General features: G+C 45.0%; 1 long non-coding RNA gene across 1 annotated transcript; it reads left to right on the top strand.

The window, feature by feature from the left end:
* The first annotated feature begins 17525 nt into the window (after positions 1-17525).
* LOC125942404 (uncharacterized) lies at positions 17526-26416 on the top strand. The gene is made up of 4 exons (XR_007465072.1): positions 17526-17954; positions 20269-20350; positions 23424-23628; positions 26212-26416. It is a non-coding gene; the product is annotated as an uncharacterized LOC125942404 (long non-coding RNA).
* Positions 26417-72089: the final 45673 nt, after the last annotated feature.

Genomic DNA, 72089 nt, shown 5'->3' with positions numbered 1-72089 from the left:
GACGCAGCGAACAAGCTATTGCTGTGGGAGTAGGTATAGCCTGGTCACACGTGCATTTTCACGCGTATAGCCATCCTGACTTGTGAAACGCACTTCGCCCCGACGAGGACGACGCCATCTACGCTTAACGGAAAGTAACAATTAATGATGTCTTCTCCGATCGGGCGGGTCGTCTCAATGATGCGTTTTCGAAGACTGGTCCATTCAGTGGCGCGATGAGAGACCGTTGCTCCAAACACCCACTGTACCTGTCGTACTTACTGTATTTACTGAGCTTACTTTACTTTTTACTTAATTTCTTCACAAGCACACGCAGACGCGAGGAGGGGGGGCAGTCCCATGTCTTAAATATACATGTATAGAGTCTGCTTAAACTACCGATATATATATCGATCACGTGACCTAGAGGAAAGCAGAAGCTTGCCCCCCCCCCCCCCCCGAAAAAAATTTCTGGCTACGCCCCTGGTGTGAGGAGGCCCACGTTGAAGAGTAGTGGCGAGACTACGGAACCTTGCGGCATACCGCTGTTAGGTAGGTGAACTCTCTTGCTCCGGAGGTTGGCAATTTCCACGGTGGCCGTATGGTTCGTGAGGAAAGCGCGCATGTAGGCGCATGTTTTGCGAGCACCGGCCATTCCCACAATAGTTCCCTGAGCATCCCCATGCATAAATCCAGTTAGGCTGTTGCTGACCATGTGTGAGTGCCTTTTTCAATGTACGCGTACTAGCAAGACAACAGCGAAGAACCTACTTTCGCTTCGCCTCTCAACTGTCCTCCAAGCATCTGTTTTGGTGGCCTGACGTAAACAGTCGAAAGGTGTTACGCCCTCACCCGCTTGACGCTGACGGGTAGGTTACCATGCCTTAAAACTAAAATAGCCAAACTTTTAGAGCAGGTGGCTTGGTTTGAGGTAGGTAAGTAGGCAAGGGCTACATCCTATAGAGGCAGGGACCGTAGCACGAACGGCTTGCAACACTGCTGCCTGCTGTGAGTCGCGTAATAAGGATGAGAATACTTGCTATGTTAGTCAGAATGAGAATGCCTTCCACTAACAAATCGAAGCTACTGCAAGTACAGACGAGACTGTGATTGCTAACGAAACAAGGCAATATCACTGTTCGCTGCAGGCGCTGCGAAAGTATGGTGGGTAACTATTACATCTCGTTCATGTACAGCATGAGCAATCTTGCAATTCTTGTTTTATTCCTCCTTAGATATCTGTGCGAAACATCGCAATGGCTACCACCGGTAAAATGTTGTAAACGTGATGCCTAATTAGGTGCAAGAAAGTCCAAAGGACCGTGATTCTGAAAAAGTAGCGGGCAGTTATTTGTCTTTCTGTGCGCCTGAATCTGTCTCTGCTTTCGAAATTGCACCAGTAACAGCTCAAACATCTTGAGTGATGGTAACATGTTTCGATCGTCACACATTCTCTTTCTTAACATGGTTATCGTGGCTTACCTTCCACAGTGGAGTCAAAGGCCGACGCCGCCTCGTAATCAAATTGTCAGATCCAAAAGGAACAGAAAAATATGAAGCTGACCAGTAAGGCCGGGTGTATGAAGGTGAATACAACTCTAGCTCATGAACACACTGCAAATTGAGCGATAGACGTACACACGTCGTAAGACAAGCGGCTCTTATATTTCTGGGCTGCATTTATCTGGGTTGACGTGGACCACCAAGCAATAATACCCCACGCATAACACGGAACATCTTACACGTCTCGGCAAGTTCACTTCCCGTTAAGAGCGTTTGTAAGACGTCTTTTATAGGCTTCATCTATAAGTTCCATGGTTATTTCGACGCCTATTACTTACTTGTTTGCATTGCTTACTTATTTTACAGCGTAAGCTGTTATGGGCTCATTCCAATAGCCGTTTCTGGTCGCGATGATGCCGCCGCCCCGTAACCTCTATCGCCGCAAATGCGAAAAAAAGTACCCGCTCTCCGCCGGGATGGAACCTTGGCCCGCTGCGTTGGAGACGGATACTTTACCGCTGACCCACGCAAGCGCTTGCCCTCAGGTAGAAGAAAAATTCCCTTTATACGCGCCCTAATGCCAGGCGCGCAGGCGCAGACGACCCGAGCCTCCGCCAGTATGGTGGCGCCGTCTAGGTGACGTGCCTGCAACTGCCGCGTGCGACGAGATGCGATTCAGACGCGATGCGATTCAGACGAGGTGCGCAATGAACGCTATCCCGATATTGGATGTGCGCCACGTATTCTGGGTACCCCTTCGGTACACGTTATGGCGTCTCCTCGCAAGGTACGAACCGCTGCTGAAGAAGTGAATCGTAGAGCTACGTGCGCGGCTACAACCAGGCATCATCGTTCAGCAGTGCGCGGCTACAACCAGGCATCATCGTTCAGCAGACTGCTGTGCAGAGAGCATTACAAGCCGCAGCTCGCCGTCGACGCCGGCCGGATAGTTCAGATTGTTCTCGTCAAAATCGAGGCGAAGACATTTTGCCACATAGATCTTGTTGTGCGTGGTGCCGAAATTGGAGCTACTCTTGTGCCGCTCAACAAGCTTACGCTGTTACTGTGTTGCGTGTGCCGCGCAGGCCTGTGACTTTATTTGATTCCTTTCTTCTCTTGAAAACTTAAATACAGAATTCCTTCACTACGAAGGTTCCGTGAGTCTCACTCATTGAAATATTTAAAAAGAAACACTCATTGTCAAAGAAACGATGCCTTGTATTTGTAAGATGGCTTGTAAGGTGTACGTACTATTATTTTTGATAGAGGCGATAGTTATTACCATCTTTGCCACCAGGACTGCGTGATGCTTAGTTCTACTGCATTGCGTGACTTATGTCGAGCTAGCAAAGCTCAAATGGGTCTGAACTAAGACGTCTGTAGATCTCAAAATGCCGCTGTCATAAGGTTCTTCTTTAACAGCGCAGCTTTTTAAGCCGGCCGTAAAGTGTGCCGCCTGCCACTGCGTTGCCTAGCAATCACCTCGCGGAGTGGCGTGTGCCTCGCCTCCTCTCCGTGCCGTGTACAAGTTGCCTTGACATGGGACGTTAAGGAGAGAGAAGTACAGCATGCGCGCGGCGCGCGCAATGCTCGGGAGTGGGAAAGAGAAAATGAGAACGAGATAGAGCAGCACCAAAGAGGCAACGCGCAGAGCTGCGGCCGACACCGCCCACGTTCCCCCCTTCCCGCGTTGGCGTCGGGGAATCGCGGGTGGTGGTGGTGGTGACAAACATTTATTGCTCTCAAAAGAGACAAGTATATGGAGGTATGCATGAGCCGGTCCTTAAGCGTCCGGCCCTTACAAATACTACTTCTTCTTTCTGGGGTTTTACGTGCCAAAACCAGTTCTGATTATGAGGCACGCCGTAGTAGAGGGCTCCGGATTAATTTTGACCACCTGGGGTTCTTTAACGTGCACTACAACGCAAGCACACGGGCGTTTTTGCATTTCGCCTCCATCGAAATGCGGCCGCCGCGGCCGGGATTCGATCCCGCGATCTCGAGCTCAGCAGCGCAACGCCTTAGCTGACTGAGCTACCGCGGCGGGTCCTTACAAATACTAGATGGGGTCCCTAATACGGCACCCCATTTGTGTCGGCCACTGCCCGGGCGCGTTCGACCAAGGCCCTATGGGCCTGCAGGTCATAGCAGCCAAGCAACGTCGCCTCCCAGACCTCCTGAGTGGCGTTGCGGTGAGGGGAAATAGCTGGGTTAGATGGTCAGGCCTACACCATATGGTAGATGTACGAAGGCTTCTCAGCACAGTGCGGACAAATGCCCGTGAAGGAAGGATAGCGTCGGCAGCAGCTCGGCAGATTTCGACCACCCACGCCCCGCCAAGTGTGAGGCGCAGCTTGGCCGTGACGTCATCGGGGAGATAAAGCTCGGAGTCGCCGCGACGGCGGCATAACTCTCGTTGACTCTCTGTGGCGAGTACATGTAGCCTTGATATGGGACGACCAAAGAAGATCCGGACACCCGAAGAAGCCATCGCTCATCTTGAAGCGCGCCGCGCGTCCAGGCGAGAATCTACGCGTCGGCGGCGAGCCGATATGGAATACCGTGCCTAGCAGCGTTTAACATTTCCTAGCAAAACTTAGCCAAACCTAGTAAAACCTGGAAGAAGCTAGGTCGATCCCTAGCTGCGCTGTTTACTCCAGTCTTGCACCACTAATGCATGCAAGCTGCCCACTTTTTTAAATATAATGTCCCTGCTGGATACACACGGGATCCCGGAGCGGGAGCCCGCAGGTGCATTGCGTGTCTGTATATGCCAAGAAAGGCGATTTCACTCACGTATCAGCAAATCCTCCAGCTACCGCCTCTTCCATATTGGCCACGCTTGCTAAGTACTAATGTTGTGCTGCGCAAATAAACAGGACATGAAGAAACACAAAATGACGTACTCTAGAGAAATGTAACAACAAGCCCCTGAGCAAGTTCTTCTGATTGAGTAGATTAATATCCGTTTCATAGCATCGTAAAGCGTAGACCAAGGAAAAAAAGACTAGGAGGAAGCGTCGCGTCACAATTTTTAAGCCTAGTCATTAAGAAATATAGAGTAAAGGCTCGCGGGGCATCACTACGTGATAATCAAGCTGTACATTATGATTTTATGATTAGGTTTGTGATTATCATTTAGGTTTGCTCCCTTCGGGGCGTATCTTGGCCGCCAACAATAATCGTCATCTATCTTCCTTTCCACAAAGCTCCGCACTCGGTACTTTTATGTCCCAAACGGCATAGGCGTTATCACCGTGACATAATATTCCTCGCTTCCCCTTTCCTCTTAAATTTATAGACCATTTACAGAGAGCAGTTTGCGCACCGAGCACCAGGGGCCACCGTGGGACCACCGCCATTGAACGCCTCCTGAATCGAAAGCAAACAGGCATCAGCCGCCGCCAGTTGCTGCAGCAACGTTCCACCGAGAGGCCGCGAATCGCTTATTACTGTTCATTTAAAAATTGTTAACATATGAAAGAGCAGAGAAGAGACGAACTCTGTCATGAACTGCAAGAACTGTGGACAGGGACTCGAATGTGTCAAGGGCACTGACTTGAACGGAAGAATAGCATATTTCTTTTCGACAGAACCTTGACGAAGGCAAGTATACGTTTGTCGATTCTGTCCTCCAACCTGAAACATGCCTTGTTTAACCACAATTTATATATTCGTCTGCACTCCCGATGAACTTCAGTGTCCTCAGTCTTCAGTGGGCGTCCTTGCTGGCTTTGACAAGAGGCAGAGGTATGTTACCCAAAGGTTCAACACAAGTGCTTGTGCTGCGGAAAACAAGCTCGAGCAACACTGCCTGAAGTATTTTCTCTCTGATAACTCTATAGTTGAAGCAGATGGCAAAGAAAATTTTAGGCAGTATTCATCCTTTGGGGATGATTTTCTACTGTAATTCAAGTGGTGCGTGGTGCATATGCACTTCGGTGACGGGAAATTCAATATTAGTAGAGATCTTAATGATTATGTAATTATAAAGAGCAAGTTCTCTGTCCAGGCAAATACCCAACGGTCCCCATACTCGGTAATCCAAGTTGTCTACTATGTCAGGCAGCAGCCAGTAAGGAGTTTTCTTTTCGGACACATACCTGCTGGCTCGTGTTGCCTGCTCGGCAGATACCTAGTCGCCCATGCTATTAGACAACTTAGGTGACTGGGAAAAGCGGCATAAAGCTTCTGAAAAAGCTAACAATGCTAACGAGATAACAAAAGAAGGTCTCGCGTTTTGTGCCGCTTTAACTATGCTGTACTGACAGACATTCAATTATTTAAAGTTGAAACCAGATGGCCAAGTAGCTAAACGTAAAGGTGGTTTATTTATTTAAAATACTCCTAAGGGCCCTCATGCGAGGGTATTACATAGGGGGGTACACAAACTCGTGCATGCAAAATAAAGCACTAGCGCTCGAAATACAACTAATAATCTATGATTACAGTGGAAACAAGAAGTATCACTGAAACATTAAATGTACACAAGAAATAAAGCTACATGAAATAAACACACACAAGGAACATTAAATAAATAGATATGAACAGGGGGTATATGCACTAATTCTTGAAATCACAACAAACTTTATACACAATATGTTAATATGTACATATAACAATAAGTAGTAATAACTAATCTGCTACCACTAACCGTTTTCTTGCAGCAAGGTTTGGAAAGATGGTAAGTTAACTTCAGTAGCTATGCACGATGGTTTCTATAATATAGTGCGCGGAATAAATGATCCTGCGTAAAGCGATGAGCGGCACGTTATACGTTTTACTTTGTTAGCGTGGTCACGGTGGGGGAAGACTGCAGGGGGTGGCGGAAAGAAGTCGTCGTGAAGCGTGGAATGGAGACAGTTTATGAAATAAGGTGAGGCGAGCAAACTGGCGTCGACGTGATAATGGTTCCAGCTCGGCACATTGTTTTAATGATGTGACGCTGGTGAAGCGTGAATAATCTGAAAAGATGAAGCGAATGGCACGGTTTTGCAGAGAGTCAGTGTTGTTGATATGTATACTTGATCGGGATCCCATATGAAGGAAGCATATTCAATTTTGGGGCGGATCAGCGTGATGTAAGCAAGTTTTTTTTAAGTGTGAAGGTACATGCTTAGGTTATGTTTAAGAAGACTGAATGCTCGGTTAGCTAATGTTAAGATGGTGCTAATATGATAATGCCACGTTAAATCAGACTGAAGATGAAGGCCAAGATACTTGTAAGTTGGCTTAAGTTCTATGCTAGCGTTATTGAGAAAGTAGGCGGTAGGTAAATGACATTAGCTTCGTTTTAGACGTATTTAGAGACATTAGCCACGCATAGCACCAAGCAATCACCTCATCAAGATCAGTTTGTAGGGAAAGGCGGACAGCGTCAGTATTAATATTACGATGTATAACACAATCTTCTGCGAATAATTCAATTCAACTTGAGACACATTTGGTAGATCATTAATAAAAATGAAGAAAAGTAGATCAAATTCACTGCCCTAGGGGACTCCAGACGTTAAGAAAACAGCAGAAAAGTTACAGCCATTAGCACAGGTGAATTTTTGTCTGATGGAGAGGAAATCTTTATTCCATGCAAGAACGTTTGGGTGAATATTTAAATGTGGTAATTTGATTACAAGCATGCGATCTAAAGCTTTAGAGAATTCAAGAAACAGTGCGTCTACTTGAAATCCTTCGTAAAATGCAGTAAATATATCGTCAGTAAATCCGGTGAATTGAGTGTCGCATGAATAACCCCTCCAAAAACCGTGCTGGTACCTGAAAATGATACCATGGTCTTCTAGGTAGTTGATCACTTGTGTATGTATGACGTGCTCGAGCAATTTACCTATTTTGATGGTTAATGAGATAAAACGATAGCTAAGTGGGACAGAGCGATCACCCGATTTAAAAATTGGTATTAGTTTTGCTATTCTCCAGTCATGAGGAGTAATGCCAGATAATAATGATTGTGAGCCCTATCAATAATCCCAGCATTGCCCATCATTAGTTTTATGCTGGGCATGCCGCGAAGTGTGCTGGGCATGCTGGATAAATTGCTGGGCATGATGGAATTCATCGTGGGTATGCTGGGTGGATGGCGGGCAATATAGATGGTGCTGGGTAGATGCTGGGGAGATGGTGGAATACCTACTGGGTGACTCGTCTCAATGGTGGGTGTACTGGGGGGACGGTGGAATACATACTGAGCGACCTGTGCAAATGATGGGTGAATGATGGGTGTACTGGTTGGATGGTGGTTGAATGGTGTGTGTGCTGGGTGAATGGTGGGTGTACTGGGTGGATGGTGGGAGGACAATGGGTGACTATACAAGGTGTTTCAGCAAACACTTTAAAAAATGTTTAAAGGTTCCCTGTGGTAGATAGCACAATTCTTGTTAATGAGCTGGTCCACTCGAAGAGGCGGACATGCAAAAAAAATAAATGCATAATCAACAATACAGTTAGAAAAAATCACTAATTAAGTTTCTAACTAATTACCTATTGTCCCATATTCCAATTTACAAATTCTAGCCGTTGAGTTCGCAAGGCGGATCCACGAATTATCAGGATGACATCAGTTAGGAGATATTAATGGTTAAGATATAAATGTCTTGGTTGCCTGTGGCAGATAGCACAATTCCAGTTCATGATCTAGTCTACTCCCGCAGGGGCGTCTGCGCAAGCAGGCGTTTGGTGTGTTGCGACACCACGGACCCGAGCACAGGGGGGTTGGACCCTCCCGCGTCTAGCCGTGCGTGGCTTAGCCGTGTCCGGGGAAAAGGGGATCCTGGAGGTTGAGCCGAAGCCGGGTGTTTGGACCTTTATGGCCCCCCGGCGGAGGCAACACACCTCTTTGGCCTCGGCTTCACGTAGACGGCACCCCCGGACTGACCCACCCGGGGGAAATCGGTAGTTGCCTTTTCCTGTCTCTCTCTCCCTCCAACCTTCGCCTTTCTCTCTCACTTTTCATCTCTCCTGTCTTCTCTTCACTTCGTTTTACTTCCCAATTTCCTGGCGGCAAGGGTTAACCCTGTGGAAATGAACTCTCTTGGTCAGGACTATAGGGTTATAGTGGCGATGTATGGCTAGCGTCTCTATAAGTTCCCTAGTTGGACTCCGTGGTGGGTGGCCAGCATAGCTACCGAATAGTTTTTTGTTTTTATGGCATTAAGAACCCCCCCTTCCAGAAATGATCGGCCCCTGAAAAGGGGACGCACCGAAGCAAGTAAAGAGTTTTTCATTAAGAAGAATGAATATACGAAGTTTTTCGTCATCACATCTATGAGTGAAACCAAAATCCAGGACATGTCGCCTTTCCCGATAGGCAAAGCAATCCAAGAATGCATCGGCAGCAACTACAACGCGAAAAAGATGAATTCAGGAGATCTACTCATTGAAGTAGAAACCAAAGAGCAAAGCAACAAGATCAAACAATTAGAGAAAATCGGACAACACAAGGTCTCACTAACCGCGCACCGATCACTGAACAACACACGAGGTGTCATATCTGACAGAGAACTACTTAAATGCTGTGACGAAGAAATTGAGGAGGCTCTCGCAGATCAAGGTGTACTCGCTGCACGAACGATCATCATTCGCAGAGACAACAAAGAAATCCGGACAAAGAATGTAGTGTTAACGTTTGCCAGCACAACTCTCCCTACAGCTGTCAAAGCCTCATACTTGTATCTGCGTGTTAGGCCCTACATACCCAACCCTCGTAGGTGCTTCCGATGCCAGAGGTACGGGCATGGGTCACAGTCTTGCCGTGGGAATCCAACCTGTGTAAAGTGTGGCCAGAACGATCACGATGATGAACAGTGCACGAACCCATTGCAATGCATCAATTGCAAGGGCCCACATGCTGCATACTCTCGTTCTTGTCCTGAATGGAAAAAAGAAAAAGAGATAATCACGCTCAAGACAAACAAAAACATCTCTTATCAAGAAGCTCGCAAACGGATGGCTTTCACCCAGAAGGGTAGCTACGCTCAAGCGGTGCAGAGGGGGCAGGCACCGCAAATGGTTTCGGTGGGCACACAGGTCCAACTCCAGGACATGGTGGCCGCAGTCCGTCCCTCAAACAAACCCACAAAACAGGCACCAAGTGCCTCTTCCCAGGGAGGTCCGGAAGCCTCGACAAGCGTTGGTGGCAGCCAACACAACATCGAGGTAAAACAGACCTCAGTGACGGTGCCGAGGAGCCAGCCTCCTCTTAGGAGGCCAGCAGCCTCGCAGAGCACCAATAGTGATGAGCACCCTAGTGGTGCCGATTCAATGGAAGTGTGTCCATTGCACACTGAAGGCATGGGTGACCCTGCTCCTGTTAGCAGGCCACCAGGCAACCCGTCGTCCCTCCCCAAGGAGGAAAAGGGGGTCGAAACCCCGTTTCGGCTCCCAAGAAAAGTACTTGAAAAACACATTCGTCGCCTTCTAGTCTGAGGAATAGTCAACTAAAATAACCGTTTATTTTTTCGCTACACATTTTTTTTCGTATCATGGCGTACATTATACACTGGAACAGCAGAGGTCTCATACACAACTTAGGCGACATTAAGGACATTCTAACCGACTTCTCTCCTCTGGCTTTATGTCTGCAGGAACCCAATTTAGGTCCAAAAAACACGAACTTTTTAAAAGGCTACACAGTCATACGTCGCGACCGCGCCCAGGCTAACCGACTATCGGGCGGTGTTGCAATCGTCGTTCAAAGCGGTATCGCCACCAGAGAAGTAACCATTAACAGTTTTTTAGAAGTCGCTGCTGTCACCATTTTATTGAACAAAACTATCACCGCATGTTCGATATATATCCCACCACACACGCAGTTCACTGTCAAAGATCTAGAGCTCATTGTCGGACAGCTTCCCGAACCCTTTGTCATAGCAGGAGATTTTAATGCACATAACACACTATGGGTAAGCAGTAAGACTGACCTTAGAGGGCAGGTACTCGAAGATTTTATTATAACTAACAATGTATGTCTTTTAAACACTGGCGCTGCTACGTACTGTTCTCCAAGCACAGGGACTACGAGCTGTCTAGACTTGGCGCTGTGTTCCAGCTGCTTGCTTCTCGATTTTACATGGGAGGTGATAAACAATCCTTATGGTAGTGACCATTTTCCTTCCGTCGTTAAGCTAACCTCTCCACTCCCAATCATACCCTCTCGACCGCCGCGTTGGAAACTACATCTAGCTAACTGGTCTCTATTCACAGAGAAAGCTACCCTTCAGAACGAGCTTCTTGACCAGCTAACAATAGACGAAAGAAATGACAGGTTTATTCATTGCATACTTTCAGCAGCAGAGCAAGCTATTCCTCAGTCCACGGGACTAGTAGGAAAAAGGCTCAAACCCTGGTGGACCAGCGAGTGCACAATTGCTAAAAAACTGCAAAATAAGGCCTGGTGCATCTTCAGGAGGTACCCAACGCAAGATAACCTTCTGGCCTTCAAACAAGCCAAAGCTAAAGCAAGGTATGCCCGTCGTCAAGCAGAAAAGGTATCCTGGCAGAAATACATATCATCAATAAATAGCTCAACCACGTCGAAAAAAATGTGGGATAAGGTTCGGAAGTTCAGCGGTGACTACTCCCCATACACAATTCCTATACTCTCAGATCCGGGCACTCAAACAACCCTACAGGAACAAGCTGACATACTAGGACACCATTTTTACACGATATTCAGCTCTGATAATTACACGCAATCCTTTTTAAAGTACAAACAGACGGCAGAAAAACAAAAACTACCGGTAACCGGAGGCTCAGATGAACCATACAATCTCCCTCTAACACTCCCTGAGATAAATAGAGTACTTTCAGCTGGAAAGAAGACAGCAGTTGGTCCGGACAAAATTCATTACGCAATGCCTGCCCACCTATCCCAGGCTGCTGTAGAGGCAGTGTTTCATTTCTTCAACATGATTTGGGAAACAGGCAAAATGCCCGCCAAATGGAAAACAGCTATCATAGTTCCCTTTCTAAAAGCTGGAAAACCACCAACGTTACCAAGCAGCTATAGGCCTATAGCGCTTACAAGCTGCTTGGCAAAATCATTTGAGAGCGTAATAAACATCAGGTTAACACACATCCTTGAAGCAGAGAACTTACTAGACATTCACCAGTGTGGTTATAGGAAAGGTCATTCAACAACAGATCATCTCGCGCGTCTTGAGCACACAATACGGGAAGCATTCTTACATAGACAACACTGCTTAGCGGTATTTTTTGACCTAGAGAAAGCCTACGACACCACGTGGAGGTATGGTATTTTGAGAGACCTGGCAAATCTGGGAATCCGTGGCAGGATGCTTAACTGTTTGTCGGATTTTCTGTCAAACAGAACCTTTCAGGTACGTTTGGGCTCCGAACTCTCACGTGTATTCGTACAAGAAAATGGTGTGCCACAAGGTTGCATTTTAAGCACAACGCTCTTCGTGGTGAAAATGAATTCAGTAAACACAGTAATTCCGCCTTCCATCATGCATTCATTGTATGTTGACGGCCTTCACATTGCATGCCGGGCCTCAAGTATATCCACGTGTGAAAGACAGCTCCAGTTAACGGTTAACAAACTGAGAAAATGGGCAGATCAAAATGGATTTCGGTTTTCTGCTCAAAAATCCGTCACAGTTCTGTTTTCGCAGAAGCGCGGCTTGTACCCAGATCCGGTTCTAAAATTAAATCAAAGCTCACTACCACTTAAACCGGAACATAAGTTTCTAGGACTGGTTTTCGACAGTAAATTAAACTTTATTGCCCACATTAATAACATTAAAAAGAAGGCCAACAAAGCGATTAACATCCTGAAAGTTCTATCGCGGAAACATTGGGGCGCCGACCGAATGTGCCTTTTACGTATCTACCGCTCTGTCCTGCGAAGTTTACTTGACTACGGCTGCATAGTTTATGGGTCAGGAAGACAGTCCTATCTCAAACGTCTCGATCCCATACATAATCACGGGCTACGCTTGGCAACTGGTGCGTACAGAACTTCACCCGTCGAAAGTCTATATGTCGAGAGCAACGAACCTTGCCTGGAACACCGAAGAGCCCTGCTCACAGTCTCTTATGTCCTAAAAACTAGAGCTAAACCGAATCATATATGCCACACCATTGTTTCCTGTATCACGAACAGAACACACTACATGAATAAACCGCACACTATAAGGCCACTTTTTCTCCGGTTTGAAGAAATATGCAAAGAATATAAAATACCAAACGAGGCGCTCAACATTGCTCAAACACCGAACAGATTGGCTCCATGGTGCGATTTCACACATTTCTGTGACTTTGCGCTGACACATCACAAAAAGAAAGAAACACCGCGTGAGCACATAATGCAGGATTTCCTAGCACTACAAGAAAAATATAATGACCATATTGAATTCTATACGGACGGCTCAAAAACACACGAACACACTGGAAGTGCCGTTGTATCGAAACAATCGGAATCTTGCTTTAGACTGCCGCAGTTCGTCTCTGTGTTTACATCTGAAGTATACGCCTTGTTTATAGCCGTAAAAGAAATAGTATCAGGGAATTACAAAAAGGCAGTTATATACACAGATTCTCTAAGTACACTAAAGGCCCTACGTCTAAAATCTGAATGTGAACCTTTTCTAGGAGACATTTTGCGGATGCTACTAGGAGCAGAGGAGCATGGCAAGGTAATCCGCCTGGCCTGGCTGCCGAGCCATACTGGTATCCCAGGAAATGAAAGGGCAGATAAATTAGCAGCGGCGGCGGCACACAAAAGATCAATAGCTATGAAGGTACCTATAAAAGATTCTATCCACAGATGTCGCACAGCTTTTAACGCAAAGTGGCAGGACGAATGGGACTCCAGGGTACACAACAAACTTCAAACCATTAAGCCTATTCTACAAGAATGGAAGTCGTGTTACCACCAAGAACGTTTTATTGAAGTGATTTTATGTCGTCTTCGTATAGGAGACACACACTTGACTCACAACTTTTTACTAAGAGGAGAACAACAAGTGGAGTGTGAACAATGCAAGGAACCTCTCAGTGTGAATCACATTTTAATCACATGTCCGGCGTTCGAAAAAGAAAGACAGCATTATTTTCGCGAACTATACAAAACACTAACACCACTTCATCCACGTTTACTATTATCAGAGCATGCACTACTATCCATTGATGACGTTTTTAGGTTTTTAGAGGCCACGAGTCTTGTAAATAAACTGTAAAGGAAGGTCTTAATCTTTTTATTCATTTCATTGATTGAGCTCTGCATTGTATTGATTGAGCACTACCCTGTGGCTGGCGCATCATAGCCATAGTCACTTTTGCGCCATAAAACCCTACATAACTACAACTACAACTAGAACTAGTCTACTCGAAGAGGCGGACTATACTTGCACAAAAAATTCAAATCTTCTGTTCAAGTATCAGTGTTACACTTTAAGCAGTTAAATCAAGATTGGAAGTGGTTTATTTTCTACCATCAGTTAGATAGAACTTGTTCAGTCACACCTTTGCAACTTCATCATGTTAAGATCAATGTTCTTACCAGCATCCAAATTTTGCGAGTGATGCCTGGTTTTTACTCGAAGGGTGGTTGCATCCTCTTTCTTTACTACATAAACATCAGGTTGTTTCTCAAGGGAAAACGCCTGTGGAATGGTCTTGAAGCTGAATCTGATTAGCATATGATTGAGAAGAGTGTGTATCAGGAATGTCAAGCTTCTTTCATGACTGCCTTCTCTGCGAAACAGCTGGGAACGTGCTTGCATTTTTGCAAGAATAATTATATTTACATATTGTCGACAAAAAAGAACACTTGGCATTTTACCGCTCGTGATACGGAGAAAGTATTCGAGATTATCCTTTTTTCATAGTTTTTATCACAGTGACAGTGCCTTTTCACGCAAATTCATTCATCCAGCAGCCCACATCTCCGCGCGTATTGACCACGACCTCAAGGTCTACCCACCATTTTCTCGGACTAAGAAACATTTAGACTCACCTCTAGTTTTATCAATAAATGACTGGAACGCCCTTCGGCAATCCATCGCCAACATTAAGGAATCATCTTCTTTTCAATCGGCTTTACTAACCTACCTTAATGAGAAAACCTGGCATACCAGCTGATCATTTCTACACAACCATATTATCCTGCTTGCACGCCTTACTACCTTTGAACTCTGTCCTACATTTGCTGTATTATTCTAAATGTGTTGTAGCTCTATCATGTATTATTGCATTATATAAGAATTACTTCTTGCCACTACTAGATGCACTGTATCTCCTTAATGTTGTGATCATTTGTGTTCTTAATTTGCGTTTTGTTGTTCATTCTTATAACCCAGTTTTGAAGTTTCTTGTTGTTATCCCCCCCCCCTATGTAATGCCCGATTCTGGGCCTTTAGGGTAAATAAATGAAATGAAATGAAATATTCCCAAATGCTACAGAGGGTGTTCATTTTTATGTTTTATGGAATTGTTAGAAGTTATGCTGTGGCAGGTTGCATAATTCCTATCATTGAGCTGGGTTATTCGATGAGGCAGACATCGGAAACACATATTTAACTATAATTAACAAAATTTTACTAATTAACTTCTTAGTGAATTACTTTACAACATATATTGCCATTTACAAATTGTAGCCGGTGAGCTTGTCAGGAATATCCACTTGGAATTAATTTCCAGAATGACACAAGTTTGGAGATGCGCCATCAAACTCACTGTAAAAATGCACTGTTATTCTACTTATTTTTTACCAAAATGCTGTTTTGTACAGGGAAGCACAAAAGTAACTGGAACGCCCATGTATTTCGTCCCACAGTTTGGGAAATAATATCTTGAAACTGGCGTCATCCTGGAAATTCATTTCAAGTGGACGTGTCTTGCAAACTCACTGGTTACAATTCGTAAATTGCAATATGTGCCGTAAAGTAATTAACTAAGAAGTTCATTAGTCAATTTTTATTAATTAGTTGAATATGTGTTTCGATTTCTCGTGCTGCTAATGTCCACCTCTTTGAACAACCCAACTCAGCGATAAGAATTATGCTACCTGCCACAGGCCATTTTAAAACATTCCTTAAAGTTTCATTTTGAACACCCTGTATACGTATGCGCTTGGTAGCTTTTGCTCTAGTGATCACGGTGAATGTAATAACAAGATATGTTTCCGTATTTCAATTAAGCCATTGATTGCTGGAACCTACGCACGGGATTTTCGCGAATACAGTGATACTTTATTCGAGAAAATCACCTAATTGTTGCGACTCCATGACTCTGGGATATTCTCATTAAATTAATTACTAATGCATCTGGGTACTTTCTCGCAAAAACACGACAGACAGTTAAAAACTTAATGACTTCTGAACTGGCGGAAGATATGTAAATGCCCTGTTCCCATTAACGAAAATGTCAACTAATTGACTATGCCGAAGCACCGAAGCTAAAAGCTTCAATAATGAACTCGTGACGCCGCTAACTGCTGTTTGCGTCCCCTGCATTCTTGACATGGAAATGGGCGCGATTCACCCTTGTCGCACGATATGCGCGCGACGTCGACAAGCAACGCCAAAGAGATCGCTAACGCTCAAGCCGGTTGCTTTGCTGGTGACACCACAGGTGAAACCACATATACATGCGAGCGATGGCTGCAAGCGACGCGACGTGGAAGGAGTGCGATACGCAGCTTGGTTGATAATTTGCATGCGTCGGTTAATACCGTCACTGTTACGGCGGACTCGTACTTTGCACTGTAATTTGCCCGTAAGTGCAATCACTACTGCTGACAGCCTTGCCACGAACTTTACCCCCATATTGCTAAAGAGCTGCGTTTTCTGAGATCGAGCGGATCGCTGCCAGAACACCGCGTCTGATCATACAGCGCATGTAACAACCCACGGAAACAGCAATCATGTTTCTTCGTATATCGTGTCGAGTTGCGGCGGCGATTGGCATGCAAACCTACGGCTGCTCGATCGAGAAGCACAAGGTTGGGCAAATGACACCGAGCTGCGGTAATCAAGAAGACTCGCTCCACTGCAACATACACGGTCCTGAATATTTGGCAGCGCTTGTTCGAAAAAAAAAGGTTTTTGCGCTCACCGCTGCACTCTTCTTGCTCATATTTTGCAGAACGATCGTATTTTGGGGTCTGCTTCCTTTAGTATAAAACTTACCGGAGTTATCTGCCTGGTTTAAGAAAAAAATGCAAATTTGCCTTCACTTATGGGAATGCGAGCTGTTCCACCGACGGCGCTAACATAAAGTTGTGTCGCCGCCTGCCGGCAGCTGCAGAAAGCAGCCGGTCAGCCAGGTTAGCCGCGTGTTCTAGGAGCGCGCAACAGGCGGCAAACCACCTTAACCAGCTGCTTTCTCCAGCTTCCGGCAGGCGGCGACACAAGTTTATGCTAGCTCGTCGGTGGATCAGCTCTCATCGCTATAAATGAAGGCAAATTTGGATTTTTTTCTTACAAACCAGGCAATTAACTGCGGTAACTGTTATACTAAACGAATCAGACTCAAAATGTGATTATTATGCAAAATTTGAGCAAGAGTGCAGCGGTGAGCGCACAATCTTTTTTCGAACCGGCGCTGCGAAATATTCAGGACCCTACAAGAAAGGCTGGCGGCTCGCGTGCTCGTTTAGTATTGAAAGAGGATTTCTCGCTGTAAGCGTGTAATTTTACAGACGAAAGGTTCGAGCAAAACTTACGTAAAATGCATGAGAACTGGCGTTAGAAAACGCCAAAAGAAACAAAAATTTTGTAACGAAAGCCTACAGTTCGGACTGATCCTGGATACCAAAATAGAGGGATACCCCTCCACCTCTCCAATACTGATTACATAGTGTACAATCAATATTGCATGGTGCACCGATAGACTAAGATATCACGTTGCTTTTACATGTTGGAGCGTTAGAGCATTATTCTGAGCTCGTTCCTGACACCATCCACAAAAGTGAATTAGCAGGCGATATTTTGAAAGCGAAACTGAAACCTGTTCAGGCACCGCGCCGTAGGGTCGCCACTATCGCTGTTTACAGACATGGCGTAGTGTTATGCTGCGTGCGTATCTCTGTGGTGATGCAAACGTCGTTTGGTGACTTTTTCTTGTACTACCTCGTGATGTCGCTTTTATATTGCGCTCATTAACGAAGGAGGAACTTCTGGGCCGGATATGATGCGTCATACGCGAGGAACTAATTCAACAGCAACCTAATGCAGCACAATCTCGGTGATCTCTTTGATTTGCGGACGGACGTGATTCGTAGTCTTGGAGGATACCGTCTTCAAATGCTTCCGCACAGCAGTGAAAAGCAGTGCCGAAGTTCCTTCTCGACAACGCGCTCTGTGGCCAGGAGAAATGCTTTGAAGTCCGGCCACTTAGGGAAGTCGGGACATTGCCCCTAGACCAACGGACGCCCGGCAATCGGCAGCGCGGCACATCGCCACAAGACGGACGGACGCGTGTTTTTCGTGCCAAAGGTAGGTAGCCGTGCATGCTATCCTTCTTACGTCGCGCGTTATCATTGCTCTATGCATTGTTTTCCTGGAAATCGAACAGCGTGGTACCGAATGCGGTTGCAGTGGCGTTGAATCTGCTTGCGCACTACGTTTGTAGAGATTAGTCGCTACTAATACATAGCGCTGGTAGTGAGATAAGACGTGCGCACTACCACTCGTAAAATTTTCCCAGTATTAGACGGGGGGCAAGAATATTCCGCCGGCAAGATGATCACCATGCAATTTAAATTTGCAGTTTGCATTAAACGCTGTATTGACTCGTAACCAAGACGAAACGTCGGTATGAATACGTCCGAGCTACAGCTCTAAAAATATCTGCAGCCACCGCGGTGTTCTGCGAACCGAGAGTCGATACCGTAAGACAAATTACGTTGCATTAGAAGTGTTTGTTTTGCGGCGCATTTTGTTTGTACGGAGCCGTGATGAGTGTGCATGGTTGCACTTTTAATTATCGGCGTCTAAGGAATAGATTTAAAAGATTATTTGTGTAGCGTGACACGGAAGTTGATAGCTGATGCATATTGAGAGAACTTCATATTATAGTATCCTCGGCGGATTTACGGAGTTACAGAAAATGCTTCTCTTTAATTACGTTTTTCCCGATTTCGTTTTGCACTGAAAAGGGCTGTTAAACCGAGGTAGTTCGTACAGGACTGCAAGAAAACTGTGCCTGAAATACACAGCTCTGTTCTCGTTCTATTTGCGTAGTAGTTTTCCGTTCATTTTACAAGTGTGGGACAAATGCAATGGCAAATTGTTGGCTTGCGAGCCTGAGCGGTGGTTTGCAGTGGTTATCGGCGGAACACTGTAGAAGAGTTGCCATTTCTTTCTTAATATATGTATATACTGATTTGTACAAGCTTTATTTTTTTTATTAGAGAGACTGTTTGAATGTGAAAATTTTGATTCTGTGCAACAGGTCCAAAGGCATTTCATAATACTGTCAATATGGAAGAGGCTATAATGTTCCAATTCCATATTTCATATCTAGCTGTTTGTAAAATATGGCACATGTTGGCTTCGAATGGGCAGTAAGCTTCCTGCACTGTATGTGTGCCCATGCCTTGAAGGTAACCTGAGCTTGAGATTATTAGTTGCCTAATGTGTGCACTACGTAGATTGTGGAAGACGTCGGTTGCTTTATGTGGCGATGGGTTCATCAAAAAACCATTTACATGCATTTCGCTTGTTCTTAGAGTGAAATAATGACTGCAAATCTGCATATCACTGGCAGGAATTATAAAGCATCTGCTCTACTTCCTCTGATAGTGGTGTCGTAACTTTGAATTTTCACCGTCATGGAGCAAGAAAGTGGGCAAAGTTGTGTGATCTAGAACTTGTCGCACATTATATATGTGGTTAGGCATTATGTATGTGGTCAAGCATGCTTAGAATTAAACCGCCACCTGACGTGGTAGCTTAGTGGCTATAGTGTTGGGCTGCTAAGCACGAGGCCGCGGGATCAAATCCCGGCTATGGCGGCCGCATTTCGATGGCGTGAAAATGTAAAGAACACCCGTGCACTTAAATTTAGGTGCCCGTTAAAAGAACCTCAGGTGGTGCAAATTATTCCTGAGTCCCCCACTATGGTGTGCCTGATAATCAGATGGTGGTTTTGGCATTTAAAAACCCCATAATTGTTTTTGAATTAAACCGCTTTGAATCCAAGGCAGGTCAGCTGGAATTGCCTTGGCATAACACATCACTACTTCCACACTCAAAGCAAGCATGCTGTAGCTGGTACATACTTGTCGGACATAAACAGACCTGTGGAAAGCATAAATACTGAAAAAACTGCAAATTTCCGAAAAGTTCAAGAAATTCAACATGCATAATACCATAGGTGGCTTAGCAGATTCTTTGAACTGTCACTGTAAATAGATCATCACATGGAAAAAAATTATTGTACACTTATTACACTTCAGGTAACACCTCAATAGCTTCAGAAACACATTTCTTTCCTGAAATCTGAGACTGTGGAGTAGCTACTTCAATGTGTCAGTAGGTGCACCTCATTGGTGGGATCAGTTGGGGTCCTTTGTCTTTATTTGCTCATAATAAACTTATCAGCTGATTGGTAGATAATGCACAAGTGCTAAAATAGTCCTTGTGTTGGTCACAATGTCATCTCTTATACAGTGTAACAGTTGTCTGTGTGAAACTGTATCCTTTTGTATGTAATAATCTCTAAATTGACTAGCATCTTGTGTCACTCGACATAGTTTCAGAGCCTGTCCTGTATTACTGTACTTTCAGAAAACCTGTTTTTTTTCAGCCTCTTCCTCTGCAGATGACGCTGGTGATTAATATCTGTGAGCAGCACTGACCTATGGCTGAGTGAAGAGACATATAAGTAGGTCAGTCTAGGCTTTGTTAAATCATTTTATCATTATCGTAGTCGTAAAATAGATTTCTGGAATTTCAGTGTAACATCTCGTGTAGTCGGGCTGAATAAATTGCAACTGCGATGCATAAACAAGGGAAGTAAGGCATGTTGTTGGACTAGATGGTTCATAAATTCAGCAAAAAATTTGAAACTGCGCAAAGAAGACACAACGTGAACAGAAACGTGTGTGAGCTTCAATGTTTCTGTTCACGTCTTGTCTTCGCGCAGTTTAAAAATTTTCTTGAAACAAGGGAACAGGCACAAGTACTGATTTGGAATGAAAAACTTACTGAATGTGCAGAATATATCTACCATAAGAATTCAAATGCAACCATTTCTGAAACTGCTTGAAGATTGTTCATTTTCAGGTTTAGCTGCACTTGTAACAGCGGTCTAATTTAGACTCCAAAACATGCACTTGAGACTACTCCATGCTTAGAAACCAGCTAGTGTGATTACACGTTGCACATCCATGTAATTATGGGTAACAAATATTAATTCCTGTTCGCATTTCAATTTATGCTATAACTGAGTAAACTCAAGAAATAAAGTGTGCATACGCTTTTGTCAGTATCTTCCATCTGTTATGTGTGCCTCATTGTCCTGTACAGTAGATATTATGTATGCTTTTCCAAGAGTCAATGAAATTGCTACTTATTGCAAAGCTAGAAGTAGGTGTGGCTCACACTGTTTTTCGCTGTTGTTGCTTTGAGTGTTACATATGGCTGTACATTATTCCGTGGCATTGTCAGTCTCTTAACTATTCGGTGGCATCTCAGATAAATGCTAGACTATTGATAGGTGTACTATAAATGAAGGTTTCACTGGCAGGCACACAGAAAGTTGATGCTTTCTGAGGCATAAAATGCCTGTGCGCCTACACCTGCAATCTTTCATTGTTTTTTTGCATGAGAAGTGGAACACACGAAGAAGATATTCCTCTTGTGTTCAGCTTGGTTCTATGGTACCATGAATATATACCAGCCAGTCCGAATATAATTTCTTTTTGTTAATGTAATCTTTGACACGTGCGAAGAGAACTAAATTGTGGTTTTCGCATCACAACTTTTTTAGAACAAACACTGACCGCTTATGATAATGTCAAAAGCAATGAAGAAAACCAGCCGCATTGTCTGGCATGCTCACAGAAGGCATTACAGATATAAGTGTTTAACCTGAAATATCTTTTTATAGACAAAGTTATGCCGTCCTGGCACACAACTTTGGCTGTTGCTATACAATACAATTTTAAAATAAATTTGTTTCGCTTTGCGATTTTTCAGAAACCTGGTGCTATTAAACAGTGGACCACAATCGCATTTATTAAAGGGCAGCTAAATGGCTACCATACCCATTTTTACATTGTTTTTGGGCTGTCTCGCTCTGTCATTAACATTCCCTAGTTTCGCTAGCCATTTAGCAGCTCTTGTATTGAATGCACATGCACTCCACTGTTTAGTAGCGCCAGGTTTCTGAAAATGCTAAAACCAAAAAAAGGAGAAGTTTAGAGGTGCACTGGATAAGAAGTCATAGACAAGTGTGTCAGTGTAGTTTCAATAAGCTGATCAAAACGAAGCGATGGTATGTATCGATAAAAACTTGTAACTGTGGTGCCACCTGTCCACATATGAAGGAATTCAATTTTTTTTATTTGCCAATGTACTAAAGTGTTTACCAACGCACTGATCACCAATCCTAAAACTCCACTTATCTGTAATCTGGTGAGTCAACTCGACCAATTTCAGTATCGAATAAGAGCACATTCAGAATGGGGATGGCAGCTACATTGAAGCAATGAAGAGACAAAAAGCGCTATCTGGTGTCGATTTTTTTTACTTCTTTTACTGTGCTCACATAGTCTAGCACCTTTGTCATATATAGCTTCTTCTACAGCTTAATGGAATAGAATATATAACACATGCACTGCAATTGACTACGTTTTTGGTGCAAAAGAAAGTCATGCCATTAACTAATGAACGCAACCTTTAGGTTGCAGGCGACAAACCTTCACGAGGTTGGCTACCCAAGTCTGTTCCTGGTGCTCGTTGCAGAAGGCCTGCTCAAACAGTCACTGTAGAGGCCGATGCGTGCTGAATGGCAGGGGGTGCCAGCATTAACAAGATAAAGGTTGCTGCAGGACCGTATATCACAGCCTTTCACACAACTTAAAATGTACAGCAAGCAGACATCAACTTTGTCTATTCTGCACCAAACTAGGTAGCGTCTACCAGGAATGCCACAAGTGTAAAATGTAAAAAAACGGTAAAGTGTTGTCAAATGCAGAGCATGCAATATATATCACATTGGATTATTCTGTGGAAGAAGCTGCTTAGGCTAAACAGGCAGATGTGCGAATGAGGCTGCGTGAGCACAGTAACAAAGTGAAGATAACGGCACCAAATGGTTTGTTGTTCCTTCAGTTCATAAAATGTGGCTGCCGTTCCTGTTTTGAAAGTACCGTATTCTAGGTACAAATGGGTGTGAGTTGACTCAACAGAATGTAAGTGAGTAGATTGTCAGGGCTGGTCACGTAAGTATTAGCAAATATTTTGTGTTGTCAAAAAAAATCCGAATTCCTGCATATGAGCTGAGATTACCCTGCAAGTGTCAGCATCTTTTTGCAATTGTTTGCTGTTGTACTAATGATTACACTTATACATGTATTCTCTCACGCACAAGCCGAAGTACAAGATGGGGTAGCTGGAAATAAAAGTTGTTCTTGAATGTTATTAATATTTCTGGGTGTGTTCATACGCCTTATATTGACCTCGCCTGTATACACTATACTAGCATTTCGAGTGCTTCCATGTCCGAAGCTATTCAGCTATATATACAAGAGAATGTGTATGTTGGGTGAATAATTCTGCCGTTACAGTTACATCTTGCGAATGTGTTAGTTTGAACTGTGAAACTTGTAATCAGCACAAAAAAGGCATGGGGTTTTATCAGAAATCGAAGGACCTAACCTACAAAATATTTTTATAGAAATGTGCTTTAGTGTTACGAGTATCGGTCAAAGAAATAACACTTCATATCTATTGCAGGTGTAGATTAATGTAGGCTTTGTGATGCCTTATAACAGTGGCAGTATATTTAAAGTGTACATCAGATGCCAAGTGTGCAATAAATGTGGACCTGTGGACACCAGCAGAAGCTGGTGAAAGAGGCCTGACTGGGCAGGCCCGCCGAAAAGTTTGGATTCAACCGGAAAGCTTGCGGCAACACCAGAGAAAGTGGCTGCTGTGAAGAGTAAGTGAACAGTTACCTGAATTAAGACATTCACTACTGTATATCAGAAAGTTATCTGGATGAGTAGCGTTGACACAGCAAAAAGAAATGACAAACAAAGATTGATGCCAGTGCCTAATGTTTATTGTCTTAAAAACAAGTGAGATTTTCAGCACCTTTTGTTCCTTGAAAAGTGAAATACAGACTTGACATGATCGACCATAGTTTTCCGTGCTGCAGCATTCATCTTAATGCTCTTCAAAAAATGTTTCTGAGGAAAATAATTTGGTTCTGACACAGCTTGGCAAATTGTGTGGTCTGAAAAGAAGCTATTTAAACCACTGTCTTTCCAATGTGGTGACGGTGGTGATCTATTTGCTGCGTTTTAATCTGCAACATTCAGAGCCATGCGATTTCTAAGCACACCTGTATTATTATTGAAATTTGTGACATGTGTCCTATCAGTACTTTTGGCTTACTTGCAGCGATTTCGTTTTATTTGAGAATAGAAATGAAGAAAGAATTACTACACAAATAAAGCACCTCGCACATTAGTGGCATGTCAGTTATAAAATGGATATCTGTATTTGTCCTGATAAGCCTGCGATAAATTATGCCTGTTGTCGACGCCAAAGAAAAAGCAAGGCACTGAGGCATCATACAAAGTTTCAGCACTCGCCTCCAGCTTGGATTAGAGCAGATGACTACACAGTGTGACTGTAACTAGCCTTTTCCTTTCTGTGCAATTTCAATTTCTTTATAAATCTAACTGCCAGTAACTCTTGTTTTGGCACCCACAAACAGTCTCAAACAAATTCCATTTGCTGCAAGAATATGTTTATTAGAAACAAACGAGCATAACAGATTGCTTTGTTTTATTTTTAGACACTTCCTTTGGCTTCTTTACATTGAAGATGTATTGCAGGTCAGCTTATCAAAAAACAATATGGTGTTTGAACAGTGATACACAAAGACATTGATTGGAAATGCTGCACTGTGGACAGCACAGAAAATCAAGGACTAAGGAAACAACGCAAAATTGTTGTGTCTAAACTGAAGGTTTATTTAGAAAGCCTTGGTGAATATGACGGCCTTGATATAAATGAAGAAAATTTCTTAAAGGGCCCCTAAACATAACATCTGACATAGTTGATATTTCAAAGAAATGTGCGCATGATGTAGAGAATGCCATGGACATAACATCTGACATAGTTCATATTTCGAAGAAATGTGCGCATGATGTAGAGAATGTCATGGAATACCATGACCATAGTCTGGTGGATGCGGCAGTGCTATGTGCTTTGGCAATGCCACAAATTAAAAAAAAAACTTATGTACGGCTCTCCTCGACTTTCTGGCACTGCCTCTGTGCATCACGATGCCAACAGGGTGCTCCAGGTGACCTCGGCGTTTGGAGCAAAACCTGTCGACTAGTCAATCATCGAGGAACGACAGCACCGACATGACGAGAGCCAATTTTGTGTTCTGAGAATGCCAGAGGGGGTTGCCCATTGTGCAACACTGAAGCGTTTCTGAAGGTTCCATTCAGCTATCTTCATGGGGAGAGTGATTAGGGGCAGATAACGGAGGAACCTTACTTCTGCCGTGCAATGCAATTCGTAGCTTTAGCTGCACTTTGTAATGTAGTATGAGGGCACGAGTATTGAGTGTAGCGAAGGAGTGAGAAACAGTCATGGCTTATCAGCAGTTTATCAAATGCCTTTACTTGTGCTATTACCGGAGCGCTATGACAAAAAATTCTCGCAGCTTACGTTCATGTGCACTGCAGTTCTCGCTTATAACAATCGCAGATATAACGAATTATTGGTTGAAAATGACCGCATTTTATTGCATTTATGATTTTCTGACCATGCCTGTTCAAACTGCGTCCACATGTAATGAACATATTCAATCGCACCGTAATGTTAAAAACAAACATGTCAAATCCGATCGCAGTAAAAGGAGGGTGCACACCAACTGCGACGGGGACTTGGCGCATCCTCTGCACGATGATATAACTGCGAAGATGAGTGAGTGCTGCACGTGGATTTCAGAAGTCACAAGGAAATTCACGCTTTTTCAACCGTACAAGGGTAATCATGCTTTCAAGGCATTTCTTCAATGTGCTTCAGAACGAGGCCGTGCAGTGTATAATGGTGGTGGCCTTTGGAGACCGGCGCACATGGCTCACACAGCTCACGTGTGCTCTGTTCTCAGGGTGACACTGCTTACAATCTCGGAGGCCACGATGGCACTCGTTTTTGCACTGTTCTCTGCCTGGTACTGCGCCTATTTGAACCAATTTTTTGCTTTCTCCATCAGTTTCTTTATTTCAAGGTTAAATTGTATAAAATATGACTGCTTTCTGCCCACAAGGGGGGGGGGGGGATTTTATTAGTTTAGTATCCTTTACAGAAAGGTTAATTTCGTGGTAAGAGTGGGTTTAACCCAATTTTTATAACGCTTGTTCGAGGTGCAGAAATGGGAAATTATGGGGGTTTATCAGAAATCAAAGGACCTAACCTATACAATATTGTTTTATGCTAGTGTGTTTTAGGATTACGATTACTGGTCAAAGAAAAATATACTTTCTATCTGTTGCAGGTACAGATTGATGTGGGATTTGTGATGCCACTCAAGTGGCATTACATACTAAAGTGTACCTCCGAAGCCAAGTGTGCATTAGGTCTGGCACAGCACCTGTGGACACCAACACAAGCTGGGGAAAGAAGCCCGACTGGGCAGGCCGGCCGGACTATCTCTGATGCATCTGGGAAGCTTCTGGCAACACCAGAGAAAGTGACTGCTGTGAAGACTAAGTGAACATTCACCTCATTTAAGAAACTTGACTGTATACCTGAAAGTTATCTGGATGAGTTAACATTGATGCACACACAATGGAAAGAAGTGCCAAAGAAAGTGCCGTATATATGCACTGTCAAAACAGCATAGAATAATTTCGAGATATTGGTTTCTTGCGAAAGCTGTCTGCAGTTTCCCCTATAATCGGTTTCAATGACAAGCAATCAAGAAAGTCAGGCGGCTACATGTGTCTTACTTGAGCATAAAGATGAGGAAAGAATTACTACACAAAGAAAGCACCTCGCACATTATTGGCATGTACGCTATGACATGGATAGTTGAACTTGACCTGTGTGAAGCTTCCTATAAATGTTTATGCCTGTCATCAGTGCCCTAAACAATCAAGGTGCTAGGCATCATGCAGAGTTCTAGAACTCGCGGCCAGCCTGGATTAGAATGGATGACACATTGTGTGGCTGTAACGCCTAGTTTTTCTGCGCAGTTTCAATTGTTTTATGAATGAAGTGCCGCTAACTCTTGTACTGCCATCAACAGTCTGCTGCAAATACCGTTTGTTGCTAAAATGGTATTTAGGAACAAACGAGCATAAGGAGAATGCACTGTATCTTAAGATGCTTCCGTAAGCTTTTTTACATTGAAGATGTAGGCTAGCTTAGCAAGGAAGCTATATGTGGTTTCAAAAGAACACTAAAGCATTGGTTGCCATCATTGCAGCTAAAGAAAGCATGGGAACCAACTATGACTACGGCTTGTACCTTACAAAAATGTATGCCTACATGGCTAATGCTAAAGTTACGGCCCGCTTCCTCGCCCACTGCATGAGATACAAACTGCGAGCAACAAGCTAATGGTAGCAGATGACAGAACTAGCACCTTGCAGGTCTCCTGCAGACATCCCTTACATCCACACGTTGTCCCATAATCTCAAGAAAGTTGGACGGCGTGCTGGTGTCGATGTTGTGTTTTTGGCACCACATAAGCTTTCACGCTTATGCAGGCAGGTCAACTGTAATCCTAAAGAAAGAAAAAAAAATTGCTGCAGAACCAACCATAAGAACTGCTTTGTCACGTGCGCTGTAGGTGTTGTTTACAACATTCCTCTTTCCTGCGGCCGCGAATACATTGGTCAGACGGGACGCTGTCTCAATGAACGATTAAAAGGGCATAACAATCACGTTTTCAACTCCGTTTCTGGTCATCTCGGTATTCATTGCAGAGACCGCCGTTGCAAACCCTTATTTGATAGCGAACGAATTATCAGTCGCAACAAAAACACACATACTAGAGAAATTATTGAAGCGCTCGAAATTCACAAATCTGGGGAGCGCTGTGCCAGTGCCCCTTCATTGTCACTGTGCGATAAAGAAGTGCAATATTTAACCACATGATTTGCATATCGTATGTAGGAAGCCGAGTCCTGAATACATGCTACCTTTCTGTTTTTTCTTTTGTGCCTTAGCGTGGTATTTAAACCTTGGTTATGTGCGCAATAAAATTGTTGTAAGTCAGCGCTCTTTCCTATCCCTTCTCTCGCTTCCATGTAGATCGTCGCGCTGCTAACCTAAGATGAAACTTTACCAACACGCCTGTTCAGCCACCCTTGCGTTAGAGACAGTCTAGCCAAGTCGTGGCTCTCGAAATCTGACAGAAATTTGGGTGGTTGGAGAGCAGAGAAATTATGCGAAATGGGAAGCAATAAGTCCGCCCGACGGTGCTTCGAATGGAGCTGCCGTTTGACTAAACTTTGCAATAAAGCCAAACTCCTGATGAGAAGAGGTGTGGATTTGGCAAACACCTACTAAAATCCCATGGGACTTAGCAGAACAGTGTGATGCATGTGCATGCATTTTCACTGCAAGTAAATCTGCTCTGCCATGTGCTCTGGGTAGCATATTTGTGTGTAATATATGCTGCGTTGTATTATTTGAAACTTGTTGAATCTTTTGCGGCAGATTTCCTACATTCACTTACTACTACAAATGGTTTCAAAAACAATTTATTTCTATATTTATTGCACTCTTCTTTTAGACTGCCTGGAGAAGTACATCGGGGAACATCCGATGGGGCCACCAGCACCACCTTCAGAGCACCGGCTTGCTTCTGTAAGGAAGCACCTTTGGAGCTTCTTCACAGAAGTGGGCGCGAGGGCAAGCGAGTATGGAAGACGTGAATCGCTTTAACGTATTGCATTTTTCAATAAAGTGTGAAGATATGGAACATATTATGGTGCTATACATTGATTCCTTATGGCATGAAAATGTAGCGGCATACTTGGCCACATGTAGATACAGACTGCACACTTTGCAAGGCTCAAGCACGCATGACAATAGCCCATCATGAACTTCCTAAGTGCAATGGCGGCTCTTTCGATTCATTACACAACTTGTATTTTACCTGATGTGCCCACTGTTATACCCAGCATCCCGCCCATCGTCCAGCATTCCACCCATCGCCTGGCATTCCACCCATCACCCGGCATTCCACCCATCGCCCGGCATTCCACCCATCGCCCGGCATTCCACCCATCGCCCGTCATTCCACCCATCGCCCGGCATTCCACCCATCCGCCCAGCATTCTACCCATCACCCAGCATTCCACCCATCATCCAGCAATCTACCCATCACCCAGCATGCCCACTGCCCGGCATGCCCATTACCATAATCCACCGTGATGATGGATGATGGATTCCATCATGCCCAGCATTGGGCAAATTTTCAATAGCGAGAAGAGGCCTGATAACACTTGGAAAAGGTTTAGTGAGGCGTTTTTAAGTATCCAATTATTGAAACAAAGTTGATCAGAGCTAGCACTAATTTTGACATTATTCCACAGGGCAAGAATACCAGAAGCACTGATGACAATTTCTGGCATGGAAATGTTAAGCAATGGCTTCAATATGGGCGAATAAGTTGTGTCTTCATTGTTGAACACTGTTGAAAACGCATCATCAAGCAGCTGCGAACACTCAGTTTCAGTGACTAGTTCTCCGTCAACATTAATTAGTACTATATCAGGATAGGAACTCAGATTGATGATGCGCCAGAATCTATGAGAGTCATTGGTTAATATAGTAGACAGGTTGTGACTGAAGAAATTACGACGGGTTGTTCTAAGTAGCCACTTTATTGCAATTTGGTTCTTTATCACACTTACTGTACATGTTCCACGATGACAGGAGACCTGTGGTCACTGCTTGGCGGTACAAACGTTTATTATTATTATTATTATTATTATTATTATTATTATTACGACGAAGCCGATTTGTGAACAAACTTAATTTTTATGATATCGGAGGGTGATGATTGGCACGCATTTCAACGCGGTGGGACAATGTGATTTTGAGCAAGAGCCAGTTTAGTTCAACTGTACGTGATGAATATTGAGCAAGGAAGTTCTCAGAGAAGGTTTGTAGTTTGGAGATAATAATCTCAAAATTAGTGCAATTATAGCAATGAATTTGCTTAATGCTAGTTTTCTTTTGAATGAATAGATGAGTGATGCACCCGGTGATACTGTTGTGATCGGATAAATCATTTAAATGCAGTATATCAGAAAGAACGTCTGGGTTATTTGTTAGGACGAGGTCGAGGATATTTGCAGTGGTAGCGGAGCAAGCGGTAGGACTAATAAGTTGAGAAAGAGAAAACTCTGATGATGTGTAGTGTTTAATGGCGCAAGGGCCAGCTATGGCCAAAGAGCGCCATGACACATGGTGATGGGTTCTGAATGCATTATGGATGGAGTGGACAGTAGGATGCAAATGGTACATAAAAGGTGGCTGTAAAGAGGCCTAAAACAAATCGCTATAAATTGCGTAAAATATGAGCGTTAAAATAATGACAAAAACTAATGATGTGAGGTATGAGCGTAAAGGTTTCGGTACAAAGCGGTGACATAATAAAGTATATGCAATAGCACTATTGCCTCACGAGGTCCTTGAAATCAAGGACTGAGAGGCACGTGCTGTAAAATGTTTTGCACTGCAGCTGCAGCCTGCAAGTCGAGACTGCGCTACAGATACCCTGGCCAGATGACTTGTAACGTGTTTACATCTGCTAAAAACTTTAAGACGGCATTAAAATCAAAAAGCGGCTCATGGCTAAGAAAGAATGCTGGGTGAAGGGGGATGTACTCACGATACGCGGGATAAAAGTACTTTTTACGTTGAGCTTCTATTTCTGGGCACTGGATAAGGACATGGAGAACTGTAAGTATGTCGCCACACCTATCACATGTCGGAGGATCACTTCCTGTAAGGAGATACGAGTGTGTTCCATAGGTATGTCCTATCCTTAACCTGCAAAGAAGCACTTCCTTGTGTCTTGTTGTTTTCTGAGATATCCATCTCCCAATTCTTGGCTTGATTTCATGTAGCTTATTTTGCACTTGATTATCCCACTGCCTTTGCCAATATTTTCGTAATTCATGGCGCAAGAAAGGCTTTAGGTCAGTGGAAGGGATGGCTATGTTTCTATTCGTATGTTCTAAAACTACTGAAGTGGCACTTTCGTCTGCAGCTACGTTGCCTTTAATGCCTCTATGGCCAGGTACCCAGCATATTATGATTACTTGGTTGTCCTTGTAAGCTGAGCATATCAAGCTGTACAGTTCGTTATAAACTGAATTCTTGTGTTTTCGTAGACTCATTAGAGCTCTAACGACGCTCAATGAGTCTGTGAACACAATTGCTTTTGTAATATTCATTTGTTTTATGTGTTTGACTGCTGAAAGGATTGCGTATGCTTCTGCTGTAAAAATACTTGTATGTGGATTTAGTGCCCCGGACACTGAAAGAGACGGTCCCAAAGCTGCGTAAGCAACACCAGTAAACGATTTGGAGGCGTCCGTATAAAATTCACTGCAAGAATACTTCTCCCGAAGTCCAAGAAAATGCGAATGTATGTGTGCTTCAGGTGCCCATTTTGATATTTCTACGAAAGAGATATCGTACTGGATGGTCTGCCACTCCCAAGGTGGTGGAAGCCTAGTAGGAGGCATTAGGACATTCTTTAGAAGAGGGACGCCTGTTTCTTCTGAAAGTGCTTCCAACCGGTGTGACAGAGGAGGCCTAGTGGCCGGGCGGTTACGGAACAGCCTGGCCGTGGACAAGTCGCGAATGGTAGAATGACATGGATGCTGGCTATCTGATTCAACCTTCAGGGCGTAGGCAAAACTTAAGTAAGTCCTTTGGAGATGTAGTGACCACTCGTTTGATTCAACGTACAGGCTTTCTACAGGACTAGTCCTGAAGGCACCTGTAGCAAGACGGATGCCTAAGTGGTGAACGGAATCTAGCATCTTCAAAGCACTGGGTGCAGCGGAATTATATACTATAGCTCCGTAGTCGAGGCGCGACCTTATGAGACTTTTGTAGAGGCTCAAAAGGCATCTCCTATCGCTTCCCCATGATGTCCGGGACAATAGCTTCAGTAGATTCATTGTCTTCAAACACTTCGCTTTCAGATATTTCAAATGGGGGATAAATGTTAATTTAGAATCTAAAATGAGGCCTAAAAATTTATGTTCATGGCTCACAGGTAGCCGCTGTCCATTAAGATGAATACAGGGGTCAGGTAGTATACCTCTCTTGTTCGAGAAAAGAACGCAAGTGCTTTTTTGAGGGTTCAGTTTAAATCCATTCTCGTCAGCCCATTTACATACTTTGTTTAACCCAAGCTGAACATGTCGCTCACAGATAGAAATGTTACATGATCTAAAACCTATTTGCACGTCATCCACATACACGGAATAAAACATTGTACGAGGTACGACAGTGTGGAGCGAGTTCATTTTCACAACGAAGAGAGTACAGCTCAGCACACCACCTTGAGGTACACCTGTTTCTTGAGTAAATGGACGAGATAGGATATTGCCAACCCTAACACGGAACGTGCGGTTAGATAGATAGCTTTGAATCACGTTCAACAGGTTGCCTCGGACTCCCATTCCAGCCAGATCAAGGAGAATTCCAAAACGCCAAGTTGTGTCATATGCCTTCTCCATATCTAAAAATACCGATAATAAAAACTGTTTGTGCACGAAGGCATCTCGGATATTCGCCTCGATGCGGACAAGGTGATCAGTTGTGGATCTACCCTCCCTAAAACCGCACTGCAAGGGGTCTATTATTTTGTTGATTTCAAGATAATGGATCAGGCGTCGATTTACCATTTTCTCAAAGAGTTTGCATAAGCAGCTTGTCAGGGCTATAGGCCTATAGCTGCTGGCCGAACACGGGTCCTTGCCTTCTTTAAGAATAGGTATTATGATTGCTTCCTTCCAGGCGGACGGAATATAGCTGGCAGAGAAAATGGCGTTGAAAAGCGATAGGAGTGTTTTGTGTGCTTCGGGGTGTAAGTGTTTTATCATCTCGTAAACTATTCGATCGTTTCCGGGGGCCGATTTATTACAACAATTTAGTGCAGCCTGAAATTCTGCCATGTTAAACGGACGGTTGTAAGGTTCATTTCTTTCTCCTTTCCGATCCAGAGGCAGTCGCTCTGCTTGTCGCTTGTGTCTCAGGAATGTATCTGAATAATGGGATGAACTGGAAATGTATTCAAAATGTTCCCCTAGAGAATCAGCTTGGGCCTCAAGAGTGTCTCCTTGTGTATTCACTAATGGTAGAGGATGAGTTTCACGACCTTTTATCTTGTTTACCCTTGTCCAAGCTTTTCTTTCATCTGTATAAGAATTTATGCTAGAGATGTATCTCTGCCAGCTTTCCCTTTTGGCACGGCGGCGTGTTCTTCTTCCTTCAGATTTTATTTTCTTGAAGCTGATAAGATTCTCTGTAGTCGGAGAGTCACGGAGGTGATTCCAAGCCTTATTTTGTTTTTTTCGTGCTTCTCTACATTCATCATTCCACCAGGGAACACGTTGTTTAGAAGGCGATCCATTTGTTTCGGGGATACATATTGACGCCGCATCAGCAATAAACGCTGTCAAATACGCCACTGCATCATCGATAGGAAGTGTAGAGATGTCTTCCCAGTTCATGCGCGTGAGTTCTTTATAACGCTTCCAGTCGGCTGACTCGACTTTCCAATGGGGGACCCGTGGAGAGCACTCATCTGCTTTTGTTAATTTTATGACAATGGGAAAATGGTCGCTCCCATATGGATTCTTAATCACGTTCCACTCTAGGTATGGTACGAGCGTGCTAGATGCAAGGCTTAAATCGATAGATGAATATGTTTTGTTTGCCATGCTGTAAAATGTAGGCTCTTTTTATTTAGTAAGCATGCACCTGTAGAGAGGAGGAAGCTTTCTACTAGGCGCCCTCTAGCATCACAGCGACAATCTCCCCAAAGGGTGTGGTGTGCATTAAAATCGCCCACGACAATATAAGGCTCGGGCAGTTCACAGATAAAACTGTGAAATTCTGTTTTTGACAGGTGGTAGTTTGGGGGGATGTATAAAGAGGTAATTGTGATCATCTTATTAAATAGTACTGTACGGACAGCAACTGCCTCTAGAGGCGTTTTAAGCTGTATTTGCCGGCAAGCAACACCTCTATCTACTATTATGGCTACACCGCCCGACGAGACAAGGGCGTCGTTGCGGTCTTTTCGGTAAATGGCATACTGCCGGAGAAAGTTCGTGTGGGAAGAATTAAGATGTGTTTCTTGGACACACAGCACCCTTGGATTGTACTTATGTAGGAGTTCCTTAATGTCATCTAGATTGTGGAGTAAACCCCTAACATTCCACTGTACGATCTGTGTATCCATTTTATATGTGTTTTGTGCTGTGTGTCTAAGAGAGGTAAATTAGGCTAGCTCACGAGGCCTTTCCAGGCCCCGTGATGGGGGTTTTCCCTTTCTTGCCGGCGCGCTCGAGGGAGCTGCGCCGTTCTTTGGGCGTCTGAGACGCCGGTGTTTTGTTTGTTGTATCCATCACCTCGTCTGAGGCGGTGGATAGTGCCCGCTCAGCGGGCACGTTTGCACGGGTTTCGGGCCTATCTGCACGGGCAGTGGCCCTGGGTCCCCCAGACCCGCGGGTCTGCTGGCCCTCCTTGGCAGGGGGCGGAACAGCACTGGCTGCTCCTGCCAGGGGGGCTGATGGTGTCACCGCTGTCACACTCTGTGTGACTCGGGCAGCCGCCGCAGGATGTGACGCTGCCCCCCGGCGCGCCACATCGGTGTAGGAAAGACTGGACTGGTTGTGGGCAGAAAAACGCTTGCGCGCCTCTGGAAAGGAAATGTTTAGCTTGACTTTGAGTTGTAATATTTCTTTTTCTTTCTTCCATGACGGGCACGATCGCGAATAGGCGGGGTGGTCTCCGTCACAGTTGGCACAATGGGTTGTGGAAGTGCAGTTATCTGAGGCGTGTTCTTTAGAAGCACATTTTGCACAAGTAGCGCGCCCTCGGCAGCTCTGAGACCCATGCCCAAAACGCTGACACTTGAAGCATCGGCGCGGATTGGGTATGTACGGTCGTACACGGAGCTTATAATATCCCGTCTCGATTGAATCTGGAAGGTCACTTGTTCCAAACGTAATAATTACATGCTTTGTGGGAATTTCCTTGTCGTCACGCCTTAACTTAATTCTTTGAACCTTTACTACGTTTTGGTCTTGCCATCCATCCAACAGCTCGCTTTCGCTGAGTTCTAGAAGGTCGTCATCCGAGATGACACCACGTACAGTGTTCATTGACCTGTGAGGGCCCACTGAGACGGGGATGTCACCAAATGCAACAAGTTTAGACAATTTGTTATACTGGGGTTTATCACGCACTTCCAGAAGGAGGTCTCCGCTTCCCATCTTAGTTACCTTGTAACCTGGGCCGATTGCTTCTGTCAGGCATTTTGCTACGACAAATGGAGATATAGTACAGACTGTCTTCGTTTCGTGTTGGCTATGAATGACATGGTACTTGGGAAATATTTCTTTGGGTTTCATGAAAAAGTTGAAAGTGTCATCGGTGCGCCCCCTTTTCAGGGAGCGATCAGGAAGTGGGGGAAATAGATTTGCCATATAAAATTGCTAAATTCGGCGGCGATGGTAGCCACCCACCACCGAGCCCAACAAGGGGACGCTACAAGGATGGAATGCTTGCAGACGCCAGCCATGCATCGCCGCTATAACCTAATATAAAATACCCAAGGTTGGATAGCTACACCAGGTTAACCCTTGCCGCCCAGAAATTCGGAAGTGAGAAGAAGTGACTAGAAGACAGGACAGATGGAAAAGTGAGAGAGAAAGACAAAAGATTGAAGAGGGGGACAGGAAAAGGCGACTGCCGATTTCCTCCAGGTGGGTCAGTCTGGAGGTGCCGTCTATGTGAAGCAGAGGCCGAAGAGGTGTGTTGATTCCGCCGGGGGGCCTTAAAGGTCCAAACACCCGGCCTCGGCTCAACCCCCAGGATCCCCCTTTCCCCAGACACGGCTAAGCCGCGCACGGCTACACGCGGGAGGGTCCAACCCCCATGTGCTCGGGTCCGTGGTGTCGCAACACACCAAACGTCTGCTCGCGCAGACGCCCCTGCGGGGAAAGAGAAAACTCTAAGCAGGATTGAAGGAAGGTGTGGGCTTCTTTATCACTGGAATTAACACAAAGAGTCGGCCATTCAATGCTTGGAAAATTAAACTCGCCAAACACGAGGAAAATAGAGTTAGGAAAATGCACATGTAGGTCGCTGAGTATTGTGAGAAATTCACCAGAAAATTCATCAGACATATATTGGGCGGCGGGTATAGAAAGCACCAATAATAACATGAGTAACTCCGAATTTACAGCGTATCCATACACATTCAAAGAAAGTAGCAATCAGCCAGGAGAACAGCAGATAATTGTTTCTTTGTGGCCATAAGGACACCACCCCCTTTTTTTCAGACTCAGATTCACTGAGAAGAATGTTATCATCCGGAATGCTATCGTCCAGCCACGAGCGAAGAAGGGCGACAGTTTTGGAAAGAACACGTCTAATGTTTGTGAACAGGAAATTGGTATTACTCTTTGAAGTGGGACACACATGAAGCGGAAGTGACACAGTCACTGGAGAGGATGGCTTATCTGTGGACACCGGTCATTCTGTGGTGGGATGACGAACTGGCACAGCACGGCTACCCGCGACATCCCACACATAAGTGAGCATTGTTGACATGCACTTTGTCGAACGTTAGGCGCACGCAGTCGCCTCGTTTTTGAATCGATCGAGATAATTGCAGAAGTTGCTGGCGTTTATTCCGAACGGCTTGCGAATAGTCACGTCTGATGCTGAAACCTGTGTCCCTCAGCTTGCTGCCTTAACTTAAAATAGTAAAGGCATTATTACTGGGAATGTGTGTTTTGCAGACTTTTCCTATAGAATCTACGGAAATGGTGGCGTTTTGTTTAATGATGTGACTATTCTTTTGGCAGTGAGCACCATCACTTGGAATGAATTTCTCCCGCAGGGGCGTCTGCGCAAGCAGGCGTTTGGTGAGTTGCGCCACTACGTACCCGAGCACACGAGGGTTGGACCCTCCCGCGTCTAACCATGCGCGGCTTAGCTGTGTCCGGGGAAAAGGGGATCCTGGGGGTTGAGCCGATGCTGAGTGTTTGGACTTTTAAGGCCCCTCAGCGGAGGCAACACACCCCTTTGGCCTCGGCTTCACGTAGACGGCACCCCCGGACTGACCCACACGGGGGAAATTGGTAGTTGGCTTTTCCTGTCTCTCTCTCTCTCCATGCTTCGTCTTTCTCTCTCTCCCTTTCCATCTCTCCTGTCTTGTCTTCGCTTCGTTTTACTTCCAATTTTCCAGGCAGCAAGGGTTAACGTGGTGTAATTTATCCAATCTTGGGTCTATTATATTAGGTTATAGTGGCTATGTACAGCTGGCGTCTGCATCTCCTTCGGGTGTTATAGCGTCCCCCTGTTGGGCTCGGTGGTGGGCGGCTGGCATAGCTGCCGAAATCATCGTTACCTTTATGGCTTTTTCGTCATTCCCCCGACTCCCTGATCGCCCTCATAAACGAGGGCGCACCGAAGAAGTTTTTCAGTTTTTTGGCCGCCAAGTTGATAATTTCCCAAGATTTCATGTTATACATTCTGAGAAAGCAGAAAACTCAGCAAGAATCATCTCACCTTTTCTGGTTGTGAAATCACTGATGGAGGCTTTTGGCCCAGGCTACAAAGTTTCCAAGTTGGCAAGCGGTGATCTACTTCTTGAACTCCGTGATAAATTGCAATATGAAAAGCTACCCAATCTTGTGTCTTTCGGGGCCATTCCAATGAGTGTCACCCCACACCGTTCTATGAACACCATTCGTGGTGTCATCTCCGATGATGATCTAATGGAGCTAACTGAGACTGAACTTTGGAGGGTGGAGTGACCAGAATGTTATCAATGTGAAAAGAATTAAGATGAGGCGTGATGGTAAAGAGATTCAAACCAAGCATCTAATCCTAACATTCGGCTCAAGTGTACTTCCAGAGATTATCGAGACAGGCTATGTAAAGATCCGAGTCAGGCCCTATATCCCGAATCCCCTCCGCTGCTTCAAATGCCAGACGTTTGGCCACAGTTCTCAGAACTGCCGAGGCCGAATAACCTGTGCCAAATGTGCCGATAAACAGCCATCTGAATCTTGTGAGAACTCGCCACACTGTGTGAATTGTGATGGGGAGCGCGCCGCGTATTCGCGGTCCTGTCCATCTTGGAAGGAGAAAGAAATAGTAACGATCAAAGTCAAAGAGAACATATCATTCAGAGAAGCGCGAAGGCGGGTGTCCTACCTGCCGAAGAATAGCTTTGTCGAAGTGGCGCGTCAGGGCGCAGCGCCACAACGGCCTCCGGCGGCTGTCAGGACCATACACAGTGAGCCGGCGGTGACGCCATCCGCCCCTCGGCGGCTGCAGCTAGTGCTGCTCCGCCATCTCAAAACAAGGGGCCATCGACCTCCCGGCTGGTGGCCTGAAGGGTCTCGTCCCACGAGACGAGGCCGTCACGACACACCAACCGCTCGCAAGATCGCGTGTCCAGTGCCTCGCAAGAGGCGATGGACACAGCAACCGGCCAGACAGCGCCGCCAGCGCCTAAGGAGCGGCGGGAATCTCTCGACCGCTCCAGAAAAGAGAAACCTGACGTCACGGCGCCTGGAAAGGGCACCGTGAGCTAGTATTCATCTTCTGAACACACAGCACAAACACTTTCTTCATTATGGAGACACAAATATTACAATGGAATGTTAGAGGACTTATTCACAACCTCGACGATATAAGAGAACTTACACAAACATAATCCAATGTTGCTGTGTGTTCAAGAGACACTTCTGAAACCAATGAACACGAACTTTCTTCATAATTACACCATCTTCCGAAAAGACCGTAACGAGGCTAACGCCTCCGGTGGTGTAGCAATAGTTGCCGACAAATCTGTAGCTTGTCGACACGTCGCTCTTCGGACGCCCCTTGAGGCAGTGTCTGTTCGGGCTATCCTTTTTAACAAATTGGTCACAGTATGTTCTTTTTATATACCCCCGAACCATCATCTTGAAAAACAGACCTTCATAACCTTATTGATCAGCTTCCCGAGCCTTACATGCTCGTGGGTGATTTTAACGCCCACAACACGATCTAGGGCGACTCGCGATGCGACGCGCGAGGTCGACTCATAGAAAACTTCCTTTTAAACTCCGGTGCGTGCCTCTTCAATAAGAAGGAGCCAACCTATTATAATCTCCATCACAATTCATACTCATCAATAGACCTATCGATTGGCTCTGCATCCCTTTTCTCTGATTTAGAATGACATGTCATGAAAAATCCGTATGGAAGTGACCACTTCCCAGTAAGTCTAAACTTGGTAACGCAACGTGACTCCCCTCCACATGTCTCTCGCTGGAAACTAGCCTCAGCTGATTGGAGATGTTTTAAGGAATCCACCTACCTAGCACAAGATTTTATAAGTAACTTTAGTATAGATGATGCCGTATCATATTTTACCGCTTTTATCATTGACGCAGCTGAGAAGTTCATTCAGCAGACAAATGGGACTACATCCAAAAGACGGGTTCCCTCGTGGAATGACGATTGCAGACAGGCACGAAGGAGACAAAATAAAGCCTGGGGCAAACTACGGAAATGTCCTACAGCGGAATACCTAATCGAATTTAAACAGATTAAATCACAGGGGCGAAGGACGCGGCGACAAGCAAAGAGGGCCAGCTGGGAGAAGTTTGTCTCAGGAATTAATTCCTATACACAGGAAACAAAAGTGTGGAATGGACTCAGAAAGCTTAGGGGGCAATCAACCCACTCTTTGCCTCTGGTAAATGACTATGGAAATAGCTTAAAAGACCAAGCTAACGCTCTCGGGGAGCACTTCGAGTACGTGTCTAGCTCAATGAATTATACACGCTCATTTCTTAAACACAAGGAATAAATAGAACGCATGCCATTAGATCATAAGTGCAGACGAATTGAACCCTACAATAGCCCTTTTACCATTGCTGAATTAAGAGCCTCCTTAAAGAAATGTCAGAGCTCTGCTCCGGGTCCTGACAAAGTAGTCTACGATATGGTCAAATACCTCCACACAGACACCCAAATGGCTCTACTCACACTTTTAAATTAAAATATGGGCTGCTGGGTACATTCCTTTTACATGGAAAGAAGCAATTGTTGTTCCGGTTCTGAAGCAGGGGAAGGACCGTTCTGTAGTGACAAGCTATCGCCCAATAGCGCTCACAAGTTGCCTGTGTAAGCTATTCGAAAAATGATTAACCGCCATCTCCTGCATTTCCTCGAATCAAACAAACTGCTCGATCCATATCAGTGTGGCTTTAGAGAAGGCCGGTCAACAACCGACCATCTAGTACGTATCGAGGCAAATATCCGAAACGCTTTTGTCCATAAGCAATTTTTGTTGTCCGTATTCCTCGACATGGAAAGGGCTTACGACACAACGTGGCGTTTTGGAATACTGCGGGATCTGTCCGAGATTGGTATTCGGGGAAGCATGCTTAGTGTTATAGAAAGCTACCTGTCTAACCGTACTTTTCGAGTGAGAATTGGCAGTACTCTGTCCAGACCATTTATTCAGGAAACCGGGGTTCCACTGGGTGGAGTACTTAGTTGTACACTTTTCATTGTAAAGATGAATTTCTTGCATTCATTCATTCCACGCAGTATGTTTCATTCGGTATACGTAGATGACGTACACATAGGATTTCGGTCATGCAACCTGGCAATCTGTGAACGACAGGTTCAGCTCGGTCTCAACAAAGTCTCCAAATGGGCTGATGAAAATGGCTTTAAGCTCAACCCGAATAAAAGGTCTCGTGTTCTTTTTACACGAAACAGAGGATTGAACGCTGATCCTGAGAACTGTACGGGCAGCGGATACCTGTAAGTACCGAATACAAATTTTTAGGCATAATACTAGACACCAAGCTTACATCCATCCCACAGATAAAGTATCTTAAGAACAAATGCTTAAAGACAATGAACATTCTTAAACTTTTGTCGCACACAACGTGGGGTAGTGATAGGAAATGCCTCCTGAACCTATATAGAAGCCTTATACATACACGCTTAGACTACGGGGCTATAGTGTATCAGTCTGCTACGCCGAGTGCGCTAAAGATGCTGGATCCCGTGCACCATCTAGGCATCCGCTTAGCCACAGGTGCTTTTAGGACTAGTCCTGTGGCAAGCTTCTACGTAGGGGCAAATGAGTGGTCACTCCACCTACAAAGGACATACTCCAGCTTCACATATTTTCTAAAGGTAAAGGCGAACTCTGGACTTCCGGCATATTCGACCATAAATGACACGGCTAGTACCACACTCTTTCAGAATCGACCGGCAGCGAGAGAGCCTTTCTCGTTGCGTGTGCGGAGCCTCAGCAAAGAAGTAGGTGTACCATTCCTTGAACAACGTCTCATGCCCCCAGCAAAGTTGCTACCGCCGTGGCAGTCGCAGCCCATATAATGTGACACATCGTTTGTAGAGGTCACTAAACACGCTCCAGAAGCACACATTCAAATGCATTTCTTAGAACTCCAGTCCAAGTACTCGTGTACAGAGTTTTACACAGACGCTTCCAAGTCACATACCGGGGTGTCTTATGCAGCCGTCGGCCCATCCTTCTCGGAATCCGGTGTACTCCGCCAGGAAACGAGTAACTTTACGGCTGAGGCCCATGCACTATTGTCGGTTGTTCATCATATAAGGAAATCAAAAGTTCAAAAAGCAATTGTATTTACAGACTCCCTAAGCGTCGTGAAAGCCCTGTTGTCACTCTGCAAACACAAAAATTCTGTACTCACTGAGTTCTATTCCACTCTATGCAAATCGTATATATCAAACCAGCATTTCATTATATGCTGGGTGCCTGGCCATAGACTCATCGAGGGCAATGTGCTCGCAGACCAGTTGGCCACATCAACTACATCGCAAGCTATTAATCCTGCCGCTGCTATTCCCTCCCCAGATCTGATGCCTTTTTTGCGAAGGAAACTGCGAGGCCACTGGCAGCGCCTGTGGGACGCTGAAACAAATAATAAGCTTCACTTGATAAAGCCACAGATAGGTATTTGGCCCTCTGCAACGAAAACACGGCGTGGCATCCCCTTTAAAACCCGGCGGTGACAAATAGTCACCTAGCCTGCTTGATTTTATCAGGTTTGCTGTACATGCTTTTTCTTGCATTTTTGTATACATTTCATTAAGCTTTTTTTCAGTGTCTACCTTGTACCGCTACCTACGACTGTAAGAGATCAAATCAGGTCATATAGATCGCTTCCCTGCTTTTTTTCCACCAATACCCTAAGCGTCTCTAGCTCATCTCGAATGCCGACCGGTTGATGCTTCCGTCCACTTTAAACGCCAGCGTTTCTGAAAGGTGTACGTTACTTACGGGTCTCACTGGGTAAATCTCATTGCATTCCATTAGGATGTGCTGAGTGGTCTGCGGATTCTTACTGCAGCATACACATATTCGAATATTCCAAATATTCGCTCCGGTATGTTTTGGTACTTAGGCAACCGATTCGAGCCTCAAATAGCAAGTCACTTTGTGTTATCGCACAGATTTTTTCTTGTAATTTCTTTTGTCCCATTCTTGTAAACCTCCATGGTCCTTTTTGTTTTGATTCTTTGCATCCAATTCATTGTCTCTATTTCTCTCACTTTCTTCTTGAAGACATCTCGTTGTCTATTTACAGTTTTAATTACCCTGGACTTGGCTGCCAACTTTCTTGACCTCTTCCTCCATTTTGTGTCCACGCTTTTCAGGTACAGATACTTGTGCACTTTATCCGCCCATTTATTTTCATCCATGTTCCGGAGTCTGTCTTCAGACCTAATTTTGCTCTGTGCTTGTCTGCCTTGAAAAGAGGCCGTACGCATGTCACCTTGCACTGCCTCATTTGCGGTTTTACCGTAGGCTCACAAAGCCAACCGCCCTACTGATCTTTGGTTAACTTCCAACACGGATATTCAATTTTAAGCATAGAGCGGCATTTGCAAAGATTAGCGTTGGTACCATCACTCCTTACCAGATTGCACGCACCACCTCATACTTATTGTGGCCCCACAGTGCTCTGTGTTTCATTATTGCTGCATTCAGCTTCCCCTTTATTTTCAGATTATCTTGGTGGGTGCTTGAGTTAGTCTTTCCTTCGTTTATGTATACGCGGGGGTACTTATGTTGCTTGACTATGGGTATGACTTGTTAAATTGACACCCTGTAATTCCTTATCCGTTCATTAAAAATCATAATTCCCAATTTCTCTGTGCTAAACTTAAGGTCTAGCTTTGTCGCTGCGTTGCCACAGATATGCGCAGGTGTCTGTAGATCGCTTGGTTTGTCCGCTCGTAGCACTGTGCAATCTGCATACATCAGTCCAGCGACCTTCTGTTGCACCATTTGTCCAATACACATGTAGGATAAATCAAACCCTAATTGAGTGTTTTCCAGTCGTCTTTCTAAGCGCTTAAGATAAAGCGTGAACAATGGAGACAGCGTACATCCTCCCACCATCTTTGGTCAATTCCCACCACTTCATTACCTTTTCGACCTCCACATACAACTTGTACTTGGTTGTCTCTATATATCTCCCTCAGCAGCTCATTGAGAAAGCAGGTGGGAGCGCCCCCTCTCGGCTGCAGTGTCTCCACGCGGATTTTTGAGCGAAAACACTGCAACCTGGAGCTCTCGCCGTCTACTCGAATGACCAGGAGTGAATGAGTGTTTTAAGCAACTTCTTGCAATAGGAATCGCCAGTAACTGTTATTGATGCGCACCGTCTTCTTCAGCTAAAGGACGCTGCTGTGCGTCATACGCTTGATACAAGGAAGAGCCTCGAGTGGAGGCCGAATTCTGGATACGGAGTCGTTCTGGGCAGTCACGTGTTAGTGTATTTGGAAGTGATGGCGTGCACAAACACACGCTTCAAATGATTGCTAAATGCAGTAATATGGGCTCCTTCCGAGAGCAACGTAACACTCTTGCTCGGTGATTACCCCTCCTTTATTACTGTGATAGCAATTCTGCCGCAGGCGCATTTCTGCCGTCATCGTCATCGCCGTGAGGTTGCGTATAAAGTCCACGGGCGATAAAATCGTTGCCGCGCGCCGTACTCTCTATGTGCGAATGGAAGCGTGCGAAGATGAGCTGACGATCGGGGGTCAGTTGCGCGCACGCAAGAGCGGGAAGCGGGAAGAAAGCGCGACGTCTTCCAGTCGCGCGCAATGCTCCAGAGAGAGGCTAGGGAGGGGGAGGGGCGCGTTTTCTTCCGCGCCGCCCAAGCGCGCGCGCCCACCGGTCCACAAGGCTCTGGGGGCAGGGTAGGGATGGGGGAGGCCGCGTACTACGCCGCACACTTCTGCGCGGGCGGCTGTATCTTGAAAGCGATCTGCGGCGAGGGCCGAGGCCTTCCTGCCTGTGTTCTTTACGCGGCTCGGTTCGCGTTCATGCGAGCGGCGGGACAAAGGTCAATTCGATCGCTGCTATTGCCGAGCTTATTCACTACAACGTTTTGACAGCGAGTTTCCGCGGTCATCAGGTGAGAGGCGTTCATGTTTGCTTGTGCACGCGTGACACCATGCTTGTTAATTTAGTTAGTATGCCTATAACTACTATTCTTACTTCATGTAGCTGTCCACTATTTTGCTATCACAATCGATGCTTCTCCTTTGAGGCGAACTTGCGACTTTTCCTTTATATCAGTTCTATATTACCTTTTTTACTGGTCACGAAACTTCTCCGTCACGCTTTAGGAGAGCTTCATACGCTGCCAAAATGACCGTGCGGTGCAGCGGTTAGCCGATGTGGAGACTCGTAAGAATAATGAAAGCGGCACGCTGATGGCATGGAGTTAATATACCGACTCTAGAGGAAAAGCTCCCCATAGCGCCCATGTATTGAAATTGGGAACCGCAACGGCACCTAGGCGAAGATACTCGACAAAAAAATTACTGCAGAAAGTGTAGATAATGTGTAAGGACTGTGAAGGGGTGTACTGAACAGTTCAGATGGTAGCGTGTGTTCGTAATCGAAAAGGCAGGTGACGCAGAGCAGGAACAGCTGGTTGCGCGAACGGCTCCCACTCGTGCTAAGCACTGGCGATCCGGCTGGCCTACTGGTTGCACTGCAGGCATTGAACAGTCGATCTGGCTGGCCTTGTCCGTGTGCTCTTCTTCTTCATTACAGGACTATTTCCAGTCGCTCATTTTGCACACATACGCTCGCATTGCACCATACCAACCCAGAAACTGTGCAAACGTCGCTGTCACATGACCAGAAGTGCTCCGACATACCTTTGATGCATGCAACGAATGATTGATTGATTGGCCGAGTTACGATCATGGCTCACTGTGTCGAGGATGACGCAATGTGGTGCAAGCGCTGCAATGACTTGTTGCAATTACCTAATCGGTGAACTTAATTAGTCGCAATTATTGCAATATTCAGCAACAATGGAGACGAATTAGAACAAATGATTGAGGACCTTAATAGAGAAAGTGTAAGAATTGGGTTGAAGAGGAATATGCAGAAGACAAAGATAATGTTCAATAGCCTGGCAAGGGAACAAGAATTCAAGATCGCCAGTCAGCCTCTAGAGTCTGTAAAGGAGTGCGTTTATCTAGGTCCATTACTCACAGGGGAACCTGATCACGAGAAAGAAATTTACAGAAGAATAAAATTGGGTTGGAGTGCATACGGCAGGCATTACCAAATCCTGACTGGAAGCTTACCACTGTCGTTGAAAAGAAAAGTGTACAATCATTGCATTCTACCGGTGCTAACATATGGGGCAGAAACTTGGAGGTTAACAAAGAAGCTCGAGAACAAGTTAAGGACCGCACAAAGATCGATGGAACGAAAAATCTTAGCACTAACGTTAAGAGACAGGAAGAGAGCGGTGTGGATCAGAGAACAAACGGGGATAGCCGATATTCTAGTTGACATTAAGCGGAAGAAATGGAGCTGGGCAGGGCATGTAATGCGTAGGATGGATAACCGGTGGACCATTAGGGTTACAGAATGGATATCAAGAGAAGGGAAGCGCAGTTGAGGTCGGCAGAAAACCAGATGGGATGATGAAGTTAGGAAATTTGCAGGCGCAAGTTCGAATACGCTAGCGCAAGACAGGGGTAACTGGAGATCGCAGGGAGAGGCCTTCGTCCTGCAGTGGACATAAAATATAGGCTGATGATGATGATGATGATTGTAATATTCATTAATCTGAATTAGAGGTAACTAATGTAATACGAAATAATATTCATTATCTTTATTATTCTTGATTACCAGCCGCGATTCTGAGCTTCTGAGCAGCAGTTGCAGGAATAAGGACGCCTCTTAAATATCTGCCTTTTCTACTGCAGACCGGTGCTGACGACTACGTGATTCCCACTGTCATCGTCTTGCGCAGTATTCTTCCGCGTGTAGCTGCTTTCCTGTCTGCATGTGCTGCCTTACTGCGTCTCCCCTTAGGCTCCACTGCGCCTGCGCCGTCTGGCTTCAAGAGGATATAAAAAGGAACCACTGAGGCATTCGGTCCACTTCTGAGCAGCAGTTGCAGGAATAAGGACGCCTCTTAAATATCTGCCTTTTTTACTGAAGGTTTGTCTTTTTTTATTTTTCGTCCTATTTTGCGTATCTACCTGAGGCTGCTGCTCACCAGTGTTTCCTTGTTTCCTTGAGCCCGACAGCCTCTTAATGTCCGTTAAAGCATTGCAATCATACCTTCTTTCTTTTTCCTGTCTCAGCCGATGAGGTCTGTTCTGCTATATTAAATCTGAAAAAAAACTAGCCCAGGACTAGATAATGTCTCTGCCTACCACTTAAAACTTGTTGCTCCTCGTATTGCTGAAGGCCTGTACTGTAACAAGCCTTCAAATGCTGAACTTGCTAAAAAATTGAGCAACTTGAATCACTGTTTAGTGATAAACTCGATAACCTTGCTGATAACCTTGCTTCTAAGATTGCAAAACAGCTTGATGACCAGGGTCTTGGTAACATTACGTCGCTGGCTGACAGTGTGCGTTACATGAGTGACCAATACGATAAAGTGCAGACGACTGTCGCTGAACTGGTAGATTCAAACAAAGATTTGAGGGCTCAAAATGAAGCGCTAGCCAGGAGGATTGCAGACATGGAGCAATACAGCCTGCTAAATAACATTGCAATCAAAGGCATCCCCTGTACACAGGGCGAGGATTGCGCTGTCATCTTGAAAACAATTGCCGAAGTTGTTGAATGCCCCATTTCATCGTCGTACGTCGACGCAGTTCACCGTGTCCCCAGCAAGACTGCAGAAAAGAGCATTATCACTGGTTTTGCTCGCGTGACAAGAAAACTGAATTCATTCGTAAAGCTCGTAAGGCACGTTTGCGTACGTCTCAGACAGGTCTGACAGGAAGTAAGGATGAGCACCTGACCATTGACAACAAACGACTATTCAGCATAGCGCTCGCTCTCAAAAAAGAAATGAAATGGCGTTACCTTTGGACCGAGAATTGCCATATCAGGGCGCGTAAAACTGAGGACAGCAAGGTCTTTCGTATAAGTGCCGAGTCTGATCTCCGCATCTTCACGTAGCTATCCATCTGAACATTTGTCATTTGCCGTATCTGTTCCTGATCCCTGTATGACATTGCTCTCAACGGCGGAAGCAAAATCGTTGCTCGCTGATTCTAACTGCTCATTACAACAAATAAATGCGCGCAGTTTATGCAAAAACCAAGATATCATTACGGCCTTTATTGACGCACTTGGTCATCATTCCTTTTCATTTTTGTGTATTTCCGAAACTTGGCTTGGCTCTTCTGATGGCAACTTATATGGGTTTCGGTCATTCCAATCCGAATACTGTCACCGCAGTTCTGATCGGCACGGCGGTTCGGCTATTTTCATCAAGTACGAACGTAGGCTGGACCTTCGTTTCAACGTGTCTAACTGTGAATCAGTGTGGATCGAAACTAACCCGTCACCTTCTAGTAATCGCAATAGTCTAATCATTGGTTGTATTTATCGCTCCCCGTCTTCACCTATTCCCGATTTCCTACACAATCTTACCACTGTTCATAAAATTTCTGCTCAAAACAAACAGATTTTAATAGTTGGTGATATTAATATTGATTTAATGGATGCTGGTAATAGCTCAGTAACATTATATAGCGATTGTTTTGTTGGTGTTGGGCTTGAGTCTCTAATTGCTTTTCCTACTCGACTTTCGGCTTCCAGAACTAATACTCTTCTTGATCACACCTTAAGCAATATCACACCATCTCCAAGTGCAGGTGTCATTGACATGCCTATCACCGATCATCTTCCCATTTTTATTACTTGCGCCGCAGAAAAAAGGCATTATCACACTAGTTATTTCACTTCCAGTTTCGGCCTGGATAACTTTGTTAATACAATAAGTGGTACCAACTTCGCGTCTATTAGCGCTCAAAGTGATCCTGAAATTCTGCTTATTATTTTTGAACTGTCAAATGTAAGAAAAAAATAAAAATTTCCCAGTAATCCTTGGATAATTTAAGGTTTGTTAACCAGCATGCGAAAAAAAGATAATCTTTGCAGGAAGACTAAACAAAGCCGTTCAATGTAAGCCTAGCACATGGCTATGAAAAATACAATACCATGTTGACCAATCTACGGAAAAATCGAAACGGCTTTATTATAAGAAAGAATTCTCCATGGCTAGAAGTAATCCTAAGTAGCAATGGCAACTTTTCAATGAATTTCTGAATACATCCCAGGGTAGTATAACCATTGATAAAATAAATTATAAAAATGAAACCTGCACCGAATCATCCTGTATAGCCAACTCATTTAGTAATTACTTCTATGAAGTGTACAATAACAGCCCGATAGCCTCTTAATGTCCGTTAAAGCGTTGCAATCATACCTTCTTTCTTATTCCTGTCTCAGCCGATGAGGTCTGTTCTGCCATATTAAATCTGAAAAAAAAACTAGCCCAGGACTAGATAATGTATCTGCCTACCACTTAAAACTTGTTGCTCCTCGTATTGCTGAAAGACTTAGCCACATAATCAAACTAATTTTCAAATGTGCCATCTTTCCCAGTTCGCTTAAAAAGGCCAAATTAATTCTTGTTTATAAAAAAGGTGATAAATCTCAGGTGTCCAATTATCGCCCAATCTCTATTTTATCCTCCATTAGTTAACTTATCGAGAAATTACTTCTGAAGCATTTAAACAGCTACCTAACAAAATTTAAACTATTAACACCTTGCCAATTTGGTTTCCGTCCTGGCAGTTCGACCAGCTTAGCTCTTAGAGCATTAACCGATTACATCAGATGTTCTATTGATGGAGGTGAATTCGTTGGCTCAGTGTTTCTAGAATTTGCTAAACCTTTTGACACTGTTAATCATCCCATTTTGTTTAACAAACTAGAATGGTTAGCTATACCAGGTCCAGCTTTAACTTTTCTAAAGAATTACTTGACCGCTAGCAAACATTCCGTGTAAGGGGTGCTTATTCCGAATCAAAAGTAATTAATCAAGGGGTACCACAAGGCTCAATACTGGGACCCTTGTTGTTTTGCATTTACATTAACGACTTATCTCATTTTCTTAATATTTCTAATACAAATCTATATGCTGATGACACCACCATTTCCCTGTCAGAAAAGTCTTTACCAACCTTACTCCTTAAACTGAACAATTAACTAGAAAAAGTTGTAGAATGGTTTTAGTTGAATCACTTTAATTTAAAACCGGTTAAAACTCAGTTCGTGATATTTAAAACAAAACAGAAGATGTTACCTTGTATACCCCAAGTTACCCTCGACAGTCATCTTATTGCTACCGCGAACTGTGTGTCATTCCTTGGCATAAAATTAGATCATAACTTGAAATTTACTAATCATATTGCATTTGTTAAACAAAAAACAGCTTACGGCATAAGAGCATTGATTAAATCACGAGCATTTTTTTCACAACATGCATTACTATCTCTATACTTTGCATTCATATATAGTCATATCACCTACGGTATTGATTCCTGGGGCAACATATAGCTGTCACCTCTCGTCTATTTAACACATACAGAACCAGGCCATTCGCATAATCATCGACAGTTTATTTTATTCAGATGCTCTCCCGCCTCTTAAGGCTAACTCTATTCTACCTGTATACGGCTTGTTTAAGTATCATTTAAATATTCTCTTGTTTATATTGCTTAACAAACAGCTTGCTTACGAATTTGTTGACTTCAACTTACTTACTATACCAATTGCACTAGGTTAGCGCATAATAACAACTTTCTCCTAACTAAATGTAGTACCAACTATGGAAAAATGGCGTCCTCGTTTCCAGCGATAAAAATATGGAATGACCTACCACATTCTCTTAAACAAACTTCATCATTGAATACATTCAAACATGAATTGGAGTGTTTTATTCTTTGCAAATAGTTTCATGCCCGATAATATGTTGTTCTGTATAATTACGCTTGTTGATATAGGCATTTTCTTGTTTTTTGTATCTTACCATTGTATTGTATATTGCGCGTTCTTTTGTTTTCCTTCAACTTTGTTAATTTTGCTGCTTTAACCCATGCCTTGTAAACATTTTTTTTTTAAATTTGAACCGAGGGTCCCGTTGCAGCCTTTGACTTTGGGACCCTCGTCTGTATAGTATCATTTACATAATCATTGTATTGAATGCATAATAAACTGAAACTGTAACTGATTGCACGTTGGCTTTCTTGTCGCGCTACTAAGCACGAGTTTGCGGAATGAAATACGAGCCACAGCGGCTGCATTATTGGTGGGCGCGAAATGCAAAAACAACCGTGTAACATGCATTGGGTGGGATAGAACTTTCTGTGGGCCTAGTTGGCGCATACTTGATATATAAGCTTTTTAAAGCTCAAACAAGAGACAAGGCACGAAAGGAAGGGCAGACACAGGACTGTCTCTCGCCTTCCTTTTGTGCCTTCTCTTGTTTGCGCTTTAAAAAGTTTATCAATCATGCATTGGGTGCGCGTTAAAGAATCCCAGGAGGTCAAAATTAATCCGGAGTCCTTCACTATGGCATGCTTCATAATCATCGTGTTTTTGGGCAGTGAAACCACAGAATTAAAAAGATATATTGAATTGACTTACGATATATAATGGTTTTAATATTTGCAAGGCCTAAGTCATCACCATTATACCTTCAAATATTGATCGTTTATCTTAGTCAATTTAGTGGTAATCAATAGAAATTAGGTTTAGTTTTACTTGAGTATCCTTAATTATTGATGACAAGTTTTAATAGTTTAACCTTAATTACTATTGTTGAGACAAATTCATTTAACCAAAATTTATTTCTTTAATTACCCAAAATTAATCGTAATTATGCTGAGGTAATTTCATCATATTAAATATTTGGTAAAGTTCACTACCCTTCATTAGTCAAAGGAGTCTTGAGAGCTGAACTACTTCATCGTAATTAATCTTAATAATATTTTATTAGCCTTAGTTGCTTTTATTAGATCTTCAGTAATCACTATACGTAAATGGTCACAATCATAAATGTCAGTAGGCATACATAGTCATAGGGCATTATTTTATATACCCCATGGGAGCGCATCGTGCCACGTGTTAGAAAGACGGAAGGTCAGACGGACGTATAGATTTCCGAGGGTCGAGGGAAGTAGCACTAGAATACTTGTGCATTAACACCCAGAGTGATATGCGGCGCGAGATTTATACACGCGAAGAATTGACCTGAATTTCTGTCGCCCCAGCGCAGCTCGTCAATAGGTATAATACCCTTGACACACGGGCAAAAGTAAAGTCCTTTGCAGGAAACCCCTTTTGTTACTCCGAAGGACCCTTTGCAAAAAGGAGTGGCACCGATGACACACAACAGCGCACTAACTTCTTTAAATGGTTCCTCAAATGAACGCCGCAAAAAAAAAAAGAAAAAGAAAAGCGCTGCTTGGTAAAGCAGCAAGAGAGGAAACATTTACTAGAAGCTGCGCATGTAGATTACATTGAGGGATTGTAGAACCCAGAAACATTTTTTCCAATTTCTGATTGCTTATAATGCGCATACTGGGAATTCAACATAGCGGTGCTAGCGATGTGGTGCGGGCGTTTGAGTGTATAGACAGAGTAAATCTTCACTGTTCAACAAATCGCATTACCGCCACAAATTTACACATTTTCCAAGGTAAAAAAATACTTAAGGGGCACCATACTTAAGTAACAGGTTTTCTTCTGTTGGTGAGTTGTGCACGATGCATGCGAGAGTACACCTTTCTGCTCGAAAAGTACATGCCTGATCTTCTTTCCCGCAAAGGAACAAACGAGATACTCCTTTGTCGTGTGTCACTGCGCTTGAACGCCTTTCCAGTAGATGTCCCCTTACCTAAATGACTTACGAGTGCCCGTGTGTCAGGGGTATAAGACTGCCTGCACTTACCAGGCAGTCTTATAAACTCGTACGCCCACCCCGTCATCATCCGCTAGTATCAGAGTCCTTTGGTAACTTTTTTTTCTGGTCACCAAGCTTCTATGGAAAATCTTGCTATGCTGCCCAAGGTAGCTATGACATCACGCAGTGTCGCTTAGACAGCACTATCCATTGGTGGGAGGAGGCTAACTTGAATGCGTAGTTGAGCAAATTGTCAAGATTTATTAAAGCAGTGTTAGAGGAGGCAGCAAAATAAGTGGTGCATTCAAGTGAATACCGCTACGCGCACCATTTTTTACCCCTTTAAGCACCAAATAATTTGCGAATAAAGTATAAAATTTCCCATTTTTACGTACCCATAAATTTTTGCCATTTCTGATTCTGAAAATTTATTACTCGATTCTTGATACTCAATTGCATGTTCTTTTCGGATTTCTACCACTCTCTAGTGTTGAAAATTTAACCCAAAGCAGCCAATTACCGACCGAAAGTTCTTTGGCGGTGGGACCCACATGACATTGGGCTGCACGAATGTGACTCGTCATTGGCGATATTGGTACAACCTCCCATGAACAGTACAGCTCGGCGTTGGGGGTTAAAGGCATCATTGATATAAACATAGTGTGAATGTGTGAATGTTTCAATTAGTTACTAGAAATAACATCCTAATGCATCAGTGTTGTGACAATTTCATACTGGCCTTGGTAACCGTGCCTATTAAAAAAGGTTATGGTGTGCCCATGTTATAGCCGGTCATTTTTAACATTAATTGGTCTCAAATCACCACATTAAAGCACTACTTGTGGTTTGGGATTTAAAGAATTGTGCGCTTAGCGATCTTCCCTTGAAATTTTATGTATAGTTGTACATCTGATGGATCATATCACTTCTTTTCAATAAAGGTGAAGAAATGTTCGTTACATACTCGCTTTACTATTGGATTGTTGTTCCCTTTAACAGTGGTCCATGCTGTACAGCAGCCCCAACAATTATGCACATGACAAAGAATAATGAGCATGCTTCATTGTTTACCGCTGGAAATTCACTATAATACGGCAACACTAATTGGAACATGACCACAGGGCCATTGATGAGGGCATGACAAAAATGCAGCAAGATGAGCATTGCACTGTGCTCTTTAAAATTCACCCCGTGTATCAGTACTATGGCGGGCACGGTGCTGGGTCTTTTGTGACGATGGTCACTTCCTGGCTGGCACTGCTGTTTTCGCTGCTTTGTTCCACATCCAAATGTAGACCTTCGAAGTTGATGGTCTGGCTTGGCTCCAGGATAGTGCATGGCTGCTCTACCTGACCTACCAGAGTCATGCTGTGTAGGTTTTGACAACCACGGCCAGCCTTGTCCTCGGCCACAATGCCCACCGTGATTTCCACAGCACCAGGACTCGCGAAGAGAGGAAATATCCCTGTGTAGCAAGACACAAGAGGCACCATTCATTTTACTAACTGTAATTGCTATTTCACAATCAAACAACATAATAATGATGTTGCATCTGAAGCATTTACAAGAAAGCCGCTGATGCGTTTTTCACGTGACTGTAAGAAAATGTGAGAGCCGAGAAACACGAAAAATCCAGAAATGAGAGTAGTGGTCAACTGCACACAATTTTATTTTAATTTTTACGTTTGAAAAAAAGTCGCAGTTTCGCCCGAAAGCCGAAGCATCGATTGCGATAGCAAATTAGTAGACAGCTATACAAAGTAAGGATAGTAGTATTATCGTCCGTATAAACTTGTTACCATTCGCTTAATATATATATTATTAATCATGGCACCGGCGCGCACAGGAAAACGAACACATCCCACTCGATGGGCGCTGATCTGCCTGCCAAATTACTGACTGGCATAATCACTGACCAAAATCACTGACGGGCGAAAAATCAGAGAAGCCCAAGAACAGGATGCAGACACAATCACGGACCTGGAAGACTGGTGCGACAACCTCCGTCGACACAAACACCGCACAAAAGAAATCGCCAGAACTGAAGAGACCCCAGAGGTAGATCCCCACTTACTACACCTATGGGACACCAGACGGGGCCTCACCCACCGCTGGAAAATACAGAAGAACAGGAAACTGAAGGCACGCATAGTGCAAATAACAGTGCAAGCAGAAGAATATGCCATGGAACTCGCCTCGGCGAACTGGTATAGATTCTGCGACTCCTTCAGTGGCACCCTGAGCACCGCCAAGACGTGGCACATACTCAAAGCCATCCTGGACCCCACCAAAACCACGCGTGGTTTTTATGGGGTGCCCCTCTCGTGCTAGGAAAGGGGCACAAGATCCTGGAGCGGTTACTTCACACCTACCCAGGCAGCCAACAAGACCTCATCGACACCATCCAGACCAAGTGCTATGGAGATCCCTCTCCCACACAACCACGTACAACACCATACACGGGACAACCCAACCCACCATTGAACGAACCTATCACAGAAAACGAGGTGAGAGCGTCCATCGCAGCCACCACGCGTAACACAGCGGCGGGCACGGACCGCATCACGAACACCATGATCAGAAACCTCAGCGACGAGGCCATCTCCGTGCTCACGGGCTTTCTTAACCAACACTGGGAACAAAAGGTACGGTGCCGGCGATGTGGAAACACGCACGAATAATCATGATCCCCAAACCGGGCAAGAAATTGGCAATTGAAAACTTGAGACCTATCTCGCTTATATCCTGCCTCGGCAAGGTGTACGAGGAAATCATACACAAGGGACTACAGAGACAGTTAGAAGACAACAAACACCTGCTGGACACCATCTTCGGTTTCTGCGCAGGCTTGTCCACACAAGACGTTTTACTTCAAAAAAGCAACGTTCCCGCAGCGTCGAACATGCCCTCCTAGCAATCGACATCAGAGGAGCTTTCGACAACGTCAGTCACCAATGGATCCTAGAAGGGCTCGCCAACACCAACTGCAGCGAGTGAACGTACAAGTACGTTCAGAGTTTCCTAAGCCACTGCACGGCAGAGCTGAAGATTGGGGAGATCCACACTTCAGTATACCACCCTCCCAACAAGGGCACACTACAAGGAGCTGTCATCTCACCAACGCTCTTCAACATCGCCAGGATCGGCCTCGCAAGAAAACTGCAGGACATAGGCCTCCGCCACGCCTTCTACGCAGACGACTTAACACTCTGGACCACAACAGTGTCCCTTATTGAAAAAGAGCGGCTGCCAACTGCAGCTCACCTCATCCAAGAGTACGTCAGCCCACCGGGACTACAATGCTCGCTCGAGAAATCCCAACTGATACGAGTCTGGCGAGGCAGGGGTAACCACACTGTCCCCGCAGACCCAACACGAAAACTCCATGTACACCTCAACGGGGGCCTCATACCAGGGAAGCCATTGCTCAGGGTGCTGGGCATGTGGCTACAGTCTAACCAGCGGGCTACCTACACCGTTACGCTCTTCAAAGCCAGTGTGGAGGCGATATCACGCATGATATCGCGCCTAAGACCTAAGAGTAGATGCATGAAGGTAGGGGACACCATCCGACTGGTCAGAAGCCTGGTGGTGATCAGAATCACATACAGCCTGCCCTACTACCATCTCGCACACTCCGAGACGAAACAGGCCGACACGCTCTTGATGGCTTTCAAGACCGCTCTCCGCCTGCCGATCGACTGAGACGTTATTGGTGCTAGGGTTACACAATACCCTCAGCGAACTCACAGAAGCCCTTCACGTCTCACAACAGAGACTTGCGCGGACTCACACGGGCCGGCAGGTCCTACGAACCTTTGGCTTCAAAGCCACAACACCACGAACCCAAGAAACCTGCCCGATACTTCGTCACGTCCAGGACTTGTATCACATTGCCCCAATCCCACGAAACATGTACCCTAACTTACACTATGGCAGGAGGAGAGCGAGGGCCCAGTACACAGAGGAAACATTCAGGTTCCATACCACGGGCCGTTTTACGGACGCCGCCATGTACGGGACGAAGAATAAGGGCGCAGTGGCAGTGGCCTGCGACCGCCGAGGCCACGTTACCTCCGGAGCATCGACCCGCCCCTGCACGACCACGGAAGCCGAAGAGCTGGTCATCGCGTTAGATATCCGCGAAGGCCAAAACACGCAAATAAACCACTGATGATCCTCGCGCCACTGGAAACTGAACCTGACAACGTTCAACGCGCGAAAACTCTCATGTGAGGCTAGCTTAGCAGCCCTCTATGGTGAATTATCAAGCATTGCCTCCTATATTATTGGCCTTAGTGAGGTTAGAAGAACTGGTTAGGCTTATACAGTGCTGAATAACGGCTACATCCTCTGCTACAGAGGTCTTCCAGAAGAGAGAGAATTTGGAGTAGGATTTCTAATCCATAAGGACATAGCGGGCAACATTGAATTCTGCAGCAATAATGAGAGGGTAGCAGTCGTCGTATTAAAGCTGAATAGGAGGTATAAAATGAAGGTAGTGCAAGCCTACGCCCCAACCTCTAGTCACGATGATAAAGAAATAGAACAGTTTTATTAAGATGTTGAGTTAGCAATGAGAAAGGTGGAAACTCAGTATACTGTAGTATTGGGCGACTTGAATGCAAAAGTGGGAAAAAAGTAAGCTGGTGAACAATCAATTAGCAACTACGGCATTGATTCTAGGAATACTAGAGGGGAGATGTTGGGAGGATTCGCGGAAAGGAATAGGCTCGGAATAATAAATACCTTCTTCGAAAAGCGTAGCAAGAGGAAGTGGACCTGGCAAAGCCTTAATGCAGAAACAAGGAATGAAATAGATTTCATAGTCTCTGCCGATCCAAGCACAGTGCACGGTGTAGAACTGATAGGTAAGGTAAAGTGTAGTGACCATGGGTTAGTTAGGTCTGGGATTTCTCTCAAGTTGAAGAGAGAAAGAGTAAAATTAGTTAAGAAGAAACAGGCCCAGCTAGATGTAGTAATGTTAAAAGCAGACCAATTCAGGCTGGTGCTCACAAACAAATATGCAGCTTTAGAAGAGAACGAAGATGATAACATAGAGGTAATGACTGAAACCCTAACCAGGCTGATCTCAGAAGCAGCATGGCACCAGATACACGAAGGAAATCAGTAGGTAAGTTCTCCCAAGTATAAAGGATCTAGCATGAAAGTGTCCAACCCAAGAGATCATATAGAATTCGCTGAATTGTCAAAACTGATCAACAGGAAGAAAGTAAGGGATATTCGAAACTATAACGAGGAAAAGATGCAGGAAGCCGTAAAAAATGGACGCAGCATGAAATAAGTGAGAAGAAAACTCGGCATAGAACAAGGCAAGATGTATGCACTGAAAGTTAAGCAGGGTAATATCATCAGCAATTTCAATGACATAGTAAAAGCAGCGAAAGAATTTTTTACTGACCTGTACAGTGCCCAGAGCAGCCAAGGTACTTTCATTCAAAGTAGTGATGAACAAGATACAGAGGTTCCTACCAGCGATGAAGTTAGAAGGGCCGTGCATGACATGACCCGGGGAAAAGAGCCTGGAGAAGATGAAATAATAGTCGAGTTAATAAAAGACGGAGCAGATATCATGCTTGAAAAGCTCGCGGCACTTAATACGCAATGCATCACGACTTCAAGTGTGCCAAAGAACTGGAAGAATGCCAACATTATACTAATTCATAAGAAGGGAGACGTTAGAGAACTGAAAATTTATAGGCCCATTAGCATGCTTTCAGTATTGTACAAAATATTCACCAACCTAATTTGCAATAGAATCAGGGCAACCCTTGACTTCATTCAACCAAGAGAACAGACTGGCTTCAGGAAGGGCTATTCCATAACGGACCACATCCATGTCATCATTCATGTAACCGAGAAAAATGCGGAGTACAATAACCCCCTTTATATGGCTTTTATAGATTATGAAAACTTATTTGATGCAGTAGAGATACCAGCAGTCAAAGACGCATTGCGTACTCAAGAAGTACAAGAGGCATACGTGAATATCTGTGATACAAGGATTCCACAGCTACATTCGTTCTCGACAAGAAATGTAGAACATTACCTACCAAGAAAAAAAGCGAAGGACACTTTGTAAAATCCAAAGTGTGTCCGGCAAAAGCCTGTGTAGGAGGACGTGACGGCGGCCCATGAGGCGTGCCGTCGTCCCTACATTTACAGAAGGGCGAAGGTGGTGAGCGGAGTGGCGGCTGCGATGACCAGCGTGGCTAGCTTTCAGAACTACACTGCGCGTGCCGAGCTTCTGCCTTGAGCACGCGCTGCGCTTCTTTATTTTTCACTTCTTTGACAGCCGGCGCCAAGGCACCGGCTGAGAGTGCCGACCAAAGCACCCCGCGTTGTGGCGTCGGTGGGCGCTACACCTCTGCCCATTCGACTGACTTACCGCCACATGTGCATTCGCTCATTCTTCTGCTGGCGTTTGGTATCGGGGGAATCCACATTCTTGGGGCGCTTCTCCGAACCGCTTGGCGTGGAATCATCACCGCACCGCTTGAGAGCCATCCGACTAACTCCACTGCTGCAACGAGACGTCTGACGAAGGAGCGTTGCCGCGCGCGCCGCTGTGCCATCACGTGATTGCTTAGAGAGTGTGAGGGGGAGAGGCCACAGCTGGCACCGTTACAGGGCACGGACGGACGGACGGACGGACGGTCGGACGCCGCGACTATGAGCTATTAAAGGCTTTCCCCTTAAAATGGTCAGGCAAGCAGAGACAATCTCTCCCATGCTATCACCTGCATGCCTAGAGGTATTCAAGCTCTCAGATTGGGAAGGCTTAGGAGTATCAACGGCGAATATCTCAGCAACCTTCGGTTTGCAGATGACATTGTCCTGTTCTGCAACAATGGGGATGAATTACACTAAATAATTGAGAACCTTAACCGAGAAAGTGTAAGAGTGGAGTCAGAGATTACTATGCAGAAGTCAAAGATAATGTGTAATTGCCTGGCAAGGAAAGAATAATTCAGGATCGCCGGTCAGCCTCTAGAGTCACTAAAGGAGTACGTTTATCTAGGTCAATGAATCACAGGGGATCCTGATCATGAATTGCATACGGCAGGCATCGCAAAACCCTGACTGAGAGCTTACCATTGTCATTGAAAATAAAAGTGTACAATCGTTGTATCCTAACGGTGCTTACAAATGGGGCAGAAATTTGGAGGTTAACAAAGAAGCTCGAGAGCAAGTTAAATACCGCACACAGAGCAATGGAACGGAAAATTTTAGGCTTGAGAAGAGGTTTTTTGGTGGTGTCCTTCAAGGACGCTACGAATTCCAAGAACGGCGAGGCAGCGTGGAGCACCGTCTCCAAAGATACCAGCGAACAACAGCGCGAGCAGAGCGGGCCGAGCGTTGGCGATGCCGCTGGACGGAGGCGCGTCTCCTTCTTCACAATCGCCCCTGCAGAAAATAGCCATCCTGGCGACCTAAGAGGTTGTTCGCAGAGGGTCATGGTAGGGCTTGAGACGCGCCACGTGGACGAGGTCACGTCCAAGCCGGCGCATGTGGTCAGATGGAGAAAGTGGCTCAATGAAAAGATTCACCGGGGACGTTCGCTCCAAGATGCGGTAAGGCCATTCATACTTTGGAACGAGTTTTGAGGAAGGCCTGGAGTTTGGCAAGGAACAGCCAGCCATACAAGAGACCCTGGGGCATACGTGGAACTGGGCAGTGAGTCGGCGCGGCCTTCCTTCGGGCGCTGTTGTTCTTGGGACGTAAAGGTGCGCGCGAGCTGGCGGCAGTCGTCGGCTTGTCGGGCAGCTTCGTACACAGGTGGGCACTCGGAAGCGTCAGGATGGTATGGAAGGAGAGTGTCGATGGTATGCAATGGCTGCCGTCCATATAGGAGGAAGAAAGGTGAAAATCCCGTAGTAGCTTGTATCGCGGTGTTGTATGCGAACGTTACAAAGGAAGCACGCGGTCCCAGATCGCATGATCAGATGCCACGTACATCGCAAGCATATCACCGAGAGTGCGGTGTTAAACTGTTCCGTGAGCCCGTTAGTTTGCGGATGTTGAGCCGTGCTCGTTCGATGAATAATGCGGCATTCCGAAAGCAGATCTTCGACGACCTCGGAGAGGAAGGAGCGCCCTCTATCACTGAAGAGTTCTCGAGGTGCACCATGTCGAAGGATCAATCGATGCAGGACGAAAGAGGCTATATCCAGCGCTGTAGCATTCGGTAGAGCTGCAGTTTTGGCGTAGCGTGTCAAATGGTCCACAGCAACTATGATCCACCGATTGCCATCCGTTGTTATGGGAAGCGTGCCGTAGAGGTCAGTGCCTACGCGATCGAAGGGTTTGGCAGGGCACGGAAGCAGCTGCAAGGCGCCAGACGCACGTAACTGTGGTAATTTGCGACGTTGACAGTCAAGGCAGCACTGAACAAACTTTCATACAAAAGTGTACATTCCGCGCCAGTAGTAGCGACGGCTTATACATTCTTAAGTCATTACGGAACGTCATGAAAAGAGGCACAGATTTTTGATCTTAAGCTGTGGGGAATGACTAGTAGCCGTCTACGGCCTTCGGGAGCGTAGTTGCGTCGGTGGAGGAGCTGATCACGAATGGCGAAATGAAAAGCTTGGCGTCTGAGGGATCGCGATACACGGGTGGTCGATGACCCAGAAAGATAGGCGAAAAGAGAAGCGATCCACGGATCACGGCGTTGTTCGGTGCCAATGCAGTCAAGGTCAAGAGACGACAGGGGGTAAGCGCAAGTGGTTCCGCAGGAAGAGTCTGGAGGTAGAAGTGAACGGGACAGGGCTTCGGCGTCAGTGTGCTTGCGTCCGCAGCGGTAGACGACGCGAATATCGTACTCCTGGATTCAATAGTGCCCGGCGTGCTAAGTGGCCAGATGGATCTTTCAAAGTGGCGAGCCAACAAAGCGCATGGTGATCCGTTACTAGATCAAATGGGTGGCCGTATAAGTATGGGCGGAACTTGCCAAGTCCCCATACTAGACCCAAGAACTCTTTTTCAGTTACGCTGTAATTCGCTTCTGCTTTTGTCTGCGTACGACTCACATAGGCGACCACATATTCAGGAGTAGCCAGGCTTGCGCTGCGCGAGGACGGTGCCAAGACCGGCCCCGCTGGCGTCTGTATGTACCTCAGTTGCAGCTGTCGGATTCGAAATGGCGAAGAATAGGTGGAGAGGTAAGAGGATGACGCAGTGTAGCAAACGTAGCGTCGCATGCAGTGGACCAGGTGGAAAGGTCTGCGCCACCGCGTAGCAGCTGGGTCAAGGGCGACATGATTGATGCGAAATTGCGGACAAAGCGGCGGAAATATGAGCACAGGCCCACAAAACTGCGTAGTTATTTGACGTTATTAGGCTTCGGGAACTGAGCGACTGCAGGAAGTTTCGCAGGGTCCGGTAGAACACCATGCGTGGACACGGTGTGGCCAAGGGTGGTCAGCTTCCGCGCGGCGAAGCTGACCACTAGTGTTGAGGATGAGGCGAGTCGGAATTACATTCTCAAACTGGTACAGCGCAACAAGGAAAAAAAGAAACAGCCAAGCCAGCCACTATGACTACTGGCGATTAAAATCACTTACTTTAGTAGCGTTCCTTGTTAAAAGGAGACAATAGACTTAAAGCTTTAGTGTGGAACTGATGTCCATCTTATCTTCATTTATTTTAACTTCATCCTCCTTTTCTCCCATCCCCAGGTTCCTGCACTTCATGTTCTATCCGATAGTTCATACCACTTCATTCTTCCAGGTTTCCTTTGCTAACCCATCGTAGGGTAAAACTTGAAAACGTTTCCAATGGAAGCACATTCAACCTAGCCACGTTCACTGATGTACCACACAGTCTTCAATATTCCTTTCTGAGTGGCTGTCTTTGTCAGAGTAAGGACCATAAAATTTCGCACTGGAATCTCTTATGCCTTTTCTCACTAGAACGAGGTTGGTAACTTGAATGTCTGGAATGTCTGAGCGATGTCTCTTGTCAAAATTATTGTTCATTTGTTTACGGTACCTCTCCTGGGATTTTTGTTTCCTCTCCTGAAAGATCTTTAATTTTCTAAAGGCACCAACTCAAGGTCCACCTGCAGAATAGGGGTTTCTCCTGAAGAAGAGAACTGTGGGCTGCATCTTAAGCCACTGGTGAAGGAGCGATAGGGATGTTTTACAGCTGCTTTTAAAAAGCATTTCCATCAACCACGGAAACTATTGTACAGTTTGATGTACTGTTTCACATCTCGTACGGCACGCTCTGAAAGCCCTTTCGCCACTGGATGGTATGGCACACAGAATCTGATCGGTATATTGTGGTCTCGGGCCCATCATGCTAGTTTTTCACTCTTGAACGCTGGACCGTTGTCATATACGATCGTCCTGGTAATCCTAAGCATATCCCTGTCGAGGAGAGCGATGCTGCTATTTGAATGTTTTCCTGCCCGTGCCGTAACCATCCTGGTGCATGAATCTATAGCCAGGATAAAAGCGCGCGTTTTTCTGACTCCTCATTTCTTATTTAGTTCGGCAAAATCCATATGTATAACTTCAAAAGGTATGTTCGAGTGACAAGCTATTATCATGGCGTCCGTAGGCTGCTTATACTTCACTTGGTTGACTTGACAAATATAGCATGAACGAACGTACTGATTGACTCTTTCCTTCAGGTGAAGCCACGTAAATCTGTCAAATAGCTTGTCGTAGGTGCGCACAAAATTCACCATGTCCTCCAGGTTCTGGGCTATCGTGGTACAAATAAAGTACCCTGAGAACCAGTATTGGCGGGACTTTTTACCGAGCTTCAATAAAAATCAGTTGTTCAGTGCCCTCCCATAATTTTACTTCAGTGATTTCCTACGATTGTTCTTTGTTGGATTGTATCATCAGTCTAGAAAAAGCATTTGCATCAGTCAAAAGAGGTCCAGGTCGCTGTGAGATAGTCCAATTGAACTGCTGCAAGTAGTTCAGCCATCTGGCGATATGCCCTTTAGGTTGGGTCATACGAGATGAGTGAGGGCCTGGTGATCGGTGAACAAAGTGAACTTCGCACCTTCTAGGTACACACAGAAGTACTGAATTGCTTTAAGGATTGCAAGTGCTTCTTTTTCAGTAGTGGTGTAGTTAACTTCAGACAACTTGAGGGTGTAGCTGTAGTAACTTACTACGTGTTGCTTTTCTCGGCCAGATTCTTCTGGACATTTCTGATAGAAGGCTGCACCTGTCCCATAGCTTGAGGCATTGGTATTCAGTTCAAAGGGTAAAGCAAATTCTGCTAGGCGTAGAATAAGGTCATCAGAGATTTTGTGCACCAGCTCGTGGTAGATTCTGATATGTGTCATTCCTTTCAAATAGAATTCTTTCTGCGTTAGGCACGTGAGGCATCTAGTTTTTATGGCAAAGTCGTTTATGAAAGCTCTCATATGTCCTGCTAATCCCAAAAACACACAAAATGAGTGGACTTCATGTGGTATTACGAGTTGGGAGATCCTCTCGACGGACTCTAGTTTCGTGCTTTTGGTAGTCCGATCAAAGACTCTTCTAAGAAAGAGAACTTTTCTTTAAATTAACCTTGAGGGGCGCCAAGCTCAAGGCATTTAATACCGTAGACAGATGTTCCCGATGCTCAGCCTCTGTTTTGGAGCAAATGATAATGGTGTCTATGCACACGTTACAAAATACAACTAGCAATGGCTTAAGGACTTCGTTCATGATCTTCTGGAACCATGCCAGCGAGTTCTTCCAGCCGAAAGGAAGCCGGTTATACTCGCACAGATCGAAGGGCATGATAAAAGCAGTGTACATTTTTATTCCTCAGTTATTGTGATCTGGCAGAAACCTTTGCACAAGTCAATATGGGGAAAATGTCGGCAACCACATGGCTGATCTATAATCGTGTCTATCTTCGGCATGAGAAATGGTATAAGTTCGGTCTGACGATAGAGAGCCCTGTAGTCTGTGCACAGTCTGAAAGTCTCGTCGTCTTTCGGCGCAATCTTTATTGGAGAGGCGAAGAGTGACACCGAAGGTTAGATTATACTGGAGTCTAGCATCTCCTGCAATTCATTTTTCAACCATATCTTTCACTCTCTCGACATGTTATAAGGTGATTTGCGGATGACGGTCTTGTCAGTTCGAAAGGGCCCTTGTGTGACCTCATCACTTGTGGATGGCTTTCTATGCATACAAGGTCAGGATAGGTCGTTGGAATATCCTCTGCGCTCTTGACAACTCGTAGGTTATATTATCTACCCTGCTGTGTCTCGTCCTTTGGTAGTCTTTCGAATAAAACCGCATCGTCTCAGCATAGTTTATTGATATCTGGTCTCGATAGTAGAAAGTCGTACGTCACACCCTCTAGCACCAATACTTCACTCTTTACTTTATGGCCTTGGAACTCAATGTTTACCGAGGCCCACTGATTATGCAATCTCACTTGTCCATCGTAACCTTGTACCCGTAGCACTCTTTTCCTACGCAGGTGACTTGCATCCACCAGCTTGGCATTTATAATACACACAGAAACGCCGCTGTTCACCAACGCCATTATGTGTCTGTTGACCACTTTCACAGGAATGAGAAGTAGCTAGAGCAATTTAGATAAACAGTCTCAGTTGTGGTCATCGGGTCGGACTGATCACCCTTGTTTGTTTGTCATCGAAAATTCTTGAACGTCATTGTCGACATTGCTAACCCGAACTGTGGGAGCACGCCAACCCAAGTTCTCTGTGCTGCTTGCAAGGTGGCTTGGTTCTTGCGCGTCAGTCCGCCTGAAGCGAGTGCTTGGTTTAGTAGTTATTTTTTCTTCTGAAGTGGATGGTATGTGCTGAAGGCACACCAGGAGCTCGTGTACAGTTTTAGGTGATCATACTTGCATTTGCTTCAGCACTTCTATTCTATTATGGCTATTACGGAAGAAGATGGGAGCACGGGCTCGGCCAGTTTTAAAAGGCGGCATTTCTCAATGAAATACTTGACGAGGGAGCCCTCCTTGAATTTGAAATTAAGCGCGGAGTATCATCTCCGCACCGAATTGCTTCTGAATGTCATCAAGAATGTTTCCTTCCATTGGCTCCAAGAGTTGTCATCATCTTCAATAATGTGCAGCTCGTACCACTTGCATGCAACACCTCTCAAGTAACTACGCATGTTAGTAATCTTGTCCTCATCAGAGTGCCACTTGTTTTTCCCAGCGTCATATTCATAGAATTCAAGCTAACTTTCTGGGCTTGAAGACATGACGTCGAATGCATCAGGTTCTAGAAATTTAGTCACCGGCTTCTCAGCGTTTAATGAGCTAATAAGCAATGTCACCAGTTGGTTCTGTTGCACAATATGCTCCTGCCGTATCTGAAGAGCTCTCAAAATAAGGCTCTCCACCTCCATCATAGACTGAGATCCAGAATCGTTTTGACGCATCGGTTGAAGTGCTAGCTCGTTAAAGGTCGCCAGACTCAAGTTCACTTTCACAGCACCCTTCCGACGTAGTTCAGCAGTGTCGATGGAAGCCTTTACCAAAACCAGGTTCACGAGTTCTGCCGAGTTAGGTTCACGAGCTAGTTCCACGCTGGCTCATCTTGAGCTTAGAATCTCGAAAAGATGATCTCTGCGGATGTCTCCTGAAGGAAAAATGTCACCCACATGATGGAGTCGATTGTCGGCTCCGAAAAAATAACGTAGCGTTCCTGGTTAAAAGGACACAATAGACTTAAAGCTTTACTCTTGTGGAACTGGCGTCAATCTTATCTTCATTTATTATCCCTTCATCCTCTTTTTCTCCCATTTTCATCTTCTATCCGAAGGTTCATTCCGCTTCAACTTTCAAAATTAAAATGTGCAGCACTTTATTACGCTTTTCCATTCAGTGTGGCTTCGGTAGAATGTACGTTTTACAAGCTCACATGCTAATGGAGTGCACTGCTCGCATTACAATGGCTATTCTTAGGCCCCTCTGCTTTAAAGAAAATACTGCTTCTAACGAAGTGTTTCCTGCCTCAATGACTCTGTTTTAAGGATGATTCACTGTAGTTATGCGCCGAGCTGGTTAGATGCAGAACATTACAGCTATACAAAGAAATGCTCAGTCTTCTAAGAGCCATGTGCAAGTGGACAGGCTTCTTTAACCCTTTGAGGGTCACTGCTCTACATGCATGGCGGCGACAGAAAATTTAAAAAACATGCATTTTCAGAACGAAGAGTCGCCAGGAATCACTCTGGAGGTGCTACAACCTTCTGGGACTTCTAGCAAAAATTCTCATTCTGCTATCACCCCTTGGCTTTCTCCAAAACTGATTTTACTCCTAGCTTTCACGGTGGCTTTCACTGCGGTAGTTTAGGAAAATCTCGCTTCACCTTCGCTTAAATAAGATCAGTAAATTTAATCACATTGAAAATATTGCTAGTTTATCCTGCATAAAACAATAAACCATGGGTAAAACTGAGAACACTAAAAAGTGCTTCTCGCTTTATTGTCACTTGAATTATTTGCCAATTTTCCCCCGAAAAGTCACTCTAAAGAACTTAAATCTGCAGTAAAAATATATAACCCCTAAATTTGGAGATGCATTTCCCGAGAAAATGTGATCCTCGAAAGGTTAAACAAGAACCACTTGAAAACCCATTCATCTTTTCAATAAATGTAAACCCATAGGCTACTTGAGCAATTGTTTACAATAACCCTGTAAACAGGCAAGTGCACCCATGAAGAAAGCAGGAGACACTTTCAACTTTCACAATGGGAGTTGTGGACATGTCCCATTGTCTGTAAGAAGCTTTAGACAGTAGCTGCCAAGGGCCTGCTTAGTGCGGCTCAATTTATAAAAACATGTGGGGAAAAGCCACATAATGGCACTTCTTGGCTTACTTAAAAATAGAAAGTGATAAACTGCATGTTATTAAATAGGTTTGGTCTGTAGAATGAATCAGCGTTCGCTAAACAGTTATGTTCACAGCGATGCTGGCAACTCTGTCCCTATTGGTGTTTTGCCAAAAACCACCAAACAAAAATGCCACACAGTTTAAGTTTCCTCTACTGAAAGGCAGCTGTCTTGGACCACGTGGACCTCTTTCAAGCCAGGAGCAACTTTATTTCAATGTGGCCTCTTAAAATAAGAGAAACCATCGTGTTTTGCATTACAGAACGTAGAGAGCCATTTTTATTGCTGAAATTTGGTGGAAGTGCAGTCCGTAGAGTTGAGCAGTACCTGCAATAGAGCATAGCTTCTCTACAAATCCTATATAATAGAATAACACTTTCAGGCTACTTCAGCATATTCTCCATGCCACTAGGTGGTTGGTTGCATGCTTCACAGACTATTCATTGCAATGCCACAGCTTAAAGGAGCTCTAAAGAGAAAGTGGATGAATTTAATTTCGGGGTATTATGTGCCAAAACCATGATCTGATTATTAGGCATACCTTAGTGCTGGACTACAGATTTTGACCACCTGGGGTTTTTAATGTGCACCCAAAGCACGGTACACGGTTGGTTTTGTATTTCCCCTCCATGGAAATGCGGCGATATAATCCCACGACCTCGTGCTTAGCAGCGGAATGCCAAAGCCACTAAGCAACGACGGCAAGAGAGCACGAAAGAGAAAAATAATTTCAGACGTATTTGTAAATGACCCTCCTACAATAACAAAAGGATTCGCTCGTACTACTGTGACAAGAGATTGAGTAAACTAAAAGACGCACGAAGAAAGATTAGCGGCACTGCTGCCTTGAAGTTCCCGCACCAGCTTGCTATGACATCATAGATTTTGATGGTGTCTGCTCGGGTTTAGCTCATTTTTTTACAAATAAGGGGGTTACTCATTATACTCCAGGATAGCCAAAGACGGAAATTAAAAAGTGCAAAGAGCTTTTAGTGAACCAAGACGACTCAAGTTCGTAAGAATACTTGAAATCCATGACGTCACAATGAGGTATCAGCACTGGGGTTTTGGGGCAAACTCGGGAAATGGAACTTTGACCTTCATTATCTCATCTAATAGTGAACCTACTACCACGAAATTAACAGCAATCGAGATTTGAAAGAGTGCTTTTTAATTTAAGATAACTTATGGTGTCTTTAGTATCGCCTTAATACAAAACAAGGAATACACTTGGCTCATTAACAGGATAAGATTCATCACTGTGATACTCATTACGATGGGATTGCCAATATAGCAGAGGGCATTCACTGGCAATATCAGGCATATACTCCGAAAAGGTGCATTCTACATATAATTTGTTTACAAGTGGCAACAAAGTTTACTCCCAGACCCGGTGCAGTTGCAAAGTCTCTCAGCTGAGTGAAGAAAGTCATCATGTCTGCTACTGAAGGCACTGTGCACCAACTGATCAATGCAGGAAATGCATCAGCAGTGATTTTGTTCGGCTCCCTGCGATGCATTCTCTTGGCATCACTGCATATGATCACGGTGGCATTAGATGATGGAAATAATTCACCTTTTCGTATATCCGTGGCGTCTCCAAGCTAATTGTGAATCGCAAAACAGATGTCAGTATTAAAATGCAAAGTCACGATTCACCAGAACCATCAATGCAAAGTGTTACATGGACCATTAAAGGGACCCTGAATAAATTCTGTACAAACGTACTGAGTCGTCCTTCTGATCATTAATGGACGCATCTAAGCACTCCAAGTAAAACGTGTAATTTATCATAAGGTTTTAAAAAGGTACAGCGCTACCGCTTGCAGCACACTAATCGGCTGTGTTCTTTGACCAAGTGATGCGATTTGACCATAACACGTCCGTAGGGCCAGTTATCTGATTGGGTGCCCAGGGCGCGTCATCGATAATTTTTCCAAAAGTTATGGTGAATAAATGTTGTTTGTAATAGTTTAGATGTTAGTTAATTTCTTTCTAAAAGAACAAAGTAACGGAAAGAGAATGCACAACGACATGTATCACTACACTAAAAGCACTTCCGGCCCACAGCAAGTGTCGTATGCTTGTCTTAAAATGTGCGCCGTGTTGACGAGAGCTGCGCAGTCAGTGTTGGTCTTGTACTTTCTTTTCGCGAGCACCATGGTTCGCCCTTCTTCCGTTGTGGGCTGCAAACGTAGCAATCGGCGACATGTCAAGCTGCGACATGGTGCTTCGCTGCAAGGGAGCAGACGAACTGAGTGGCTGCAGCGCATCAGACTGTCGGTATTCAAACGGCACCAGCATCTACGCGTTTGCGGCCGTCACTTCACATCGAAGGATTACCACAATAGAGTTTAGCGGGTCCGGTATTCAGGTAAACGCAAGCGCAAGTGTACTGGCCGTTTTACCACGTTTTACGTGATGAACGGAGGCGCTAACGGGAACTGCTTGCACGGTGCAGCCACCTGGCGACACAAAGCTCCACCAAACACACAGCTAGAATAGCAGTAACCAAGTTTTATTGCGATAGCAATTATATGGACACTCAAAAGCAGATTTCTGCCGTCGGCGTCGCCGTCGCCACCCGCAGGGGCGTCTGCGCGAGCAGACGTTTGGTGTGTTGCGACACCACGGACCCGAGCACATGGGGGTTGGACCCTCCCGCGTGTAGCCGTGCGCGGCTTAGCCGTGTCTGGGGAAAGGGGGATCCTGGGGGTTGAGCCGAGGCCGGGTGTTTGGACCTTTAAGGCCCCCCGGCGGAGGCAACACACCTCTTCGGCCTCTGCTTCACATAGACGGCACCCCTGGGCTGACCCACCCAGGGGAAATCGGCAGTTGCCTTTTCCTATCCTCCTCTTAAATCTTCGTCTTTCTCTCTCACTTTCAATCTATCCTGTCTTCTTTTCACTTCCTTTTACTTCTGTTTTCCCAGGCAGCTAGGGTTAACCGTGTGTGGGTAGCCAACCTTGGATATTCCATATTTGGTTATAGTAGTGGCGTACAGCTGGCGTTTGCAGGACCAATCTTTCCCAGGTAATGCAGCGTCCCCTCGTTGGGCTCCGTGGTGGGTGGCTGGCGCCGCTGCCGAACATTCACCTATACGTATGGCAAGTTCTTTCCCCCCACTCCCTGATCGCCGTCTGAAAAGAGGGCGCACCGAAGATGTGTTCCAGTTTTTTGGACGCCAAACACAGAATTTCCTCCGATTTCATGTAATCCACTCTGAAAAGTCGGACACATCAGTACGTACAATTTCACCTTTCCTTGTCTCTAAGTCTTTGACTGATATTTTTGGAACAGGCTACAAAGCATCCAGGATGGCAAGCGGGGATCTCCTCTTGGAACTCCGTGATATCAAACAATACGAGAAACTGCCCAATCTAGTGTCATTTGGAGATGCCCAATTAACAGTAACCCCACACCGTACTATGAATACCACCCGTGGCGTTGTCTCAGATGATGACCTGTTGCAGCTGAGTGAGGCTGAACTCCTTGAGGGTTTCAGTGAACAGAATGTCATCAATGTTAAACGGATTAAAATGAGGCGAGATGGCAAAGAACTCCTGACCAAACACCTAATACTTACTTTCAACTCAAGTGTCCTGCCCGAGTCCATCGAGGCCGGGTACATCAAGCTTCGTGTTAGGCCATACGTGCCAAATCCTCTTCGATGTTTCAAATGCCAGCGGTTCGGCCATAGTTCCCAGAACTGCCGAGGCCGCCAAACTTGTGCGAAATGCAGTGGTCATGAACACTCCTCTGAGTCTTGTGAAAGTTCTCTACATTGTGTTAACTGTGATGGGGAGCACGCCGCATACTCGCGGTCGTGCCCATCCTGGAAAAAAGAAAAAGAAATAGTGACAATTAAGGTAAAGGAAAACATAACTTTCAAGGAGGCACGTAGGCGGGTATCGTACCTGCCGAAAACCAGCTTTGCCGAAGTGGCGCGTCAGGGGGCAGCGCCACAACGGCCCCCGGCGGCTGTCTGGCACACGCGTAGTGAGCCGGCGGTGACGCCATCCGCCCCTTCGGCGGCTGCAGCTAGCGCTGCTCCGCCATCTCAGCACAAGGGGCCATCGACCTCCGGGCTGGTGGCCTCCAAGGTCTCGTCCCTCGAGACGAGGCCCTCACGTCAAACTAACCGCTCGCAAGAGCGCGTGTCCAGCGCCTCGCAAGAGGACATGGACACAACACCGAGTGTCAGGGCGCAACCAGCGCCTAAGGAGCGGCGCGATTCAATCGACCGCTCCAAAAAAGAAAAATCTCGTGTCACGGCGCCTGGAAAAGGCCCGTGAGCTAACACTGCATTCTTGAACACACAGCATAAAACACTATACAAATGGATACACAAATCCTACAATGGAATGTGAGAGGACTTCTCCACAATCTCGACGATATCACAGAACTCCTCCATAAATATAAGCCAAAAGTGCTGTGTGTTCAGGAAACGCATTTGAAACCCCAACAAAGAAACTTCCTCAGGCAATATGCTATCTTCCGGAGGGACCGTGACGACGCTGTTACCCCGTCCGGTGGAGTAGCAGTAATTGTAGATAAGTCTGTTCCTTGCCAGAACCTTTCTCTTCAGACGCCCCTTGAGGCGGTGTCTGTGCGAGCAATTCTCTTTAACAAATTAATAACAATCTGTTGCATTTACATACCGCCTCATTACCAACTTAGCAAAACCGATTTCTACAAGCTGATTGACCAGCTCCCGGAGCCCTATATTATAACTGGTGATTTTAACGCTCACAGCACTTTATGGGGAGACTCCCGGTGTGATGCCAGGGGTCGACTTATAGAAAACTTTTTGGTAACATCTGGTGTGTGCCTCTTTAATAAAAAAGAGCCCACCTATTACAATATCCATAACAATTCATATTCGTCTATAGATTTAGCGATCGGCACTGCGAGCCTCCTTCCTTACATAGACTGGAATGTTGTCAAGAACCCATT

This window comes from Dermacentor silvarum, chromosome 1 (genome assembly GCF_013339745.2).
Source record: "Dermacentor silvarum isolate Dsil-2018 chromosome 1, BIME_Dsil_1.4, whole genome shotgun sequence".
Classification (NCBI taxonomy): Eukaryota; Metazoa; Arthropoda; class Arachnida; order Ixodida; family Ixodidae; genus Dermacentor; species Dermacentor silvarum.
This window is presented reverse-complemented; position numbering and strand designations above follow the sequence as displayed.